Source organism: Chiloscyllium punctatum, chromosome 7 (assembly GCF_047496795.1).
Source record: "Chiloscyllium punctatum isolate Juve2018m chromosome 7, sChiPun1.3, whole genome shotgun sequence".
NCBI classification, from domain to species: Eukaryota; Metazoa; Chordata; class Chondrichthyes; order Orectolobiformes; family Hemiscylliidae; genus Chiloscyllium; species Chiloscyllium punctatum.
The window spans coordinates 14,879,772-14,951,860 of record NC_092745.1 but is presented as its reverse complement, the minus strand read 5'-3'; the positions used below and the strand labels follow the sequence as shown (position 1 = coordinate 14,951,860).

At 46.5% G+C, this 72,089-nt stretch overlaps 1 gene segment (V, D, J or C); it reads left to right on the top strand.

The window, feature by feature from the left end:
• Positions 1-22,937: 22,937 nt before the first annotated feature.
• LOC140479519 (immunoglobulin kappa light chain-like) lies at positions 22,938-35,540 on the top strand. The segment is given in 4 exon segments: positions 22,938-23,002; positions 23,189-23,494; positions 23,963-24,016; positions 34,710-35,540. Coding segments are annotated over 4 exon segments (738 nt in total).
• Positions 35,541-72,089: the final 36,549 nt, after the last annotated feature.

Genomic DNA, 72,089 nt, shown 5'->3' with positions numbered 1-72,089 from the left:
TGCCGTGACCAGAACTGTATGCAGCATTCCAAATGTGGCCAAGCCAAAGTCCGATACAATTCTAACATGACCTGCCTACTCTTGTACCCCAACCGATGAAGAAAAGCATGCCATCTGCCTCCTTGACCACTCTATCAACCTGCATTACCACCTTCAAGGTACAATGGACCCGAACATCCAGATCTCTCTGTGCATCAATTTTCCCCAGGGCTTCCCATTCACCGTATAGTTTACCCCAGAATTGGATCTTCCAAAATTCATCAGATCACATTTGCTCAGATTGAACTCCATCTGTCCTTTTCTATGCCCAGCTCTCTAATCTATCTATATTCTGCTACTTTCTCTGATAGTCCCCTGATACTCCACCAATCTTAGTGTCATCTGCAAACTTGTTAATCAGACCACCGATACCTTCTTCCAGATCATTAATATATATATATCATAAATAAAAGTGGTCTCAGCATAGATTCCTATTCTTCATTTTGAGAAACTCCCTTCCACTACTTCTCTCTGTCTCCTGTTGCCCAGCCTGTTCTCTATCCATCTGGTGAGTACACCCTGGACCCCATGAGACTTTAATTTCTCCATCAGGCTACATGGGGAACGTTATCAAACACCTTACTGAAGTCTATGTGTATGTCATCTATAGCTCTTCCCTAATCGATCAACTTTGTCACTTCTTCAAAAAATTCTACAAAGTAGGTAAGACTTGACATTCCCTGCACAAAATCATGCTTCGTATCACGGATACATCCATTTTCTTCCAAATCAGTATCTACTCCAGCAGCTTCCCTTCCACTGACGTCAGGCTCACCGCTTGATAATTACCTGGATTATCCTTGCTACTCTTCTTATACAAGGAGACAACATTAGCTATTCTCCAGTCCTCTGGGACCTCACCCATGTTCAAGATTGCTATTAAGATAGCTCTTAAGGCCCCAGCTATCTCCTCTCTTGCTTCCCACAGTACCCGGGGATAGATTCCATCCTGACCTGGGGATTTGTCCACCTTAATGCCTTTTAGAATACTCAACACTTTCTCCCTCCTTAAACCAACTTGACCAAGAGTGATCAAACATCTATCCCCAACTTCAACATCCATCTTTTCTCTCTCCTTGGTGAATAGCAAAACAAACCACTCATTAAGAATCTCTCCCATTGTCCCTGACTCCATGCATAACTTTCCTCTGTCCTTGAGTGGGCCAACCCTTTCTCTAGTCACCCTCTTGCTCCTTATATATGAATGAAAGGCTTTGGGATTTTCCTTAACCCATTTTGCTAATGATGTTTTTTGACCCCTTTTAGCCCTTTTAATTCCTCATTTCAGATCGGTCCGAGTTTCCCAATATTCTTCCAAAGCTTTGCCTGTTGTCAGCCACCTAGACCGTATGTATGCTTTCTTTTTCCTCTTAGCTAGTCTCACAATTTCACCTGTCAACCAGGGTTCCCTAATCTTGCCACTTCAATCCCTCATTTTCACGGGAACATGTCTGTCTTGCATTCTAATCAACCTCTCTTTAAAAACCTCCCACATACCAAATGTGGATTTACCCTCAAACAGCTGCTCCCAATCCACTTTCCCCAGCTTCTGCCGAATTTTGCTATAGATGGCCTTCCCCCAGTTTAGCCCACTTCCTTTCGGACCACTGTCGTCTTTGTCCATTAGCATCCTAAAAACTTCAGGAATTGTGATCACTGTTCTCAAAGTAATCCCCGACTGAGATTTCAACCACCTGGCTGGGCTCATTCCCCAACACAAGGTCCAGTATGGCCCCTTCCCAGGTTGAACTATTTACATAGTATGTAAAATCCTCCTTGGTGCTCCTTACAAATTCTGATCTGTCTAAACCTGTAACTTTAAGTGAATCCCGGTCAATGTTGGGAAAATTAAAATCTCCCATCACCACCACCCTGTTGCTCCTACATCTTCCATAATCTGTTCACATATTTGGCCTGTATCTCGCGCTCGCTACTGGGAGGCCTGTGGTACAGCCCCAGCATTGATGCTGTACCCTTCCTGTTTCTGAATGCCCAAATTGCCCCACTGCTCAAGTCCTCCATTGTGCCTCCATTCAATACAGCTGTGTGTCCCTTCTGACCAATAACGCCACTCCTCTACCCCTTTTACCCCCCTCTCATACCCATCTGATACATCTGTATCCTGGCATATTTAGTTGCCAATCTTGCCTTTCCCTCAACCAAGTCTCAGTAATAGCAATAATATCATACTACCAGGGACAAATCCAAGCCCTGAATTCCTCTGCCTGACCTACTACACTTTTTGCATTGAAACAAATGCACCTCAGACCACCCTTTGCGTTCATCATCTACCTATTCTTACCCTTAGTCACACTGATTTCATTACCTAGTTCCTTACAGGCTTTAGTTACTAACTCCTTACTGTCCACCATCCTCCTCATTTGATTCCCATCCCTCTGCTACATTATTTTGAACCGTCCCCAAGAACGTGAGCAAAAGTAGCCTGGAGGACATTGGTTCCAGTCCTGCCCAGGTTCAGACTGTCTGATTTGTTATGGTCCCACCTCCCCCAGAACCAGTCCCAATGTCCCCAAAATCTGAACCCCCACCCCCCCCCTCCACTGCGCCATCTCTCAAGCCACTCCTTCATCCTGCCTATTCTTCCATGTCTATTCTGACTCGTACACGACACTGCTTGCAATCCTGAGATTACTACCTCTGAGGTCCTTATTTTTAATGTGGCTCCTAACTCCCTAAATTCTGCATGTTGGACCTGTTTATTACATATATTATTGCAGCCTACATGCACCATCACAGCTAGCTGTTCACCCTCCCCCTTCAGAGCTATTCGGGAGTCTCGTTTTTGACCACAGAACCACCTATCTATTCCCCTGACAAAGTCCAAATAAACCATGTCCGCTGGCTCCGCCTTTTCAAATGCACTCACAACATCCTCAAACAAGTCCAGTCGATTTGCTAAGCATGATTTTTCTTTTGACAATCCATGCTGACTCTGTCCGATTCTGTCACTGTTTTCTCACTGCTAAGCTATAAAATGTTTTATAATGAATTTGAGCTTTTTCTCCACTACACATGTCCGGATAATTGGTCTAAAATTCCCTAAAGTTAATGCTCAATGTTTCCCTTCATGGGAAAGTAAGGGCTACACAGAAAAAACACTGACTGACCACTTGGACAGGATCCAGAACACAGGAGGATCAGAAAGCTGAACTGTATCGATTTTAATGTGAGGAGCTTGATCAGTAATGTGGTTGACCTGAGAGCATTGAACAGCACGTGGGGATATAGAGTCATCGAGACATAGAGATGTACAGCATGGAAACAAACCCTTTGGTCCAACCTGTCCATGCCGACCAGATGTCCCAACCCAATCTCGTCGCACCTGCCAGCACCCGGCCCACATCCCTCCAAACCTATTTTTATTCATGTGTGCATCCAAATACGTTTTAAATGTTGCAATTGTACCAGCCTCCACCACTTCCTCTGGCAGCTCATTCCATATACGTACCACCCTTTGAGTGAAAAAGTTGCCCCTCACGTCTCTTATATATCTTTCCCCTCTCATCCTAAACGTATGCCCTCTAGTTCTGGACTCCCCGTCCCCAGGGAAAAGACTTTGTCTATTTATCCTGTCTATGCCCCTCATAATTTTGTAAACCTCTATAAGGACACCCCTCAGCCTCCGACGCTCCAGGGAAAACAGCCCCAGCCTTTTCAGCCTCTCCCTTTAGCTCAAATCCTCCAACCCTGGCAACATTCTAGTAAATCTTTTTTGAACACTTTCATGTTTCACAACATCTTTCCGATAGGAAGGTGACCAGAATACTTCAACAGTGGCCTAACCAATGTCATATACAGCCGCAACATGACCTCCCAACTCCTGTACTCGATACTCTGACCAATAATGGAAAGCATAGCAAACACCTTCTTCACTATCCTATCTACCTGTGACTCCACTTTCAAGGAGCTATGAACCTGCACTCCAAGGTCTCTTTGTTCAGCAACACTCTCGAGGACCTTACCATTTAGTGTAAAAGTCCGAGTAACGTTTGCTTTCCCAAAATGCAGCACCTCGCATTTATATGAACAAAACTCCATCTGTCACTTCTCAGCCCATTGGCCCATCTGATCAAGGTCCTGTTGTAATCTTAGGTAACCTTCTTTGCTTAAAATAAATCCCTGAAGAAGGGCTTATGCCCGAAACGTCGATTCTCCGGCTCCTTTGATGCTGCCTGATCTACTGCGCTTTTCCAGCAACACATTTTTAAGCTCTGATGTCCAGCATCTCCAGTCGTCACTTTCTCCTACACCTTCAGTTTTGGTGTCATCTGCAAACTTACTAACCATACCTCTTATGCTATTTCATTTGTTGTTGCATTGTCTTTTTGTAATATCATATTGTTGCAATTGCTGAGACATGATTGAACAAAGATAAGACTGGCCGCTCAACATTCCAGGGTAGAGAAGTCTCAGGTGGGATAGACAGGGTGCAAGAGAGGTGGGTATGTTGCATTATTGATAAAAGAAACCATGACTGCAGTATTGCCACTGAAGGAGCATTTCTTGGAAGGGTCTTCAACTGATGCCGTCTGGGTAGAGCTCGACAAAAGGACAATCACTTTGCAAGAAGTGTACTGCAGACTCCCCAATAGTCAGATGGAGAGAGAGAGGAGCAGATATGTCGGCAAATCACAGAGAGGTGTGAGAGGAATACAGTTATATTAGCAAGGAATTTCAACTTCTCTAACATAAACTTTATGTTTGACTTCATGGGAATGGAATTTTTAAAGTCCAACCGGGATAACTTTTGGTGCCAGTACGTAGATAGTCCCACTGGACATGGGCAGTGCTGGGCTCAGTCTGAGGTAATGTCAAATTGTTGAAGAGTCAGTGGGTGAGCATTTTGGAGATAGTGAACATAACTCCGTACGTTTCCTAATTATTATAGAAAGGAATAAGGGTAGCGCAGAAGTTGTGTCTAAAGTGAGGCAAGGCCAATTTCAATTTCATTAGACAGAATATGACAAATACAGACTGGGAGCAATGACTTGGAGGTCAATCGATATTTGGAAAGTAGGGATCTTTTTAATGTAGTTCAGGGCCAGCTCAGAAAGAAAGGCAAGGACAGCAGCTCCTGGGACCCTGGATGTCAAAGGACATGGATAGTTTTAGAAAGAAAAAGGAATAAGCATATGCCAAGTAGAGAGCATCAAAAAGAGGGGAGGCCCTCAAGGAGGAGAGAAAGTGGGGGGAGGTGCTTAAAAAATAGGAGGACAAAGAGGAGCCAGAAAATATCTTTGGCAGCCTGATCCCCTCACCCCAGAATACTTAGGAAAGTGGTACTGGAAAGAAAAGATGCACTCGTCGTCATCTTTCAGAATTCTCGAATCAGGAGCAGTTCCTATGAACTGAAAAGTGGCTAACATAAACTCACTATTTAAGAAGGAAGACAGAGAGAACACAGTGGGGTTTGTAGACCAGTTAGCGTGACATCAGTAGTGGGAGAAATACTGGAGTCCATTATAAAAGATGGGCAGCAAATTTTCTTGTAACCTATACATTATGAACCGGCACTCTTGACAAACCGGCAAAAGTTATATTCCTCAAATGCTGTAAAGTTTAATTTATCATTCTGACCAATTATTATACATTCATAATTTATTAACTTCAGTGTAAATATACTTGTTTTTCAACTGAATGGCCACATGAAATACCAACAGTTGATTCACTTTCGAGTCAATTTCTCCTCAACCACAGTGACCTGCAGCGATTCCCGGGTAATCAGTTGAGAGTGTGAGTGAGAAGGATATGGGGAGAATGTGGGCTATTCTAGATACAAAGCATTGCTGACCATAGTCATCATCTAGTGGCCTGCTGGGTGTAGCTTGTCAGGAGCTGAACAAGAAAGAAAGAGTCATTAAGCTGAACAAGAAAGTATGCAATTAAAGATGCCCCAAGTTAAGGACATAAATCACATACTGAGAGTAAAAGGATTTGCCTGGATTCTGGAAAGGTAGGAGCGGTAGCAGTGATGTGGTGACTGACAGATGTGAAAACAGTGGAAGGGTTTGTTGGATTCATCAAATATGAAGTGCCAATTTCTAATTAGAGTGACAATCATGATGCTAGCCAACTATTCCCATCCCAACTGCTGGTATTATTGGACAACACAGATCTCAGACTGAAACACAAACAGAAATTGCTGAAGAAATGCAGTTGGTCTGCAGCATCTGTAGAGCATAAGTACGCAATGCTGATGATTCAGATTGAATAATAATACCTCAGTACACAAAAGAAATGAAGATAAAATAAAACATACTGACAGAACACACAATTTAAATAGATTTCAAAACATGGCAAATAAAATCCTTTCTATTCTAACATTATTGCTTTATTGTACTTAAATAACAGGGAGTAGGGGTTCATTTCTCTCACGCGTCTTAAGGTTTAACTTAACTGTATTTTTCATTTCATTGTCTTGGAAGTTTGATTGCCTTTCCCTTGATTAATACTTCACTGGCCACAGGTGATGTGCCAGACTGGAGAATTGTCAATGTGGTTCCTTTGTTCAAGAGGGCAGCAGGGATAGGCCAGGTAATTCCAGACCAGTTAGTCCGATGTCAGTGTCAGGGAAAGTATTAGAAAAAATCCTGAAGTACAGGATTAAGCAATACTTGGAGAGGTAGGGATGCCAGTATTGATTTGTTTGACGAAGGCCTCACATGGAAGGCTGGTCCAGATGGTCAGAGTCCATGGGATCCAAGGCAAGTTGACACGTTGATGGTGAAGGGTTGTCTTAGTAATTGGAAGCCTGTGACCAGTGGTGTATGACAGGAGTTGGGGCTGCGCCCTTTCTGTTTGTAATGTTCCTTAATGAATTGACTGTGATTGTAGAATTAGAACGTTTTCAGTTACCACATAAAGTGGTGGTGCTGTTGATAATGGTTTTATTTTTATTTTATTATTACATGGACTTAAGTACAAAAGTATTGGAGTACAGTGAAGAGTATGTGATGTCACCTTGTAAGGAGCCATCTTCGGTACAAGGACCGAGGTTCAGAATCTTAAGAAGAAGTTAGAAAGAAAGACTAAATTAAAAAGTTACACGTTACAGACTTCTTGACCTTTTTAGTTTTAAGAAGAAAATAAAGAAATAAATCTGGAAGTTCAATCATTACAGTCTTTCTTAAGTGCTAAGCTACCGTGGGATCATATTTTGAATCATCACTTCGAGACTGGAAGGCAAGCTGAGGCTGTGCTGGGCTGAAAGACCACCTTATACAGCAAAAGACCATCCTGTGGGCCAAGAGACAACCACGCTGGGCCACTGAGAGAAAACAATGCTAAGCCGAGAGACCATCATGCTGGAGTGATAATTGAACATACTGAGCCGAGAGGCCACCACATTAAACTGAGAGCCCAACACGTCAGACTGAGAGTGTCCCTCACCGAGCTGGGAGGTCTCTCTGCCAGGTCAGGACTCTGCCACACCAAGTCAAGAGGCCGCAACACTGGGGCTGCACTGTTCAGAGGCCTGGCAAGTGAGGCTGGGAGTCCGTGGCTGGGAGAGAAAAGAAGAGCGAACGACAAAAGAAAAACACAAAAGAAAATAAAAACCAGTGGAAGAAAAAGCAGAAAAGGAAACAGACGGGGCAGATGAATTTAATCTGAAAAGTCCTACTCTGCTGCCATCTTGGATTACTGGGTCTCAGGCTACACTCTGATGTTGATCAGCTGGTAATGGGGCAGAACAATTGCAGATAGAATTTAATCCTGACAAGTGTAAGGTGATCCAATTTGGGAGGTCTAATAAGGAAAGGATATACACAATGAAAGTTATGTGCCTTGAGTGTCCTTGTGCAAGAATCACAGAGGGTTGGTCAGCAGGTACAACAAGCAATTCGGAAGGCAAATGGAATTTTGTCCTTCATTGCTAAAGGGATTGAGTTTAAAAACCAGACAGGTTATGTTGCAGCTGTACAGGATGCTAGTGAGGCCACACCTGGAGTACTTTGTGCAGTTTTGGTCTCCTTACTTGAGAAAGGATATACTGGCACTCGAAGGGGTGCAGAGAAGGTCAATTACAGGGTTGAGGGGGTTGGCTTATGAGGAGAGACTGAGTAGACTGGCATATATTCATTGGTACTTAGAAGACTGAGGGGGATCTCAAAGAAAGATATAAAATTATGAAGAGAATAGATAAGACAGAAGTAGAGAGAATATTTCCACTGGCAGGTGAAACCTGGACAAGAGGGCATCGCCTCAAAATTAAGGGGAGCAGATTTAGGATTGAATTGAGAAGGAACTTCTTCACCCAGAGGGTCGTAAATCTATGAAATTCCTTGCCCAGCGAAGTAGTTGACGCTACTTCAGTAAACATTTTTAAACATTTAAAGTAATTAAGAGATAAGATGAGAGCGCAGGTCAGTGGAGTTGAGTCCAGGAAAAGATCAGCCATGATCTTATTGCACAGTGGAGCAGGTTCGAACGGCCAGACAGCCTACTCCTGCTCCTAGTTCTTATGTTCTTATGTTCCTTGGGAGTAGTGAGGAACAAAGGGACCTTGGTGTACAAATCCATCAATCCCGGAAGGTATCAGCACAGCTAGACAGGGTGGTGAAGAAAGTATATGGGATGCTTGCCATCATTAGCCAGGGTGTAGAATATAGAACATAGAACATAGAACAATACAGCACAGAACAGGCCCTTCGGCCCACGATGTTGTGCCGAAGGAGTAAGGAAGTCTTGTTATTATTTTACAGAGCATTGGTTAGGCCATATCTGGAACTCTGTACAATTCTGGTCATAACACTGTTGGAAGAACATGATTGGACTGGAGAGGGTGTAGAGGAGATTCACCAGGATGTTACTTGGTATGGAAAGTGATAGTTATGAGGAGAGAGACTGGATAGACTGGGTTTGTTTCCTGTGGAGCAGAGGAAGCATGGCCGGGGTGGGGGTGGGGGGCGTAGTGGAAGGGGGTGGTGAATCTGATTAAGGTATCCAAAATTCTGAGGGACACAGACAAAGTCAATCGTGATCATCTTTTCTCCACGGCAGACATGTCCATGACCGGAGGGAATAAGCTTAATGTGATGAAAAGGTGGTTTAGAGGGGAATTGAGGATTGTTTTCTTTCCCCAGAGGGTGGTAGAAATATAGAATGTGCTGCCTGAGAAGGTGGTGGACACAGCTCCTCTCACAATATTTAAGACACACCCAGATAAGCATAAAATACCAGGGAATGGAAGGCTATGGACCAAGTGCAGGTAAATTGGATTAGTGCAGTTTGGTGTTTACTGATCAGCATCGACATGATGGGCAGAAGGGTCTGTTTGTTTGCTGTATGACTCAATGATTATGAAGAGAAGGAAGTGGAGGCACTTTTGATGTCTTTTGAGAAGATATTTAAACAAGTGAGGTGAGGAAAAACAATGGAGCTTGCCCATGCAAAATGAACTTGGGAAGCACAAGACGTTTGTATATCCCTTTCAGAGGAACATTCTCAGGATCATGAGGAAGTGAAAAGGTGAAAAGCACGTATGCATTGACCCCAGAAACATACAGACAGATGTTTCAGAACTTACACAAACAGTCTCCACAAACTTCTACTGAGTTTGAGAGAATTCAACAAAATAATGTTGACAGGTGGATAAGACCATTAAAGGCTGAGAATACTTACCATGCTGTCAGAGAAATTATTCTTTGAGAAGGATTTAAAACTTCCTTCCCTTCTAGAAACAGAATTCATGTAGAAGACTGAAGAGGAACAACAGTAAGACAAGCAGCTGGAATGGCTAATGATTATAGACTTCATTAAAGTCAAAACCCTGCAGATGCTGGAATCCAAAGTAGACAAACAGGAGGCTGGAAGAGCACAACAAGCCAAGCAGCATCAGGAGGTGGAGAAGTCACCTGATGGGAGACTGATCCAGAAACCTTATTCCCATCAGGCCCAGAAATGGGAGAAAAATAAAAATTGGGAGAGTGTGTGGAAGCAGGTAGCCAGGGGAGAGAATGGACAGTAGGGAACAGTCAAAAGACTTCTCCTCAGATAAAGAAAGAAATTGCTGAAGGTGGAAGTGATGCTCAGAAACTGAATGTTTCTCTGGGAATAAGGTGGGCCATGTGCGTATGGAATGTTGAAAGCTGTGAGGTAGACCCAGGGGATTTATGGGAGTTAATAAAATTGAGTCAGAGGAGGGAATACAAACAGATAGTCACATGGAGCAGGTTGTAGCTGTAACTACAACAAAAAGGCTGGAGGTGAGTTCTGTCGTTAGGAAAGGAAGTTGGAGGGTAGATGAGAGGTGGACAGGACTTTTATCAAAAGGAACGGTGACTCCTTTTTCTTCAGATAAACCAAGAACCAAACTGAGAGTTATAGGGGCAACACAATCACTTTTACTGGAGAAAGAATTGATTTTCCCTCCAGAGATTTCGATGGGAGCTAAGGTATTAATCAATGGGATTGATGGAGAATATATTCCACTTCTACTCGATAAAGTACAACTGGAATGTGATTTGTTATCAGGAGAAGTAATTGATGGAGTGGGGAAAACATTCCCTGTTGAAGGAGTTGATTTCCTTCTGGAGAATGATTTGCAGGACTAAAGGCAGTAACTTCCCCAATAATTACAGAATGCCCAAAGGAGAGCGAAGAAACAGAACAATGACAGGGACAGGTTCCTGGTCTCTCTCATTCGTGTGAGGTAACTAGGGCAATCGTTAAACAAAATTCAGCAATAAGGGCTGACGTGACACCACAGCAAGTGAAAGAATCGCTGAAACATTCTGAAAGGGTGAAGATCATCCAGCTGGAGTGTTTGCAATTATGTCACTAATTACAGCAGATCCAAAAAGCAGATCCTGAGTGAAATAAATGAGCACAGTCAGCTCATACTGAGGTCAAGGCTGGAGGGGTTTCAGAGTGTTATTACCTTCAGAATGGAGCGCTGATGAGGAAGTGGAGAACTCCCCCCCCCCTCAACCATAGACTCCCAGATGAAGAATGGTGGGACAGACCTATAACTGATCTCACAACTCATGACTGGGCATCCACGAGGCACTGTGGGCTATCAGCAGCAGCAGCATTGTGCATCAGCCCCGACTCAATCATTATCACCAAACCAGGGGATCAACACTGGTTCAATGGAGAATTCAGGAGGGCATACCAGGAGCAGCACCAGTCATTCACCAAGATGAGGTATTTACCTGGTGAAACCACCAAGCAGGACTACTTGCATGCCAAGCAGCACAAGCAGCAAGTGACAGACAGTATTAGACAACCAACAACCAATGGATCAGGTCTAAGCTCTGCAGTCCTGTCACATCCAGTCATGAGTGCTGGTGGATGATTAAACATCTCACTGGATGAGCAGGCTTTACAAATATCCCCATCCTCAATGATGGAAGAGTCCAACACATCAGGGCAAAAGATAAGGCTGAAACGTTTGCAGAAATCCTCAAGCAGAAGTTCTGAGTGGATGAACCATCTTGGCCTCCTCCAGTGGTCCTCAGCATTAAAGACAACCATCTTCAGTCAATTTGATTCACTCCACGTGTTATCAAGAAATGGGTGGAGGCATTGGGTACTGCAAAGGCTATGGGCCCTGACAATATTCTGGTAAAAAAAATGAAGAGTTATGCTCCAGAACTTGCCACTTCCCTCGTCAAGCTGTTCCAAGAAAGGTATAACACTCGCAACTGCCCGACAATGTGGAAGATTGCCCAACTATATCCTGTACATAAAAAGCAGGACAAATCCAAGCCAGCCAGTTACCGCCCCATCAATCTCCTCTCAATCATCAGGTAAGTGATGGAATGTGTCATCAATAGTGCTATCAATCAACACCTGCTCAGCAATAACCTGCTCCGTTATGCCTAGTTTGTGTTCCACCAGGGTCACTCAGCTCCTGGCTTCATTACAGATTGGTTCAAACATGGACAAAAGAGTTGAACTAGGGATTAGCAATAAATGCTGGCCTTGGGAAACTGGGGATAAGCAACAAATGCTGGCCAGCCAGTGATGCTCACATTACACAAGATGAATCATTTAAAAAAAAACTTGTCAAGTTATAGGTAAACCTCAACATGTGATTGAACCAGCATTCTTAATTCCTCTACCAGTTTTTGAGGAACCATTCAGTCGTGTACAGGTTTGTCAAGTAGTGAGTAAAATGGAGGAGGGGATGAGAAAAGGTGTGAGAGCCAAAGATAATTGGACAATTTCCAAAGTGAACTTCCTCCGATGAGGTGAATAAATTCAGTGATATGAGAGAATTCAGACACTGTATTTTTGTATCTGGAAGAAGATCAACAGAGGGACAGAGTGAGATTGCTCAGAGAATACAAAGAAGTTTGTCTGAGGAGTGGTTGGGGTCTGTATTCGGTCTGTACTCGATGGAGTTTGGAAGGATGGGGGGAATCTCAGTGATACATACAGTATACTGAGAGGCCTGGATAGAGTAGATATGGAGAAGATGTTTCCACTTGGCAGAGAGACTGAGACCTGAGGGCACAGCCTCAGAGTGAAGGGACCATCCTTTGGAACTGAGATGAGGAGGAGATTTTACATCCAGAGAGTGGTTAATCTGTGGATTAATCATTACCCCAGAATGCTGTGGAGGCCAAGTCATTGAGTGTATTTAAGACAGAGATAGATGGATTCTTGATTGGTAAAGGGATCAAGGGTAATGGAGAGAAGGCAGGAGAATGGGTTTGACAAACACATCTACTATGATCGAAAGGCAGAGCAGACGTGATGGGCCGAATGGCCTAACTCTGCACTGATACATGGTCTTCAAAAAATACACTTAGGTGTCCCAGATTAATTGAACATGATGTGGATGTAGGTTATTCAGACCCAATAAAACAAGCCCCATTTTGATTAAAACCAGAGGAACAAGTCATAGTAACAAATGAAGCTCAATACTTGGAGAATCAATTGATTGAACTGTCAGACTAATTGGAGTTCTCTTGTGTAGGATTGAGCAAAAGTCACTATCATCTAAAACCCTGGATTTTTTGTAAGAAATGGCTGCCTGGAACTATTGTTCTGCCTGGAATTCCAGTTCACACCTCAACTCTGAAAGGGATACCAACCAGAACACATTCTCTTGGCTGAAACTAACTTTTACAACCTCGGCCTACGAACACACATTACCAACAAGCAGCTTTAGACCCAAGAACCACAGAGGCCGAACAGAGAAGCTGAATCCAGACACCAAACCAAGAGCATCATCGCAACAAAGGACACCCGAGAGCGGGAACACCAACCAAACGCTATCTGAACAAGACTTTCCAGACACAGGCCTGTTCTGAGCCAAGAGAACCAACGGTGAGAACCTCAGCAACAGGACGCATTTTAAACCTGTACTTTCCTCAGTGGTGAGCTGAAAGTTCTGAGACCCGAAGAACTCTGAGCTCGCAGGGAGGGGATGGTTGGTGGTGACAGTGCATTCGGACACCAAGGCTAGGAAGCCTGATTAAAGTTTCTGTGATTAAAACTGCTTCGCTTGTAATTGTAGAAAGTGAGGACTGCATATGCATCAGAGATCAGAGTTGGAAAGTGTGGCACTGGAAAAGCACAGCAGGTCTGACAAACAGGAGAAATGACTTTTTGGGCATACGCCCTTCATCAGGGATGTGGTGAGGGGGACAGTGGAGGACACACAGAACGTTTCGGAGAACGTCTCTGGGACACACGCAGTAAATAACCCCACTGCCCTGTGACCGGACACTTCAACTCTCAGTCTCACTCTGCCAAAGACATGCAAAGACATGCTGGACCTCCTCCACTGCCAAATCCAATCTATCCAATAATTGGAGGAAGAATGACTTATCTTTTGCCTTGGGACCCTTTAATCACATGGCATCAACATCGACCTCACCAGTCTCCTCATCTCACCTTCCTCCACCTCAACCCACATCCAACCCTCCAATCAGCCTTCCCACCTATCCACTCCACCCTCCCCTCTATCACGATCACCTCTAACCTGTATCTGCCTATCGCCTTCCAAGCTACCTTCCCTCCATCCCCACCCCCACCCTTCTATTTGTCTCTCAGCCCCCTTCCCACAGCCTCAACATTCCTGATGAAGGGCTTATGCCCAAAACATCAATTCTCATTTTCCTCAAATGCTGCCTGACCTGCTGTGCTTTTCCAGCACCACACTTTTTATCCCGAACTTCTAATAGTGTTTAACCAGTGTTTAATTTTATCCTGTATTTAATTACCGTCCTGTGTGTAAATTAGTAACACTTCTACAAATGTTTACTTTGACAGTATATTTCATTACTGTCGTCAATATCATTGATCATGTTAATTTCACTGTTTATTACATTTGCATTTGTTCTTGCATTATACTTATCTTTTGTATTGAATAAACACAGAACTGCTTTTGCCATGAACCTGTCTCCTGCCTTCTTTATTTCACATATTTAAGTAAGTCTATTTGCAGAACTAGGGATCTGGGGATGATTCAAACCACCTAAAAATCAGCAAATTACTGATCACAAACGAGAGAGGGTCCTCTGATTGAATTGTAAGAGTAATTGGAGTTCTCTTGTTTGGTCCCTCAGCCAGAGGTTTCAATTTAATTCTGTGTACACCATAGGAAAGTGAATGTAGTCACAAAGATGGATTTGTATCCTATTGCCAGGTCAGAAGATTGCATTGAAATGTTGGGTAGTGCGTCATTCCTATCGAAAATTGATTTGATGAAAGTATATTTACAAGTACCACTGACAAGAGCCAAGGAAATTTCCGCCTTTGCTGCATTCTGGATCTTTGTACACAAAGGAAAACTCAAATACATTTGAAACATGTTGGGAAGACAGGGTATAGACTGAGAGCAGAACTGAAGAAAAGTAGTTGTATTCGGAAAATGGTTTTGGAAAATTTATGGGATTAAATTTTGATAAATCCGCAGGGACCAAAAACCTACATTTCAGATTACTTCAGGAATTGCCCAAAAAGTTTGGAAACATTAGTGTTCAAGAGTATATAGATTCTGGAACAGTTCCCAGTGACTGGAGAGTTCCGAATGTAATATCACTATTTAAAATGGGAGGGAGAGAGACAACTGGGCATCTTAGACCAGTCAGCTTGACGTTGGTATTGGGGAAAATATTCAAGTCCGTTGTGAAAGATTTAATCACTGAGCACATGGAAAACAGTGACAGGATAAGACTGAGTCAGCATGGTTTGTGAAATGGAAATCATCCTTGACAAATTGACTGGAATTGTTCGAGGATGTAATGAGCGTATTTGACAAGGGGGAGCCAATGGATGTGGTTTATCTGGAACATTCAGAAGGTTTTATTAAGTCGCACAGTAGAAATTAGCGTATGAAAGTAAGACTCATGGGACTGAGGGCAGTGTACTGACATGGATAGAGAATTGGTTGGCAGGCAAGAAACAAAGAGTAAAAGAAAAACAGGCCTTTTTCTGAAAGGGTACCACAGGCCTGGATCCAGCTATTCACAACATTTGTTCATGGTTTAGATGAAGGAACTTAAGAGTAATATCTCCAAGTTTGCAGATGACACAAAGCTGGGTGGGAGGGGGAGCTGTGAAGAAGATGCAGAGATGCCTGTGTCCGTGTATACCAGTCACTGAAAGTCAGCGTGCAGGTACAGCAGGCAGTGCAGAAGGTAAATGATATGTTACATTTATAGTGAGAGGATTTGAGTACAGGATCAGGGATGTCTTGCTGTAATTGTATGGGCCTTAGTGAGACCACACCTGAAATATTCAAACCAAAACTGGTTCAGTGACAGGAGACAGAGGGTGGAGGCAGAAAGTTGTTTGTGTGACTGGGCCCAGTGTGCGGTGTGATACCACAGGGATCAGTGCTGTTGTTGTTCAGGATGTATTGAAACTAGGAAAAAGACAATGTGAGAGGTGAGGGGTGGGGGTGAGTGGATGATGACTGAGTTTGTAGATGACACGAGGTTTGGCAGATGGTTGACAGTGAGGAAGAAGGTCTTAGCTTACAGGAGGATCTAACTGGATTGGTCAGATGGGCAGATCAGAGTCAGATGGAATTATCCCCTGAAAAATGTGAGGTGATGAACTTTGGAAGATGTAAAAGGTAAATAATGTATTTATGAAGGTAGACAGAACACTTGCCTATATCATTTCAGGTACAGATGAGAAGACCAGGTCAGATATGTGGAGCTATACAGAACTTTGGTTAGGCCACAGCTGGAGTCGTGTGTGCAGTTCTGGTCACCACGCGATCGGAAGGATGGGATTGTACTGGAAGGGTTGCAGAGGATTTTCACAAGGATGTTGCTTGGGATGAAGCATTTCAGCGATGAAGAGAGGCTGGATAAACTTGGGTTGTTTTCTTTGGGGCAGAGAAGGTTGAAGGGGACCTGATAGAGGTATGAAGGAAATGGACAGAATGAATAGAAAGCAGTTGTACCCCTTACTCAGAGTTGGCACACATTCAATGTGAAAGACAGGAGCTTCAGAGGGGATTTGAAGAGGAGATTTTCACCCAGAGGGTGATGGGGGTCTGGTTTGCATTGTCTGGGCTGGTAGTTGAGGTGAGGTTTAAAATGTACTTGGATGAACCCTTGAAATATCATAACATTTAAAGGTATGACCCTTGTGTTGCAAAGTTGGATGATTGCAGGTTTAGTGTGGTTTGTCTGGTACATGTACAATGGGCCGAAGGGCCTCTTCTGTACTGTGTGATTTTATGATTGAATTGTGTGCAGTTTTGGTCTCCTTATCTGAGGAAGGATGTTCTGGCTGTGGGGGCTGGGCAGTGAAGGTTTACCAGACTGATTCCTGGGATGACAGCACTTAGATCTGATGAGAAACTGCATCAGTTAGGATTACATTCACTGGAGGTTAGAAGCTTGAGGGAAGTCACACTGAAAACTCTAAAATCCTAACAGGACAAGTCAGGATGTTCCTGATAACGAGGGAGTCCAGAATCAAGGATTCAAGTTTAAGAATACGGGAAAGGACATTTAGGGCTGATATTGAGAGAAAAGTTTTCATTCTACAGGAAGCCTAGAGGAGTTTCTGTCACTGAAAGCAGTTCAGCTCAAACCACTGAATGTTTTCCAGAAAGGGCACGATACAGTTCTTAGAATGAAAGGGATCAAAGGGTATGAGGGAGGAAGCAGGAACAGGCAACTGGGTTGGATGCTCAGCCATGATCATATTGAATGGCAGAAAAGGCTTGAAGGGCTGAATGGCCTATTCCTGCTCCGACTTTCACTGTTTGAGAGACTGTTCATCAACGGGGAAACATATTGAATAAGAGAAAAACATTTGCCTTGAGTTAGGAATTAGTTTGGAGATAGGAGACAGAGTGAGGCAATAATGTGTCCTCCAATGAGCAAGAGGTGAACAGTGGAGTGCCCAGGGATCCATCCTGGGACATTAGCATTTCACAATATTTCTCAATGACTTGGATGAAGGAGTAGAGAGCCATATATCCAAGATTGCTGAGCACACTAAGTGAGGCTGCTAGGAGAAGGTCACAGAGATGGGGAGGGTGGATGGACAAGGAGGGACTTCAGAACAAGGACGAGAATTTGTCAATCGAGGTGTTGTTGGACCGGGAGCCAGTGTAGGTCAGTGAGGACAGTGGGGGATAGAGATGGGATTTGTTGCGAGCTCGGGTACGACCAGCAGAGTTTGGGATGAGGTGAAGTTTACAGAGGGCAGTGGCTGTGATGTGGCCCAGGACATTAGTATGATCACGTTTGGAGTCCCAAAGAAATGACCAAGATTTTCAGTGAGTGATCTCTGTGATGGGGAGGATTTGGGGCTCAGATCAGCCTCAAAGAGGAGGCCAGGATTGTAAGGAATCTAGTACTAAAAAAAAGCTGAAAAAGCTGCAGATGCTGCAAATGAGGAACAAAAACAGAAATTGCAGGAAATGCTCAGCAGGTCTGGCACCATCTGTGGAGAGAAAGCAGAGTTAACATTTTGGGACAAGTGAATCTTCTCAGAACTGTTCTGAAGAAGGGTCATTTGACCCAAAAGGTTAACTCTGATTTCTTACCCCCGATGCGACTTGATCTGCTGAGGTATTCTGTTTTTGTAAAGAGTCTGGTTGAGCAGTAGACAGTGCTCGGGGAGAGGGATGGAGTTTGTACCGGGAGCTGAAGAGGATGGCTTTAATCTTCCCAATGTGTTTCCCAGTGAGCTTGGCTCCTCAGTCCTGACTGCTCTGAGCTGCTGTGATTGTCACTGATTGGACACTTAATATTAGAGATTCTGACCACAGCAGAAAGCCCCAGTGTTAAAATAACTGCAAAGACTGTCAGATCGCAAGGTTGAAACTTCACCAAGGGAGGAAGTGAAAGAAGGAGCTCGGAGCAGCTGGAAATTTGTTACTGAGACGGGAGAAAACTGTGAACTGTCTGCACTCTCTGGAATCTGACAGCACATAAGAACATTAAAACTAGGAGCAGGAGCAGGCTGTCTGGCCTCTCGGGCTGCTCTGCCATTCAGTAAGATCATGGCTGATCTTTTCATGGCCTCAGCTCCCCCTTACCCACCTTTTCACCAAAACCCTTGATTCATTTACTGTTTAAAAAATTACCTGTCTTAGCTTTAAAAACATTTACTGAGGAAACCGCAACCACTTCACTGGGCGGGGAATTCCATCGATTCACAACCCTCTGGGTGAAGAAGCTCCTTCTCGATTCAGTCCTAAATCTGCTCCCCCTCGCACACGAGGAGGCCATTCAGCCCTTTGTGTCTGTGAGTGATCCAATTAGTCCCATTGCCCCCCTCTCTCCCCATAACACAGCAATTCTTTCCTTTTCAGCTCGATCTCCAGTTGCCTCTTGTCGATCTGGGTCCACAGCAGAGACTGTCCCTAATCTGGGCTCCAAACTGGCACTTCATTCATTCATTGGGAGGCAAACTGCCTGGGCTGGGAAATGGTGCTCAGGACCCTGAACACTCTATCTCCCCTCCTGAGGGACATCTGATGCTGAGGTGTAGTTCTGTGGAGCTGTACAATATATTCCTCCCATACACACTTCTCCATTCTGTGTGTAAAAGGCTCGAGCCTGCCAGCAGGATATTCAACTGCAGGAGCCGTCATCAATTTGACCAATTCTGACCACACCCACTCTCCGTAAACTTTCAACTAATTTATAATATCAAATCTGTCCATCTCCTCCTTGGTGTGAGACAGGGAAGGGGCCACTTCATTCCAGACAATTTGGAATTTATGGAGCACAGATGGAGTAAGCTGAGAGAGGACATCTGAATGGTGGAGTTTTGGAGGTGGGATGAGCAGGAATAAGAGTTTCTGTGGTCAAGGGGCAGATGCAGAGCAGAGAAGGACAATGTTGTGGAGTTTGAAATAAGAGACCTATGTGATGGAGAGGATGTGGGATTTGAAGCTCCAATACTGGAGTGTCCAGTGGGAAAGAAGCTCAGGCTTATTAATGTCCATTGGACATTCCAGTGGGATGGAAGCCCATGTTTCCTGATCTCTCTTGGACGTTCCAATTGAGTCCCATGGAATTGGAATGTTGTCATTTCTTGCAGCAATTGGAATCTTGGTATTTAACATAAAAGGACTGGATTACAGAAATAAAGAAATATTGTTACAATTCTATGAGGTATTGGTGAGACCACATCTGAAGCATTGTGTCCAGTTGTGGTCTCCTTCCTTGGTGAAGGATATGGTGGCACTGGATGCAGTTCAGAGGATGTTCACCAGACTGATCCCTGGGATGAAAGGTCTGTCATATGAGGAATGGTTGAATAGCTAGCTTTTGTACTCACTGGAATTCAGTCGTATGAAGGGAGAATCTGAGTGAAGTATATAAGATGCTAAAGGGGATTGATAGGGCAGGCAAGGAACAGATATTCCCTCTTGTGGGCCAGTCTTGAACAATAGGTCATAGATATAGAGTGAGAGGAGGTATGTTTAAAACTGGGATGAGGAGAAGCTACAGGTGGCACAGTGGTGCAGTGGTGAGCACTGCTGCCTCACAGTGCCAGGGATCCAGGTTCGATTCTACCCTCGGGTAACTGTATGGAGTTTGTACATTCTCCCCCTGTCTGTGTGAGTTTATCTGTGTGCTCCGATTTCCTCCCACAGTCTAATGAGGATTCGGAGGATTGGCCATGCTAATTTAGCCATAGTGTCCAGGGAAGTCTAGGTTAGATTCATTAGTCATGGGAAATGTAGGGTTACAGTGAAAGGGTTCCAGAATGGCTCTGTGTGGAATGCTCTTTGAAGATTCGGTGTGGACTGATTTGGTTGAATGGCCTGGTTCCATACTGTATGGAATCTGTTCCATTCCAACTACTTCTCTCAGAGGGTTGCGAATCTGTTGAAGTCAGTGCGCAACACCCACCCCCCCAGCTCTCCCATCTCCCTCCCCACTCCCCCTCTTCCTCAAGTACAGTAGAGGCAGAATCAATCAACAGATTCAAGAAAGAAACATATCTTTCTGATGAAAAGCAGGCTAGAGGGCAATTGGGAGCAGTCTGGAAAGTGGAGAGGAGGTTAAGATCAGCCATGATCATGTTAAACAGCAAACGGGCTTGAAGTGCTGAATTACCTATTCCTGCTCCTCATTCCGAAGTTCAATCTTGCGAAGGCAATGAGATCCTCCTTGTTTACTGGTCTGTATTGGCGGATCCACTCACAAAGAGTTACATGTTTACTGGTCTGTATTGGAGGGTCCAATTTGAAGCTGGCCCATATTTACTGATCTGTACTGGAGAGTTCAACGAAATGGAGGCCTTTCTCTCCTGGTTTCTATTGGAGGGCCCAGCAGGAATAAGGTCTATGTTAACTAGTCACTGCTGGAGTATTCAGTGGGAAATAGACCCATTTTTACTGGTCTCCATTGGAGGCTCCAGTGGCGAAGAGGCCTATGTTTAATGGTCTCAACTGGAGAGTTCAGTGGGAATAAATTCCATGCTTACTGGTCTCCACTGGACAGTCCAGTGGGACATGAATACCGTAGTGAGTGTGAGGCCCATTTCCTTTCTGTAGTAACTGTGTGATGGTCCAATCCTTATACCAGTAAAACTGGAGCTTGACCATGGAAGGGAGAAGGTGAGGGGAAAGGATTGGAATATGTTGTGAATGGACAGGATGGGTCAATGGGTCAGAGCCTGTCCTATCCCTCCAGCTCACACTGATGGCCTGAGGATCTCCTGTCCCTGCTGGGCCTTCATGGAGTGTGGTTTGTGTACAAACGAGTCCCCAGTAAGAATAGGCCAACAGCACAGAATTGCGCTTCATTTCACAAGAATCTGACCATCTTTCTGAGAGAGGCCAAACCCTGGTCAATGTGGGAAATGGGGCTTTATTCTCGGAGTCGACATACTCCTGGTGTAAAGGGTTAACATCCATTAGTGGGGTAGAGCTGGAGCAGATTTACCCTGTATTTAACTTTTACCACTTGGGACATTGTTAGAAAGGCAGAGAGAGGGAGACAGAGTGAGTGAGAGGGAGAGAGAGAGATTGTTGGCGAGAGAGACATAGAAGGACAGCGTGTAAAAGTGAGAGAGAGCGGGATAAAGAGTCTCAGGCAGTGTAAGATGAGTAAAAGGGGAAAGAGAGAGGTAGAGAGAGGCAGAGATGGTGGGGTTGAAGAATAGAGATAGAGCAAGATAGAGTATGAGACAGTGTGACTCAGAGAGATGGGACAGAGAGAGAGAGACAGAGAGAGAGACAGAGTAGGTGTGAGACAAAGAGTAAAGGCAATCCAGTGAAAGAGAGAGACAGACATGCAGACAGGTTCTGGTCACCACATTATGAGAAGAATATGACTGTACTCAAGAGGGTGCAAAGATTTCCCGGGAGGGTGTGAGCTATGAGGAAGGATTGGAAATGCCAGGATTGTTCTTCTTGTAGCAGTGAAGGTTGAGAGGGAACCTGCTGAAGGGCAAAAAGATTATGAGGGGCAGGGAGTGGACAGGAAGGCAACTTTTCCAAGAATAGAGGGATCAATATCCAGGGGCAGAGATTAGAGATTACACAGACATACAGAGATAGAAACAGAGAGCAGGAATAGGGTTAGGGTTAGGGTTAGGGTTAGGATTAGGGATTGGCTCTGTAAGTCTGCTCTGTTATTCAATATGACCATGGCTGATCCTCTCCCTCAATGCCAAGCTGGGATTGATGTTGCTAGAGCATTGATGACCAGTACAGACTTATTAAATGCTGTTCATGTCATCGAACTTCTGATTGAGAGAGAGACAGAAGATATATATATATATATAATAAAAGAGAGAGAGAGAGATTGAGAGAGAGAGCGCAAGTGTACATTGTGAGATTGAGTGAGAGAGGGCGAGGCATTTAACTGCTGCCCCAGACCTCACTGTTCCAATGTCCTGGAATAACGCCTGTTATAGAGATCAGTTAGAGAGCGACCGGAGGGAGGGAGACAGACAAAGATAGAGTGAGGCAATTAGAGATTGAGGGGAGAAAGGAGAGAATGAGTGAGAAAATAGTTAGTAATATAAGTGAATGAGAAAAATGAATGATAAGAAAGAGAGAGAGAGAGAGAGAGAGAGAGAGAGAGAGAGAGAGAGAGAGACCAACCAACACAGAAGGAAAGGGAGATAAACAGAATGTCAAACATACATGGAAAAAGGGAAAGATATAAATGGTTATATAATTGGGAGAGGACAGATTCGGAGACGGAAACAGAAAAAGAGGGAGAAAGTAAATGAATAACAGGAATATATACAAGAGAAAGGTGAGAAAGAGAAAAAAGGGAAAAGGGAGAAAGGAAGTTTGAAAAGGAAGGACGAGAGAGAGAGAGAGAAAGAGAGAAGAGGAAGTGTGAGGGGCTGACGTGGCTCTCTCTGCATGATGCCATTTACATACTGAGGAACACCCAGTCAGACTCTCACAGGCTGCAGCTTTATAAAGCAGAGTCCAGTGAAGGGAGAGTTTATCAGGAACCAGGCACAGGGACAGGAGCACACACCATGATTTCACACATCCAGCTGATCTGGCCCCTGGCATTCTGTGTCGCAGGTACAAATCTCTCTCCTTCCACCTTGAATCTTTAGCTGCTCTCCATTTCACTCCAATTCCACTGACTTGTGATTGAAGGGAAAATGTTAAAACCAGTGGAATGCTCAGTGTCTCCAACAATCTCTCATTTGACAGGCTCTTTCTGTGACAGTTCTGACTTCATTGTATTTCTCTCTGACCCCTCAGGTATCAATGGGGACATCATCATGACCCAGTCTCCCCCGGTACTGTCAGTGGGACTGGGCCAGACTGCAACAATCCACTGTACGGCCAGTCAAAGCATTAGCAGCTACCTCAGTTGGTACCAGCAGCGAGAAGGTCAGAAACCCTCTCTCCTGATCTACAATGCAGCAACGCGATTCACAGGAGTCTCCGACCGATTCACCGGCAGTGGATCAGGGACCAGTTTCACCCTGACAATCAGCAACGTTCAGAATGAAGATGTCGCTAACTATTATTGTCAGAACTACTATGGCAGCTCCACTCTACACAGTGATACAAAGCCATACAAAAACCTCAAGACACACAGCACCACCTCGTGCACTGACACATGAATCAGTTATATAAAATGTATAATAATGAACACACAGTCTGAACTGACACGTCCACAATTAGATACAAATGAAACTGAACAAATTACCCCATGCTGGGATTGTCACTGTCCACTACCCACTCCAGTCCCTGTGCTGTCCACCACTCACTTGAAGGCCTCAAGTTTCCCTCTTACACTCCATGGCCACGCGTGAAGATCAGCTTCAAGATTTAATATCGAAAAATAAATTTCACAAAGCTCCCAAGCCCATCTGGACACAGATAGATACAGAGACAGAAAGACACATGAATGAGGGAGAGACAGAGAGGGGCAGAAAGAAGCTGAGAGTGAACGAGAGACTGGGAGACAGGGAGAGGTTGAGACTGATGGAGGGAAGCAGAGAGTAGAGGTTTTTGTGCAGCCTCTGCACTGGGAGCTCTCACTGTGGTCCACTTTCGGTCCAGGAACCAAGCTCAGACTGAGTAAGTAAACCTCAATCCTCCGTTATTAACCCTGTCAATACTGAAATACACTTTCTAAAATACATTTGCTGAATTGTTGAAGGTGTTAGTGAGAAGCTGCAGTGAATGAAATGGTTGATTGAGGAGCACTGTGTCTAACAGGGTATACAGCCATACCTCTTTAGTTCCATTGCCCCCTTTAAGCAGCAAGGTGTAAGTCAGTCAGTTTTACTCACCGTGTGGAGGAGCTCTGTCCATTTGCAGCCTGTGGTCCCATTCCTGCAGCATGGAGTGAAATCAGTGAGTAGCCTCCTGTCAGTCTCAGTGTGACAGACACGGACAGAGTTTGATGTGAGCTCTGGCTCCCTGTCCCAGTCTCTGATCTCACTGACCTCAGCAGCAGCAGCAGCAGCAGCACAGTGAGACACCGAGCTCCCACCTCCCCCAGCTTTAACTCTGCTCAATCACACAATCACTGAATTGTTACAGTGCACAAGGAGACGATTCCACCCATCCTGTCTGTACTGATTCTCTGAATGAACAATTTACAGAGTGTCATTCTCCTGCCTTCTCCCTGTCACCCTGCTCATTGTTCCTTTTCAAATAACAGTCTCATTCCCTTCGGAAAGTTTCAATTGAAGCTGCCTCCACCACACTCTCAGGCAGTGCATTCCACACCTTAACCACTCACTGGCTGAACATGTTGTTCCCCATCTTACTTTTGTTACTTTCACTAATTACTTTCAATCTGGAAACTCTCAGTCTCAATCCTTTCTCAATTGGAAACATTTTCTCCCTATTTACTCTGTCGAGGCCCCTCCTGGTTTTAATTCCTCAAACAAATCTCCTCTCAGCCTTCTCCTAAGAGGACAGTCCCAAATTCTCCAATCAATGTGTATAACTGATGTTCCTCATCCCTGGAATGATCTTCAGGAATTTTTTTTTGCCATTTCTACAAAACATCACCTTCCTGAATTATTCACATTTTCTATGGCCCTCATGATTTTATAAACATCTATAAGTTCACTTCTCAGACTCTTATGAGTCAGAATAAAGTCTCAACTTTTCCAGCCTCCCATAGTCATGGAGTCAACAGACCTTTCAGTTCAACTTGTCCATGATAACCAGATATCCTAAACTAACCTCATCCGATTAACCAGCATTTGACTTACATCCCTCAAAACCCTTCCTATTCATGTACCCATCCCAATGTGTTGAAAATGCTGTAATAGTATCTGCCTCCAATACTTTCTCTGGCAGCTCGATCCAGACACACACCACCCTCTGTGTGACAAGTTATCCCTCAGGTCCCTTTTAAATATTTTGCCTCTCACCTGAAACCTATGCCATCTTGTTTGGACTCCATTTCGCAAGGAAAAGGCCTTGGATATAACCCTGTCCATGCCCCTCATGATTGTATAAACATCTATAAGGTCACCCCGAAGCCTCAGATGCTGCAGGAAAAATAGGCCCAGTTTCTCCAGCCTTTCCCTACAGCTCAAACCCTCCAATTCCTGGCCATGTTCTTGTAAGTATTTTCTGCAGCTTTTTAAGTTTAACAGCATCATTACTATTGTGAGGTGATCAGGATTGTTCACATTATTCCCAAAGTGGCCTCACTAATCTCCTGTATAGCTGCAACATGATGTCCCAACTTCTATACTCAAAGCAATGACCAATAAAGGCAAGTGTACCCAACAACTTCTTCATTACCCTGTCTACCTGTGACCCCACTTTCAAGTAATAATGCACTCGCATCTTCACTCCGAGGTCTCTTTGTTCAGCAACATCCCACAGGGCCCTCCCACTGTATAAGTTCTGCCCTGGGTTGCCTTTCCAAAATGCAACATCCCACAGTTATCTAAACTGAACTCCATTTGGCACACCTCTGCCCATTGCCCCATCTGATGAAGGTCCCGCTGTACCCTGAGATGAATTTCTTTACGATACACTATCTCACCAATTTTGATGTAATCTACAAACTTACTGTAACTCCTTTATTCACATCCAAATAATTTCTTTAAATGATAAAAGTAGTGAACCCGGCACCAATGTTAGTGGCACACAACTATTCACAGATCTCCAGTCTGAAAAGCAACCTTTTACCACCACTCTCTGTCTCCTCTCTTCAATCTATTTTTTTTATCCCAATGGCTCACTCCCCCTGTATCCCATATGGTCTAACCTTACTAACCGGTCTATCATATGGAACCTTGTCAAATACTTTGCTAAAGTCCATATAGACTATGTCTCCTCTTCTGTCTTCATCAATCTTCTTTGTCACCTCCTCAATCAAATTCAGGAGACATGATTTCCTATGCATAAAACCACATCGATTATCCAAAGAATGTAAATGCTATCCCACAGAATCCACTCCAACATCTTACCCAGCACTGACATCAGGCTCACTGGTCTATAGTTCCCCTGGCTTTTCCTTACCGTCTTTCTTAAATAATGGCATAACATTAGCCAACCTCTCTGGTTCTCCAGCACCTTACCCACGGTTGTCAGTGATACACATTTCTCAGCAAGGGGCCCAGCAGTCTCTTCCCGAGTTTCCCACAATGTTCTGGGATACACATGATCAGGTCCTAGGGTTTACCTACTACCTTTATGTGTTTTCAGATCTTGAGCGGCTCCTCTTTTGTGTGTGATCTCTTTTCAAGACATCACTATTTTTCCAGATTCCCGAGCTTTCTCCACAATAAATACTGACCTGAAATATTTGTTTGGGATCTCACCCATTTCTTGTGTCTCACCAAAATACAGCACTCACATTTATCTGAATTAAACTCCATCTGCCATTCCTCAGCCCACTGGTCCAGTTGCTCAAGATTCCATTGTATTCTTAGACAGCCTTCTTCACTGCCAATAATTAGATTAGAGTCTCTACAGTGTGGAAACAGGCCCTTTGGCCCAACAACTCCACACCGATCCTCCAAAGAGTAACCCACCCAGACCCAATTCCCTATTAGTAATGCATCTAACACCATGGGCAATTTAGCATGGCTAATTCACCTGACCTGCACATCTTTGGACAATGGGAGGAGACCAGAACACCCAGAGGAAATCCATGCAGACACAGGGAGAATGTGCAAACTCCACACAGACAGTCATCCAAGGCTGGAATCGAACCTGTGACCCTAGCACTGTGAGGCTGCAGTACTAACCACTGAGCCACCGTGCTGCCCCACCTGAGCCACCATTGAGCCACCGATGCCACCTGAAAATTCACCTGAACACACTCTCACAACTCTGGGCTCTCCCTGCCCATTACACTGCTACTATCCCAGTCTATATTCAGAAACTAAAGACCCCCCGCCCATTTATAACAACTCTATCATATTTGCAGGTCTCTGTAAATTCATGCATTTGTCTTCCTCCACATCCTTCCCACTGGGAGGTGACTTATTGACTGCACTGAGGATTCTGTGTTCCTTTGTGTTCCTCTCTGACATTCCCTCCTGGCTCCCACAGCTCTGCCAAGTTAGTTTAAACCCTCTCTAACAGCACTAGTAAACCACCTCACAAGAGTCTAATGCACTCCCTCAGGGATCCTCTTTCCAGACCCGCAGTCACCTGTGTTCACCTCCTGATTCTATTCTCACCTGCGTGCGGCACTGGGAGTAATCCGGAGATTCCTACTTTTGAGTTCCTGCTGCTTATTCCCTCCAGAGCTCCCGAACTTCTGACTGCAGGACCATGTTCCTTTTTCTCCATCCATCACTGGGGCCAATGTGTTCTACGGCTGCTGCCTGTTCCCCCTCTCCCCTCAGGGTGCTCGGCAGCTGCTCAGTGACTTCCTTGACCCTGGCACCAGGGAGACAACACACCATCCTGGATTCCCATCTGCAGCTGCAGAAACACCTATCGATTGTCCTCACTCTCGAATTTCATCTCAGTATCGCTCTTCCAGGCCTACTTCTGCCCGCCACCCCCCCCCGCCCCCCCCCCCCGTACAGCTGAGCCCCCCACCGTGGTGCGAGGGACTTGGCTCTGGCTGCACTCCCTCGATGAACCATCATTCTCATCAGGATTCTGAATTGAATCCTGGTTAGAGAGTGAGATGCACTCAGGGGATTCCTGTACTAGTGGCCTCGTCCTTTTGGACTGTCTGCTGCTCCCCCATTCCCTCTCTCGCTGCATACTCTGAAGCTGCAGAGTGACCACATCTAGAAACGTGCTCTCCATGGAGCTCTCAGCCTCACGGACTCTCCGCACTGACACCAGCTGCTGCTCAAGTTGCAGAACCCGGAGCTCCAACTGCTGTCACTGACCACACCTCCTGCTCTCATGGTATTCCCGGAGCTGGGAAGCATTCTGAAGTTCCCACCTAAATGCACACTCTCTCCACTCTTTGGTTATCTGTTGACAATGTTCTGACAGTAAACAGCTACAGCAGGGCTCACAGTCCAGTGGGTTCAGTGTTCCAGGGTTTTGGGGAAACTCTCCAGAAGACTTTCAGAAATTGGAGCAGAAATCAGCCATTCAGCCCATTGAATCTGCTCTGCCAGTTGATCTTGGCAGATATGCTTCTCACCCCCATTCTCCTGCCTACTCCACAGGACCTTTCCATCCCCTTAACAATCACAAACCTATCTATCTCTGTCTTAAATACACTCAGTGACTTGGCCTCCACTTCCCTCTGTAACAATGAGTTCCACAGATTCACTGCCCTCTGGCTGAAGAAATTCCTCCTCATCTCAGCTCTACAGTGTCGGCCCTTAATTATGCGGCTGTGCCTTGGCTACCGAGTCTCTCCTGTTTTTGGAAACATCTTCTCTGCATCCGCTCTATCCAGGCCTATCAGAATTCAGTTAATTTCAATAAGATCCCTCTTCATCCTTTGAAACTCCATCGAGTGCAGACCCAGAGTCCTCAAACACGCCTCATATGACAAGCCCTTCATCCCCAGGATCATTCTTGTAAACCCCTCCAATGCCAGCACATTGTTTCTTAGAACATGGGTCCCAAAAATGCCCACAATATTCCAAATGCAGTTTGACCAGAACCTTACACAGCTTAAGCAGTGCATCTCTGCTCTTGTATTCTGGCCCTATTGAAATGAATGCTAGCATTTCATTTGCCTTCCCAAGCACAAACTGGACCTGCCTGTTAACCTGAAGAGAAACCTGAATGAGGTTTCTGCTTTTGATTTCCAAAGGCTTTCCTCATTTAGCAAATAGTCTTTGCATCTCTTCTTCCTCCCACAGTGCATACCCTTACACTGTAACACGTTGTATTCTATCTTCCCCTTCTTTGCCAACTCTCAAAGCCTCTCCAGGACCTTTTTCAGCCTTCCCACTTCCTCAACACTACCTGTCCCTCCACCTATCTCATGCCACCTGCGAACTTAGCAACAATGTCTTCACTTCCTTCATCCAGATTGTTAATGGATAACGTGAATAGTTATGGTCCCAACATTGATGCCTGCAGAACTCTACTCGTCACCAGCTGCCATCTTTCCTCACTCTCTGCTTTATACCAACCTGCCAGTCCCAGTCCTCAGTCCATGCCAGTACATTGCCCCTAACACTATGGGCGCTTATCTTACGTCAAATACCTTCTGGAAATCCAAATACATTACTTCCTCGGACTCTCCTTTGTCTGACTGGCTCATTGCCTCCTCAAAGAATTCTAATAGATTTGCCAGGCATGACCTCCCCTTGATGAAACCGTGTTGACTCAGCCCTATTTTACCATTGCACTTCCAAGTCCTCTGCAATTTTATCCCTAAATTGAATTCTAAAATCTTACCAATAACTGAGTCCAGGCTATAATGTACCATCTTCTACCTCCCTCCCTTCTTAAACAGGGTTGGTATGTGAGTCATTTTCTTATCCCTTACCCTCACCAAATCTCCACCTCCACACCCTGACTCCATTGATTCCTTAAAGATCATCACCAATGCCTCCACACTCTCCTCAGTGATCTCCTTCAGAACACACGGGTGTTGTTCATCCAGTCTGGGTGAGTTATCCATATTCAGACCTTTCAGCTTCCCCAGTACCTCCTCCTTAGTGATGGACACTACACTCCCCTCTTCCCCCTGACAGTCTTGATGTACTGGAATGCTGCTGGTGTTTTTCATGGTGCAGACTGATGCAAAGGACCGATTCAATTCCTCGGCTATTCCATCATTTCCTACTATTCTTTCTCCAACCTCATTTTCCAGTGATCCATTGTCTATTTTTGCCTCCCCCTTCCTTTTTATATATCTGCTAAAATTCTTGCAATCTTCTTTTGTATTACTGGCGAGCATACCCCCACATTTCACCTTCTCCACCCTTAATGCTTTTTTCGTTATCCTCTATAGGTTTTTTAAGACTTCCTAATTCTCTGACTTCCCACTATTCTCCACCACATTGGATGCCTTTTCTTTTGCTTTTATGCTGTCCTAGACCTCCCTCATCAGCCGTGATTGCCTTGTCGTCCCCTGAGTATGTTTTTTTTTTCTTTTTTTGGGATGAATTCCTACTCTAATTCCTGAATGACTCCGAGAAACTCTGCTGTTTGCTGCCCCACCATCTTACCTGCTCGGCTCCCCTTCCAATAAACTCTGGCCAGCTCCTTCCTCATGTCTTTGTAGCTCTGTTTACTCAACTGAAATACAGTTCCATCTGATTGTAGCTTCTCCCTCTCAAGCGACAGGGGGAATTCCATCATATTATGGTCCCTTATACACAGGGATACTTTCACCTTAAACTCACTACTCAAGTTTGCCTCAATACACATCACTGAATCCAGACCTGCCTGTTCCATAGTGGCTCAACCACAAGATGCTCCAAAAACCATCTCGTAGATATTCCTTGAAATCCTTTTCTTTAGACGCACTACCCAGTCCATCTATCCATTGAGGTCTACCCTGACATTTAGTTTATGCCTTTTCTGTATCCTGATTGATTTTATTCCCCACACCCTGATTACTGTTTGGAGAACTGGACATAAACTGCATCAGATTCTTAATTGCGGTTCCTCAACTCTACCCACACAGATTCGACACCTTCTGACTCTCTATCACTTCTTGCTATTGATTGAATTTTATTTCACACTAACAAGGCAACACTTCCCCCTCTGACCATCTGCCTGTCCTTTTGATAGGACATGGATCCTTGGATATTTAGTTCCCAGCCGGGATCCCCTTCCAGCTATGACTCTGTGATACCCACAACATTGTACCTGCCAGTTTCAAACTGCACTACCAGCTCATTGTGTATACTCTCTGCTTTTAAGTACAACACCCTCAGTCCTGCATTGACTGCCCTCCTTCTCATCATTGTCCTCTTATCTGCTGGGCTTGATGTTCGACTCTTGTTCCTTTCTGTACTCTCTGTCCTCGTACATCTTCTAGAAACTTGAATAACTTCTCCTGAGCCCTCCTCCACTTTAACTAGTTTAAATTCCTTGGACACTCAATTTACCTCGATTTATCGCATAACTTTGTCTACCTTATTCGGAATGCTTTGTGCATTTAGTTGCAAAATCTTTAAGTTTGTTCTGTTATTGATTTTCCCTGCACTTCTTTAGTTCCTTTGATATTGAAAAAATCCGTCCCTATCTTTTATTTTCTGGCAACAATCAATCCCATCCCTAACCAGCAATCGTACCTTCTCCTTCACCTTCTGTTTTCTCATTTTCCATCCAAGTGAACCAAATTACTTTATCATTGGGTTGACTTCAGGCATGGTGGCTCAGTGGGTAGCACTGCTACCTCACAGCACCAAGGACCCGGGTATAATTGCTGCCTTGGGAAACTGTCTGTGTGGTGTTTGCACATTCTCCCTGTGGCTGTGTGGGTTTCCCCCAGGTCCTCTGGTTTACTCCCACTGTCCCAAGATGTGCAGTTCAGGTGAATTGGCTGTTCTAAATTGCCTACAGTGTTAGGTGAAATAGTCAGGAATAAATGTACGGAAGGTTTCTCATTGGGCTGCTGTTCGGAGAGTTGATGTGGACTTGTCAGGCTGAACTACTGTTTCCACACTGAAGAGAATCTAATCAGGCCAATATTTATCATTAATCCAACATCATTAATGCTCTTTGATCTCATTGCTTCTAGTGGGATCTTGCTGTGTAGAAACTGGCTGCCATGTTCCTGACATTGCAACAGTGTAGCTTGTCAAACAAAACTGTCTGTAAATGTCTTTGGAAGAGCCTGAAATGTTAAGGACTGGATTGATGCCCATATCCCCCTAAACTCTTCCTATTTACATATGCATGCCTTTTAAATGTTGTACTTGTACCAGCCTTCACCACTTCTTCTGGCAGCTCATTCCATACATTTAACACCCCCTGAATGAAAACTTTGCCCCTTAGGTCCCTTTTAAATCTTTCCCCTGTCACCTTCAGCCTATGCCCTCCAATTCTGGACTCCCCCACTCTGGAGAAAAGATCTTCTCTATTCACCCTATCTATGCCGCTCATGATTTTATAAACCTCTATACGGTCACCCATCAACCTGCAATGATCCAGGGAAAACAGCCTCAGCATATTCAGCCTCTCCTGATAGCTCAAACCCTCCAACCTTGGCAGCATCCTTGTAAATCTTTTCTGAACCATTTTAAGATTCACAACATTTTCCCTACAGCAGGGAGACCAGAATTGCACACAGTATTCCAAAAGTGCCGTAACCAACGTCCTGTACAGCCGCAACAGCTCCCAACTCCAATACTCAATGCACTGACTAATAAAGAAAAGCAAACCAAATGACTTTGTCACTCCCCCTCACCTCCCCCAACCCCCTCCACACCCACCGACTGACAACTTCACTTTCAGTGAACTATTCTTCTTTTTTTTGGATGAACCGGGAGTCTTTCAGTTGTGAAAGATGCCATTCCATGGCACTGTTGGATGAAGAGCAGACAGTTTTCCCTGGTGTCCCTGATCAATATTCATCCCCCAATCAAAATCACTGAAAATCTATTTCTCTGCTAATTATCATACTGTGTTTGGGATCTCGCTGTGCACAGTCTGCTGGAAAGAGCCATTGGGACATCTTGAGTTGGGGACAGGTGCTACACAAATGCAAGTCTTTCTTTAAGATTGAACTCCCCTGATCCGGACATTCACCCATTGTCTGTGCACTCTCACCTTCCGGGGGCATGGGGTCATTAGGAGTAGTGACCCAAAGGACACTGAGACTCATTGCAGTCTCACCCTTGACCTCAGCCCAGCAGTGTGCAGTAAGGTTTGAAATGTAATCTAGAGCCTTCTAAACAGACACCCCAATGTGACTCTTTCCCGAAGTGTGTGGATCCGATTCTGCTCCAATGTTATCCGATAAAGTTCTCCTGATCTGTGGGTGATCGGAGGTTTGTGAAAGAGGGATCGAGCTCCATCTCACTTTCCAGCTCTTGCTCCATAACACTGGAGGTTTCGCTGTTTGAAGTGAATATCCAAGTGTTTTCTCAATGTGATGAGGGTTTCTGCCTCTCCCATCCTTTCAGACAGTGAGTCCCACATCCCAGCCTCTGGGTGAAAACAAATACCCTCAACTCCCCTCTAATCCTGCCCCCAACTGATTTCACTCTCTCCCCATGGTTATTGCCCTCTGTGTTGGTGGAAATCAGTCCTTCCCACCCACTCTGTCCAGGCCCCTCATCATTTTACACACCACAATCAAATCTCCCCTCGGCCACCTCTGTTCCAAAGAAAACACTCCCAGCCAAACCAATCATTCCTCAAAGCCCAAAGTCCCCATTCCAGACAAACCCCTCATCTGTCCCCATCTCTAATGGAATCCCATCCTTCCTGTAATGTGGTGACCAGAACCATACACTGTTCCTTCACTGTGCTCTAACTGGGGTTTTATACAGTTCCAGAATAAACAAACTCCTTGCTTTCGCTGTCAACCAATAATGAGGTAAGGGAGGTGATGGTCTAATGGTGTTATTGCTGAACTGTTAATCCAGAGATCCAGATAATGTTCTGGGCACCAGGGTGAGAATCCAGCAGATGGTGGCATTCAAATTCAATCAAACAAAATCTGGAATTAAGAGTCTAATGACTCAATGATTCTATTATTATACTTTATGAATAACTGAGTACCAAGGGCTGACCCCTGTGGCACCCTAAGTTGTAATTACCTGATATTCAGAAAAAGACTCCTTCTTTCTGTCCTGTCTGCCAACCAGTTCCCAATCCATGTCAGTACATGACTCCCAATCCTCTTGTTCATTTGGTCTAGATCTGGAAGTCCCACCCTTACTCTTTGTGGGAACAGATTCTGAACAATCTCTGTCTCATCCTTCGAGGGCTCCCACTGCCTTGACACTGATTTTCCACAATGCCGCTTGTTCCGATCCACTTTTACCAAAACACTACACAGTTGAGTAAAATGAAAACTTTTACACTTGCTCCATGGTTCTCCATTTCCATCCCTCCTCTCAATCTCATTGAGTCCTGATCACTGTCACGAAAATTCTCCCCAATTGACAGCCCTTCCAGCTGCCCACATTCATTTTATAAACAGTGGTCCAAAACTGTCCATTCTCTCTCTGCTGCTTCACCATCACTTTCTCTGGAGCAATTAGGGATGGGTAATAAATACTGGCGCTGCCAGTGACACTCACATCCCAAGAAGCAATTTGATCAATGCCTGGTCGTTTGTTGGGTTTATTCTGTATTGACTACAAATGTTCAAAAAGATTGTATGAACAGTGAAGGGTTGAATTCCCTTCCAGTGGCAGGGATTAAAATTGTTTCTCTTGTCTTTCAGGCAGTGACAACTCTCAGCCAAAGCTGACCCTGCTGCCCCCCTCCCCGGAGCAGATAGATGCCAAGGGCACTGCCACCCTGGTCTGCCTTGCCAATCACTTCTATCCCGATGAGCTGGAGGTGCAGTGGAAGAAGGATGGTGCAGTCATTTCGGACGGGGTTCAGACCAGCAACTACCTGCGAGCTTCGGACAGCACCTACAGTGTCAGCAGCCTGCTGACCCTCTCTGGGTCTGACTGGGAGTCCAACGCTCGCTTCTCCTGTGCCCTCACCCATGTGACCCTTCCCTCTCCCCTCAGCAAGAGTATCAGGAGATCAGAATGTGTGTAGAGTGTTTGAGACAGTCCACAGAGGAGACACAACTTTTCATAGAACAGTGCTGAGCTGGCAGGACAAAGGTCATTGTCAGAACTGAATTTCAACTCTCTTCCTTCTTGGGACTGGCTCAGAGACACTTCTGAGGTTTGGATGTTAAAGCAGATCATTGGGATAGCGGCAAGAGAGCTTTACACTGTGTCAGACCTCATACTGTCCTTGTCCTGGGAGTGTTTGATGGGGACAGGATTGCCTTGTGATGTCAGCTGTACAAACCAATGTGAACCTCAGAAGTCTCTGCGTCAGTAAACCAGATCTCCTTCCTGCTCAGCTGCGAGTTACAATTTAAGGTTTTATCACTGATTCAAGGGACAGGATTCTCATGTTCTTGAGAAAATCTCTCCAAGTGTTTTCCTCAAGGTCCATTGTGGCTGTGAATTTGAGCAGCTTCCTCTGTCTGGACTGTTAATTGCAGTTGTTTCTTTCTGTCAATGTGAATGTGGAAAAGGGAATAAAAGTGAAGATTCAGTCTCTGTCTCTGCGTGCTTTGGAAATAACTGACCTCCACCTTCCCCCCCCCCCCGCCCACCTCTGAGTTGATTGGCTGTATTTCAGCAGGTCATTGTCAAAGTTGGTTACTTGGCCTGTCAATCAATTTCAATTCTCAATCATCAGTCATTTTCAAATGATCCCTTTAATCAGGAATTTATGTAGATTTCAAAAAGAACAGAAACTGAAAATTGTTAGGACTCAATAAGTACAATCTGATGTATTCCCTCTTCACTCTGATGGTCCAGGACCAGCTGATGGGATCGAACTGTGCAATCTCTGCTGTATGTCAGATAGCCCCTGAAATAATCTTTGGCCAATCACAGACATTGTTGGCTGAGTCTGAGTCTGAGTCTGAGTCCTAATCCTAATACTGCCTGTAGATGTCTCTCTGAGTGTGGGTGTGTTACGCAGAGAGACACCCACAGACAGCATTCAGTAATACACCACATTCGGCGAGATACCTATCCGTAGCATGGAGTGTGAGTGTGTTACTCAGTGCTGCCTGTCTCACAGAGTGCATGTGATGTTTTGCTTAGTGCTGCCTGGAGGTGTCTCTCTCAGTTTGAGTGTGTTACTCTGTTAAAAATCACACAACACCAGGTTATAGTCCAACAGGTTTAATTGGAAGCACACTAGCTTTCAGAGCAATGCTCCTTCATCGGGTGATAGTGGAGGGTTCGATTGTAACACAGATTTTGTCACGATCTGTGTTACGATCATAATTCTGTATTACGATCGAGCCCTCCACTATCACCTGATGAAGGAGCGTTGCTCTGAAAGCTAGTGTGCTTCCAATTAAACCCGTTGGACTATAACCTGGTGTTGTGTGATTTTTAAATTTGTACACCCCAGTCCAACACCGGCATCTCCAAATCCTATCTCACAGAGTGCATGTGTTACTTAGTGCAGCCTGCAGGTGTCTCTCTCAGTGTGCGTGTGTTACTCTGTGCTGCTTGTAGGTGTCTCTCTCAGTGTGCATGTGTTACTCTGTGCTGCCTGTATGTGTCTCTCTCAGTGTGCATGTGTTACTCTGTGCTGCCTGTCGGTGTCTATCTCAGTGTGCATGTGTTACTCTGTGCTGCCTGTAGGTGTCGATCTCAGTGTGCATGTGTTACTTTGTGCTGCCTGTAGGTGTCTCTCTCAGTGCGGGTGTGTTACTCTGTGCTGCCTGTAGGAGTCTCTTTGAGATATGTGTCTCCGAGCGATGGATTGGGAACGGGCTTTGTGCTGGGGATTGAAGATCAGGTTTTAATCTTCTCAAATCATGAATGAAAAACAGTTCAGCTGATTCAGTCTGAGATGGCAGCTCATTCAGATGGCCAAAGTTAAAAATCACACAACACCAGATTATAGTCAAACGGGGTTTATGTGGAAGTAGAAGCTTTCAGAGCGCTGCTCCCTCATTAGGTATCTGGAGCGCAGGATTATTGGAATTTGCAGTGAAATTGAGATGGCAGTTGAAAAAGATGAATATTGAGAGTGTATTCTCAATAAGGGAGGGATTTCAGAGGCAGTGGGCACTTTGCCCCCCAATGTGTTGCTCAATTACAAGTGGATTTTCTGAATCCAGAGTCAGAGCAGTCATGACTGCCTGCCCAGCCAATGCTGGCTCCCCACAGTCATATTTCAGTGGTTAATTAACTCAAACCTAGGTGCAGCAATATTACCTTCCAGGGAGGGGAGCTGTCTGAGTGAGGGTGGGAGGTTGAATTCTTGAAACCCCGAGAATTCTCTCCCCCTGCCCCAGCTGTGATGACCATGTGGGACTATGCTCCTCTGGGATGATGACCACGTTCCTGGGTGATGGAGGGAAGGTCAACTCCTCCCAAAGTCAGCATAAGCTGGATCAAAGGGGCATCAAGAGTAAACATGGGGAGATTGAGGGTGATAGTGGGCGGCACGGTGGCACAGTGGTTAGCACTGATTCCTCACAGCGCTAGAGACCCGGGTTCAGTTCCCACCTCAGGCGACTGACTGTGTGGAGTTTGCACATTCTCGCCTTGTCTGCGTGGGTTTCCTCCGGGTGCTCCGGTTTCCTCCCACAGTCCAAAGATGTGCAGGTCAGGTGAATTGGCCATGCTAAATTGCCCTTAGTGTTAGGTTAGGGGTAGATATAGGGGTATGGGTGGGTTGCGTTTCGGCGGGGTGGTGTGGACTTGTTGGTCCGAAGGGCCTGTTTCCACACTGTAAGTAATCTAATCTTAAAAAAAAGGAGGGGGTTGGTTGGCAGGTTGTTCAGCAGAGTCAGGTACTAGATTATCAGTTCTTCTGACACTCCCCTGTTTTTTTAAATTTTTTTTTAAGATGTGAGACACAGTGAAAGACACAAAGTGCACGGATCTTTATTCAATTTCCACCACCAGGAAGATAGGAAAAATACCCGAGTGGCCAGTGACAAGCACTGCCCTTCAAACCACAGGGCCACTCCCCTGTTTATTTATTTCTTTTTTTTTGTTTTTTTTCTTTCTCTTTTTTTTATTTTCTTTTAAAGACACAAAGTGCACAGATCTTTATTCAATTTCCACCACCAGGAAGATAGGGAAAACACCCGAGTGGCCAGTGACAAGCACTGCCCTTCAAACCACAGGGCCACTCACCTGTTTATCTGACAGTTAGCGCTCCCTGATTGGACAAAGTTAACTGTTCCTGTCAGGGAACTCATATTTTATCAAAAAGAATAAAACATTTATTGAACAAGGAGCTCAAGAGAAAGATTTCATTTGGAAATCGCAAACGAGATTTGAAAAAGGGCTTTTTCACTCAGTGAGTAGTGGGAATCTGGAATGGATGTCAGAGAATCCCTACAGTGAGGAAACAGGTCATTTGGCCCAACAAGTCCACACTGATCCTTCGAAGAGTTAGCTACCCAAGACGTTTTATCGTAGGGGTGACCAAGGGAGGAGGAAGATTGGAGGTGGGAGGAGGGGTCCTCAGAGAGAGGTTGGGAGATTTTGTTAAAAAAGACGACACGGAGGTAGAGGTTGCGGAAGAGGAGCTCCGCTTCGTGGCGGTTGCGGGTTTCATTGAGGTGTGGTCGGGCGGGAATGACGGTGAGCCCTTTCCTGAGGACGGATATTTTGGCCTCAGAGAGTTTGAGTTCGGGGCGGGACAGTAAATATGGGGCAAGGCTCAGGGGTGAGGTTTTCTCCTTTTCCCCTGATTAATGAACCTAACCTAACCCATCAGGCCAAAATCAATTGTGGGCAGCTCGGTGGCACAGTGGTTAGCACTGCTGCCTCACAGCGCCAGAGACCTAGGGTTCAATTCCCACCTCAGGCGACTCTCTGTGTGGAGTTTGCAAATTTTCCCCGACTCTGCGTGGGTTTCCTCCGGGTGCTCTGGTTTCCTCCCACAATCCAAAGCACAGGTTAGATGAATTGGCCTGGCTAAATTGCCCGTAGTGTTAGGTGAATGGGTAAATGTAGGGGAATGGGTCTGGGTGGGTTCCGGGTATGCGTGGACTTGTTGGGCCGAAGTGCCTGTTTTCACACTGTAAGTAATCTAATCTACAAATCCCTGATCACTGTGGGCAATTTAGCAAAGGCCAATTCATATAACCTGCATGTCTTCAGATTGTGGGAGGAAAACAGAATACCCAGAGGAAATCCATGCAGACATGGGTAGGACATGCTCACTCCACACAGACAGTTGCCTGAAGCTGGAATCGAACCTGGGTCAAAACACTTGGATTAGCCTTGACTTCACTCCAGCCTCTGCCTCCACTTCTGGCCCCACCCACTTTGCAACCAAGACTCAGACTACGTTTCCCAGAGTCACTCTGAGTCCAACTGCCTACCTGCAGCCAGCCAGCACACTCGCTCTCCTTCCTCATCCATCCACCCCAACAGTGCACCCTATCCCTCCACTTTTCCCTCTTCACCTCATCCCCACCTTCCCACTACCCCACCTCACTCCACAACCCATCTCCGCCCCAATCTCCTTTCTCTTCCACACCCATTCCCCGTGCTATACCACACCACATGCCATCAACCTACCCTCCTCCCCACCTTCAACAAACTTGGGCCCACCCGAAAACCTCACGCCTGAGCCTTGCCCCATATTTACTGTCCCACCCCGAACTCGAACTCACTGAGGACAAAATGTCCATCCTCAGGAAAGGGCTCACAGTCATTCCTGCCCGACCCCACCTCAACGAAACCCGCAACCGCCACGAAGCGGAGCTCTTCTTCCACCACCTCGACTTCCGTGTCGTCTTCTTTAACAAAAACTCCCAACCTCCCTCTGAGGACCCTTACTCCCACCTCCAACCTTCCTCCTCCACTTGGTCACGCCTCCAGATGTATACACAGACCTAGACCTCTTCATTGCTGACCAGCCATGTCAATTTCTCCACCCTCCCCCCACCCTCTCCAACCACAACCCCGCTGAAAGTGCAGTGCTCCACTCTCTCTGCACCAACCCCTGGTTCAGCATCAAACCCGCTGACAAAGGCAGAGCGATGGTAGTCTGGAGAATGGACCTCGATGTGCCTGTGGCCAATCACCAACTCTCCAACACCACGTGCTACCTCCTCCTTGCCCATGACCCCATCGCGTCCCATCAGGCCAAAATCACTCGCTCTGTCAGTGCCCTCATTAACTCCAGTGATCTCCCCGCCACTGCCTCTAATCTCATAGTCCCCCAGCCCCGCAATGCCCAGTTCTACCTGCTCCCCAAGATCCACAAATCCTACTACCCCGGCTGACCGATCATCACAGCATGCTCCTGCCCCACCGACCTCCTCTCATCCTACCTGGACTCCACCTTCTCCTCCTTGGTTCAGGCACTTCCCACCTACATCCGCTCCACCAACCACACCCTCCATCTCTTCAGAAAACTTCAGTTTTCTGGCCCCGAGTGCTTTATCTTCACGATGGATGTGCAGACCTTATATATGTCCATACCCAATAAGGATGGCCTCCAGGCCTTCCACCTCTTCCTCTCCAACAAACACATCCAGTCCACCTCCACCAATACCCTCCTCTGCCTCGCTGAACTGGTACTCACTATCAATAACGTTCCCTTTAAGTCTTCTTCCTTCCTCCAAATCCAGGGAGTTGCCATGGGCACCCGCCCGCCTCTTTATCAGCTATGTCGAACAGTCCCTCTTTAGTGCCTACACAGGCACAGTGCCCCAACTCTTCTGCCATTACATTGACTGCATGATGGAGTGACCTGCACCCAGGCTGAACTGGAGCAGTTCATCGACTTCGCTCACAACTTTCACCCCACCCTCAAATTGACTTGGTCCATCTCGGACACCTTCCTTCCCTTTCTTGACCTATCCATTCCCATCTGTGGTGACAGTGTTCAGACAGGCATTTACTACAAACCAACAGACTCCCATTACTACCTGGACTCCACTTCCGCCCACCGAGTATCCTGCAAGAACTTCATCCCATTCTCCCAATTCCTCTGCTTCTGCCCAATCTGCTCGGATGAGGAGACATTCCAGTTGTCACAAACGTCCACCTATTTTGAACAACGTGCTTTTCCTCCTTCTGTCATCCACTGCACCATTGCCATTTCCCATTCCATTGCTCTCAAACCACCACCTCCAAACACAATAAAGACAGAGTCCCCAGTGTCCTCACCTGTCACCCCATCAATCTCCGCATCCAACGCATCATCCTTAAACACTTCTGCTAACTCCAACTAGACCACACCACCAAGTACATCTTTCTCTCCCCACCTCTGGCTGCCTTCCACAAGGACCATTCCGTTTGACAATTTTTGGTTTGTGTCACTCTCCCACCAACCCTCCCGAATCCCGAGATACCTTTCCCTGCAACCCATAAAGAAGTAAAGCCTGCTGGTACATCAACACCTCACCTCCATCCAGTACCCCAAACAGTCCTTCCAGGTGAGACAGAGGTTCACCTGCCTCTCCTCCAACCTAGTTTACTGCATTAGGAGCTCCTGATGTGGTCTTCTCTCCATCCGGAAGACCAAACGTAAACTTAAGGAATGGTTCATCAAGCATCTTAGCTGGGCCTGCAGGGGCTGACCAGACCTCCCAGTCACCACCCATTTTAATTCCCCTTCCCATTCCCTTTCTGACATGACCATCCTTGGCCTCCTCCATTGCCACAACGAACCAAACCGCAAATTGGAGACAGAACACCCCATCTTCCACCTGGGCGCCTGACAGCCCGGAGGGCTCAACATTGACTTCTCCAATTTCATATAACCACCCTTCCCATCCCATGTCTCCCTTCCCAACCCGTCTCCCTACATTCCACTCCTTCCTGCCACCTACTAGATTCATTCCTCCCATTGACAAACCAGGTCATAACCTCTACCTGTCTCCACCAATCACCACTTCATCATCCGATCCCTGCCACCCCCTTTATCTTCAGCTCCCCCTACACCCATCTCCATTCCTGAAAAAGGATTACACCCGAAACGTCAACTAGGGTGGCACGGTGGCTCAGTGGTTATCACGGCTGCCTCACAGCACCAGGGACCTGGGTTCAATTCCCGTCGCCTGTGTGAAGTTTGCACATTCTCCCATGTCTGCGTGAGTTTCCTCCAGGTGCTCTGGGTTCCTCCCATAATCCAAAAATGTGCAGGCCAGGTGAATTGGCTGTGCTAAATTCGCCCATAGTTTTAGGTGTGTTAGTCAGGGGTAAATATCAGGTAGAGAAATAGGTTTGTGTGGGTTATGCGTCAGAGGGGTTGTGCGGACTTGTTGGGCTGAAGGGCCTGTTTCCACACTGTAGAGAAGGGCGCAGCATGGTGGCTCAGTGGTTATCACTGCTGCCTCAGCGTGCCAGGGATCCGGGTTTGATTCCATCCTCAGACGACTGTCTGTGTGCAGATTGCACATTCTCCCCGTGTCTGCATGGGTTTCCCCCGCGTGCTCCGGTTTCCGCCCACAGTCCAAAAATGTGCCAGTCAGGTGAATTGTCCATACTAAATTTCCAATAGTGTTAGGTGCATTAGTCAGAGGGGAAATGGGTCTGGGTGGGTTACTCTTTGGGGTCAGTGTGGACTGGTTGGGCTGAATGGCCTGTTTCCATACTGTTGTGAGTCTAATCTAATCTACTCCGCTGCCTGGCTTGCTGTGTTCTTCCAGCCTCCTGTCTGTCTACATTGAATGGAAACAGCAGGAAAGAGTTGACAATCAAGTATCAGGGCCATAAACAAATGGGACATGCAACAGATCGATGCATTGAGGTGGCCTTTCACAAAGAGAAAACCAAACTGGAAATGAAACATTCAGACACAGTGGACTGAAAGTGTGAGACCATGCATTTTGGTCAGAATAATCTCAAGGCCGACAAGTATTTAAATTGTGAGAGATTCCAACAAAGTGCAGTACAGAGTGATCTGGGTGTTCTTGTGCATGGGACACTGAAAGTAATTGCAGGTGCATCAAGTAATTGAGAAGTTGAATGGAATTTTCAACTTTATTCCTGGGGGTTGGAATTTAAAATTAGCGAAAGCCTGTTCAAACTGTACAGTGTGTTACTGAGCCTGCATTTGGATTATTGTGTGCAATTTTGGTCCCTGTTTTTAAGAAAGAATGGACAGCCATTGGATTCTCTCTCGTGCTCCTATTTCCCATGTCCTTGTGTGCTCCAGTGTCCTTCCCTCATCGTGGAGCTGGTTGGAGCCTGCCTGCAGTAACAGCCTCCAGTCTCTGGGTGGTGCTGCCAAAAGATCTGCCTTGCTGTCACAGTTCCCACATTACAACAATGTCTGGACTTCAGAAGTATTCCATTGGCTGTAAAACATTTCCAAACATCCTAAGTTCAAGGATGGTATAACAGAAATATAACTCTCTCTCTTTTTATATTTTATCTCCATGCCTTCCCACCTATTACTGAACAACATTCCACACTTGTGTCAAGTCTGGAATGAATCATGAATCTCTGGGAGAACTTAATCAATGACAACACTTGGATTAATGACCACCTCCTCAGTGGGCTTTGAGGGTGTAGGTCAATAGCAGTCTCATTGGGACTTGATCTGAGTTGGTCTGAGTCAGTCAGTGTTATTGTTCTGGGTAGAGACGGTACTGACCAACCTCAGACCCTGTGATCTGATTGAGATGAAGGGTTAGCTGTGCAGGGCTTTCACACATGGCTCATAAACATAGTAAAGCAGGGGTTCCCCATTTTGCGTGAATAAATGGAACTAACAAACTGGGTGGGCGTGACACCCGCACACTATCCCCAAGTGAGTGGGGATAGGAACAATAATATTCTCAGACAGAAAGGATGGTAGAAATGGTACCCCACAGAGAGAGAGAGAGAGAGAGAGAGAGAGAGAGAGAGGACAGGAAGCAGGACACTCCCCAGAGACAGGCGAACAGTAACTGTCTGCTCCCCACTTTCTTGTTGTGACATATATCCTTGGGAAATGGGTTTGGTTTATATTTTCTCAATTGTATTTAGGTTTGACGATGTGATTCGGGAACAAGGATTCCAATTCCATATTTTGTGTGGCAGCAGATCCACTGAAGGTCATGCTTTCATTTGGAGTTTGCCCAGGATTCTGTCCAGGCTGATACAGCATGGTCTACCAGTGCTGCTCCTATTGGGCTAATCCATCACAAATGAGGGAATCTGGCAGACACTTTCTCTTTGTGCTAGCAAAGGGAAATTTGTTTACACTGTAATTGCCGCCAAAGAAATTAGTCAGTGGATATATTTCCAGCTGAATATAATGTTCTGTTTTTCATGATGGGATTAACCTCGACTGTTCCCACTTGCCTTGACACCGACAGTGGAACAGGAAGTCACCACGCAATGGTCTCCTGGCTCACACTGAGAAACCAAGTTCATGGTATAACTGCAGAGAGCAAGACAATGGCTTGGACTCACCGACCAACCAGAGGTTTCAGCCAACAACTGGGTCACAGCCAAATGGAGTGTTGTGTAAACGCTCAGTATCTCAGGGAACAAACACAACTACTGAGCTATAAAATTGTACAGGATTTTTTATGAAAATTGGCATTCCAAAAATAAAATCCAAACATAATATGTATAAAAACTGAGTACAATCTCATTACAAAGACTGCAGCATTTCCTTTGAAAGCTGGACGATAATGAGATGAGAATTCAAACAACTACCCACTCTATCCCATGGTGTTCTCTTCATAACACGTTTGCAAGCCTCTTAAAAACATGGAAGGAGAGAGAAACATTATAAACTATATTACCACGAGTGAGGACCCATTAAAAACTAGGACCGTGATGTTATATGCTCCCAGCCAGAAATAACACAGATGCATTCACATCATTAGTTTGTTAAATGATGTTAAAAAGTCTGCCAACCACTTTCATGAAGACGGAGTATTTAAATCTCAAGACGCGTTGATGACTAATTTCCAGTATCATAGCAAGGAAGCAGCAGCTGACACGTGAACTCCAACAAACTAATGATAACAGGCACTGAATACAGAGCAGGCTCCTGCGAGAGAAAAAAAAATCAACAGCCGAGGTTTGTCCAGTGCTGGGAGAATTTTAGACAAGACACCTTGTTGCCAGCAACTTACTGCAGCTTAAAAATTCCAGTACGATCAGAAAGAGAAAAAAGCACAATGTGCAGATTGTTGAACAGGCCCCTACACCTGGGCCTGAGGCAGGAGCCCAAGCTCCAACACACTGGCCTCACTTCACACCAACCTTCACACAGTGCGGGGTCATGGACTCCGGTCATCAATCCCTCTGGCATCGGGATGGAGTGAGGGAACAGGGACAATTGTAGAAGAGTCAATAAGGAGTAAAGTAAGATGGAGAGGGTGTTTTGGAAAGGGGTTAGAAGAGGAAGTATACTTTGTGTCACTCAGTACTAACATCATCTACGTGTATCACAGAATGAACATAACAGCACACTGTGAAGACAAGCAAAAGTCACACTGAAGTACTTTTCTTATCATGGGGACATTTTCATTGTGGTGTGAAAAGTACCCTACTTCTGAAGCTGTACTCTCTCTCTATGGGTCTGTACAGATTGAGCCTGTTCGCTCCAAGCAGGGCCCCAGTTTATGTTTTACTGATCAGGGACAGTGAAGCAGCTGCCCTGTAGTGGCGAGAGATCGCTTGCCCGGCTGCTGAGGATTATGGGTAAGGTCCCCTTCCATTCGTGCCCACACAAACCAGCAGCCACTTCAGCTGCTTTATTGAAAATCACAAGATTTAAGGCGCTGATCCTTCAACGGTGGAACTGGCCACACGATCATACGAATTAGGGACAAAAATGAAGGAGATTCATCCTCTCGAGCCTGCTCCCCATGGCTGACCTGATTATTCCACATTCTTGCCTCACTCTGATAGATTCTTGATAAGCAATGGCTATCTACTTCTTCACTACAAACATTCAGAGGTTTCATTTCTATGTTTGAAGAAGAGTTCCAAAGGCCTATGACCTTAAGCAAGAAAAAAAAAATCTGCTTATCTTGGTCTTAAATGCGGGAACTTGTTTTAGTTTTATATTCTCCCTGAAAAGGAAGCATTCTTTTCACATCCACACTGTTATCTATGTTCATGTTGATATAGCATCTGCTTTAATCAGCTGCTCTATCATGAGAACAGCTGCCTATCCTGCCACCTTCAATGGCTGATGGACATAAATTCCAGGTCCTACTGCCTCTACACCCACCCATACTTGTACCCTTTAGTTTGTTTTGTCTTTCCACGTTTTCCTTCCAATATGAATCAGTGACGTCTCTTTCCATTAAATTCTATCTGCGACCATCTGCTGATTCCATTAACTTACCTATATCCTTTTTGAAGTTCGACACGATCTTCTTCATGAGTGGTAACACATCCAAGTTTCATACCATCAGCAAGTTTTAAAACTATGCCTTGTACACGTAGGTTAACATAGATTTAAATATTTAAATAATTTTTAAAATAAACAATTTTATAAACTATTGTAAATCAAGCCAAAAATGTATTGCCCATCTCTAGTTCCTCGGACTGAGTTCTGATCCAGATTATGGGGCTGTTAAGTTTGAATCGCGTCACTGTGGGACTGGAGTCACAGACCGGATGATGACTGCGTTCCCTTGTCCAAACTACATTCATGAACATTACATTGAGCTTCATGGGTTGTTTTGTTCAGATCCCAGCGCCTTCCTTCCCAGATATTACATGGCTCACCACCACCCTCTCCAGGACAATTAGGGTAGAGCCACTTTTGTGCCCGCCCATCCCAGGAGAAATCAAAATAAATGATACATTTCAAATGATCAAACTGGTGAGGCTTGAATTCATCTCTTTGAAAGACTGGAGCCTAGCCTAGAAATAGAGCCATGACATGGGCGAACCTGGTTTGTCAGACTTAAAGGTGGAGTGTCCTTCGGATTAACACTAGGATCAGGCACAAAATGAATTACACTCAAAGACCGAACAAACGGCTTTCAAAGCGGGCCACCAAACTGCAAAGAGCAGCAATTTATCTTGGAGAACTCAACAGGTATCAGTGGGTGTAAGAGTATTAGGCAGGCAATGTCAGATATTGTTGAACACACCACAAACACAGTCACACAGAAAGTGAAGCTATTGGGATAGAGCAGGGAAACAGGAAAAACTGAATTTCTTCACTGAGAGCTGGAAGGGGTTTTCTCAATTGTAACTCCTCTGAGAATGACAAAGGTTGAAGGACTGTTTATATTATAAACAACACTGCAGCGCGCAAGAAAGGATGCCGAGTGACAGATCTCCTTTAAATTGGAAACAATATCAGAAATAAAGGTCAATGTGATTTTGGATTGAATATTGAGAGTGAGGAGATGGAGTGGAGAATGACCATGGCAGCTGCCCTGAAGAATGGTTAGGTCATGGCTAGAATATGGTGTACAGTTAGGGGCTGCTTTGAGGGATAATACAGAATGGGGCAGGGACAGGGGATCAAGGGTCACAAAAAAATGTGCAGGATAGCAAATGGAAAATGCCATGGAAATGCAGGGTTACAGGGATAGGGTAGGGGAGGTATGGGTCTGGGTGGGATGGTCTTCAAGGGGTCAATATGAGCTTGCTGGGCTGTGTGGCGTCCTTCCACCTGTAGGGATTCCTCAATTCGATGATTCTGTGAAGGGCAGAACAGGATCTCAACATTGGAGGGAGAGAATTCTGATGATCAAAAATTCTGAAACAAATAAACACAGTAAATGTAGATTTACTATCAGTGCAGACAAACTGAAAGGAAAAATGACTTATTCACCAGTCATATACCAGGTACAGAAGAGATCAGGAAAAATATTTTGATGCAGTTATTGGAACTTAATGATGAATGATGATAAACATAGTGCTCCACTCAAAAAAAAAGACAGAATTACTTCTTAGAATTTCAACAGCCCTGAAGCAAAAGTGGAAATCAGGATCAAATAGTCATTTGAGAATATAGTACTTGAGTGAGACAAAACCATTGGGCCATTCAGCCCAATGAGCCCACACCAACATTCTGAAGAGCATCCCACCCAGACCTATCCCCCTAGCCCTGAATCTTCCATGGTTAATGCACCTTACCTGCACATCCATGAGCACTATGGGTAATTTTGTATTGCCAATCCACCTTGCTTGCGCTTCTTAGAACTGTGGGAGAAAGCCAGGGCACCTGACAGAACCCCACATAGACATGGGGTTGAACATGCAAAATCCACACAGATAGTTGCCCAAGGGTAGAATCAATCTTGGTACCCTGGCACTGCGAGGCAGCAATGCAAAGCACTGAGCCACCATGCCGCTCATTACAGCGGGTCTGGAGTCACACGTGGGTCAGGGCAAGTAAGGCTGACAGCATCGTTCTTGAATTCAAATCCCCACGTCGGCTATGGCAGGATTTGAACCCAGGTCGCCAGAACAATAGCTGAGTTTCTGGATGAATAATCCAGCGATAATAACACGAGGCCATTGCCTCCCCCTGTGTGTGCCGATCTAATGGTGCTGGAATTGGCCTTCCCCCCATTTAGATTTCTGCTTAATTGCTGCTCTACTTTTGCTCTACTAATGCTTTTCACATTAAGTGCTTTTCACTTAATGACTTTTATGCTTACAGAGTTCTGGTCAGTTTCGCCAAAATGCTCACGCCACGTTTGCCCATTCTCCCTACAATCCTTTGTATCATTGACACAAGGAATAAGTACCTCATTTCTTTTGGACAAGGAGCTGAGGCTCCTGCAATGCTAAATTCAGGCTGCATCGACCTGCTCACTTTTAGTCACACCCTCCTGTCCCTGACCACTGTCCATAATATGAAGTATTTAATCTACAAGGTGTGACTGCCTCCCCAACCACAGTGTCCAGGTAACTCTCCCCCCCCCCCCCCACCCCCCGATGTGTCACAGTGTTTGAAGCTCAGATTCCAGCTCATCAACTCTGAGCTGGAGTGCCTTGAGCAACCAACACATGCTGCAGATGTGGTCACTCTGAGCTACAATGGGCTCCACCAGCTTTGCCATCGTGCAATTACTACACATCGTCTGGCCCTGTATGTGGAAATTGTTTAATGAGTTTTTAATTGCTCCTTGGCGGTTGCTGCAGTTCTAACGGGCTTCTCGGACTTTTGGCTAAGATCAAGTGTCTGTTCTTATCAGGACAGGTGTCGAGTTGCGAGTCATCAGAGCTCGTGAAGAGATCATTGCCGGATCGTGATTGGACGTTGGAGGATCGTTTGGTTGTGCTGACCGGCTCTTGGTGGATCTTGATGCTGGCTTCGGCCTAACGCCAATTCAGGGACCAGCCAACCTCAGAGCTATGGCCTCGACAGCTACCCGCAGCCCTGGGCAGGGGGTTGTAAACACAGTCAGTGTGATTGTGAAGAAGATTGAGGATCATACACTGCTCGACCGCACACTGTTTATCAAGAAGGTACAATTGGGATGCTGTGGGTTTGCTGCTGCTGACATGTGCTGCCTGTGAGCTTCTCGGCCTTTTGGCTCGGAATATGTGTCGTTCCTGAGGACCAGAGGAAGAGATTCTGCTCGAGTGTTGGAGGTTCGACGCAGCAGAAGCGTGCTGGCGGGGGAAAAACTGCGGGGGTCGTGTTGCGAGTCGTCGGAGCTGCTGGAGACCATCGCTGGATCGTGATTGGACGTTGGAGGATCGTTTGGTTGTGCTGACCTGCTCTTGGTGGATCTTCATGCTGGCTTCGGCCTAACGCCAATTCAGGGACCAGCCAACCTCTGAGCTATGGCCTCAGCAGCCACTCGCCGCCCGGGCCAGGGCATTCGGAACACAGTCAGGGTGACTGTGAAGAAGGTGGAGGAGCACACACCGGTGGATCGGACGGTGTTTGTGAAGAAAGTTCTGCTGGAGTGTTGCGGCCTTGCAGCCGCAGACGTGTACTGCCTGCAGGATTTCCCTGGGGCAGGCTACTTCGATGTGACCTTCAGAAGCGTGAAGCAGTGCGAACAGCTCCTGAAGGTCTTCAAGGAGAAGGAAGGGGAGCCGCTGTTCTCCATCTTGTCGGCGACGCCATTGTGTGTGCTTCCTGCACAGAGGAACCGGGTTGTTACAATCCATATGTACAACCCCTACGTTCCAGCGGCTGATGTCCTGACCTTCCTGGGAAGGTACGTCCAAGTCGAGGGAGAAGCCACCGATGTGATCGACCCCTTTGGGATCTGGACCAGTAAGAGGCAGGTCAAGGTAACTCTGAGGGCCGATGACAGTGGGAACATCCTCCACCCACCCTCGAGCTTCGCGATCGGAGGGAGCAGAGGCTACCTGACATATGCAGGGCAGCCCAAAGTGTGCCGAACCTGCGGGAAGTCGGGACACGTGGCGGTGGATTGCAAAGTGACCATCTGCAGGAACTGCAAACAGGAGGGTCACTTGACAAAGGACTGTCGGGAGGAAAAGAGCTGCAACCTGTGCGGGGAGGCGGGCCACATGTACAAGGCCTGCCCAAGACGAGGAGCCGCCACCTACGCACAGATGGCCGGAGGTGGCAACACGAGCCGCGGACCGACAAAGTCTAACGAGGTACCGCGAATCAGCAAAGGAACGGTACCTGGAGGCACCCAGAAGGAAGGGAAAGTTGTAGAGGAGCAGGCAGCAGACAGCGGGGAGATGCAGCAGCCGACCCAAGCTCCTGCAGAACAGACGGAGGAAATGGAAGAGGAGGGATCAAAGGAGGCAGAGCAGTGGATTATCGTTAAAAACAGGAAAAGGAAACCTCTCGAGGGCCCCAAAGCCACCAAGCGAAGGGGGAAGAGACACCTCCAAGAGGAGGATACAGGCAGCTCCTCCGAGGGTGAGGACGGGCGCAAGAAGGGTCGCCTCCGGAGGAAGAGGCAGAGCGCCGTGGGGAGAAAGGAGGGCAACACCGCCCAAGAAGGAAAAGACGATCCCTCTGAGGGGATGGGTGAAGGCCTCCCCCTACCCGGTGAGAACCAAGGGGTACCCACCGGCCCACAGCTCCAGGGAACTGGGAGCAGCGTCCCAGTGACAGCCCTGCTGTCAGATGGAGAACGGGGCGATGAGGACCCTGGGTCCGACACGATGACACCAGAGCGGGGAAATGACTCCAGCGTGGAGCCGGACAACTACCTCAGCCCTGGGAAGGTCCAGCAGTTTGCTGTCACCACGGGGATGCACGCAGCTAACCCACTGGAGCAAGACCAGAAGAAAATGGACACTGGTAACCCCGCAAACTGTTAAAAATGGGGTTTAAAATTGCCAGCGTAAATGTACGTAGCATTAAAGCGGCTACGCGATGTGTTTCAACGCTGGCCTTCCTGGCCAACGTCAAAGCCGATATCCTGTTTCTGCAGGAGTGTGGGATACCGCACCTCAGCAGTTACAGGAGATGGTCGAGCTTGTGGGCCCACGGGCCGTCAGTGTGGTCGGTGGGCAACGATAGCCGCGCCTCCGGCCTGGGTATCCTGTTGCGGGGAGGCAACTTCACCATCTCCGAGGTTAAGGAGGTGGTGGGCGGGCGCCTCCTCGTCGCGGATGTTAAATACAGAAACGCTCCCGTGAGACTAATCAACGTGTACGCCCCAGTGGGTAAGAGTGAACGGTTGGCCGTCCTGCAACAGCTTCCACTGCTGCTGGCTACGTCCAGGCCGGTCATTCTGGCCGTAGACTTCAACTGCATCATTGATGCTGATGGACGATCCGGCGGGGGGGACAGTAAACCGGACGCTACGTCCAGGGCCCTGATGGAAACGGTCAAGGACGCCAAGCTACACGACGTCTTCAGCGCCCCTGCAGACGGAGCGCAGCGTAGATACACCTGGTCACGGGCAGACGGGTCTATCCGCTCAAGGATAGATTACCTGTTTGTGTCCCGAACGCTCTCGGTCAGATCCACCGACGTCAAGCCGGTGTTCTTCTCTGACCACTGCCTCCTGCTGGCCGACTGTCACCTACAGGACGAACAGCGGGCGGGCAAGGGAACGTGGAAACTGAACACTAAGCTGTTGACCCCGGGAAACATCGAAGAGCTCAAGAGGGATTACGCAGGTTGGAGAACCGTGAAGCCCCTCTTTGAGTCTCCAGCGGACTGGTGGGAAACGGTAAAAGGGAACATCAAGAGGTTCTTTATCCTCAAAGGTGTCCAGGAGGCGAGAGAGAGGCGGGGAAAACTGTCCCAGCTCCAGGAAAGTATGCAGAACCTGCTCCTGCTGCAGACGATGGGGGTGGATGTCACGGAGGACCTCAAGGAGGTGAAGGGCCAGCAAGCCTCGCTCTTTGCCTCGGAGGCCTCCAGGATAATCTTCCGGTCCAGGGTCCGCTCGGTGGAGCAGGACGAGACGTGCTCACGTTTCTTCTTCCAGAAGGTGCACAAAGAGAGCTCCGTGCTCAGCAGCCTGAAGAAAGAAGATGGCTCGGTAACGTCATCTCAGGCTGACGTCATGAGGATCAGCAAATCCTTCTACGCCAGCCTGTATGACTCGAAGCCGACCGACAGCGCGGCCTCCCAGTCGTTCCTGTCCTCTATCACGGAGGTCCTAGATGACGGAACACGAGAGAGGCTGGACCAGCCGCTATCTCTGGATGAACTGACCAAGGCCCTCGAGTCCTTCGAAAAGAATAAAACTCCTGGAAGCGACGGCTTACCGGTCGAGGTTTATTCCGCTCTTTGGGACTTGATCGGCCAGGACCTGCTGGAGGTGTATGTCAGTATGCTCCGGGCAGGTACCATGAGTGAATCCATGAGGAAAGGCATCATCACCCTCGTCTACAAGCGGAAGGGGGAGAGGGAGGAAATTAGAAATTGGAGACCGATCTCACTGTTAAATGCAGACTACAAAATCCTGTCAAAGGTCATCGCCAACCGGGTCAGGTCTGCTCTGGGATCGGTGATCCACCCGGACCAAACCTGTGCTGTACCGGGCAGGAAGATCTCTGAGAGTCTCGCACTCCTCAGGGATACGATCGCCTACGTGCAGGACAGGGGGGTGGACACCTGCCTCATCAGCCTGGACCAGGAAAAAGCCTTTGACAGGATATCGCATACATATATGAGGGATGTCCTCTCCAAAATGGGCTTTGGGGAGGGAATCGGAAATTGGATCAGACTGCTCTACACCAACATTGTCAGTGCAGTCTCAATCAATGGGTGGGAATCAGATAGCTTCCCTGTAAGATCTGGAGTCAGGCAGGGATGCCCCCTCTCACCCGCCTTGTTTGTGTGTTGCATAGAGCCATTTGCCGAATCCATCAGGAAGGATGCGAGCCTGAGAGGGGTGACTATTCCTGGCAGCGGGGACCTGCAGGTTAAGGCCTCCCTGTACATGGATGACGTCGCTGTTTTCTGCTCGGATCCGCTGTCCGTGCACAGACTCGTGTGCATCTGCGACCAGTTCGAACGGGCCTCGGGGGCCAAGGTAAACCGAGGCAAGAGCGAGGCCATGCTCTTCGGGAACTGGGCCGACCAATCCTCTATCCCCTTCACCGTCAGGACTGACCACCTGAAGGTGCTGGGTATTTGGTTCGGGGGGGCTGGGGCGTGCGCCAAGACCTGGGAGGAGCGGATCAGAAAGATGAGACAGAAAATAGGCAGATGGGGGCAACGGTCGCTCTCCATCGCGGGAAAAAACCTGGTCATCAGGTGTGAGGTCCTCTCAGTATTGCTATATGTGGCACAGGTCTGGCCTATCCCCAGGACCTGTGCCGCCGCAGTCACCCGGGCCATCTTCCAATTCATTTGGAGATCAAAGATGGACCGGGTCCGAAGAGACTCAATGTACAAAGACCGGTGCAACGGGGGAAAAAACACGCCCAATGCCACCCTCACCCTGATGGCCACCTTTGTGTGTGGCTGCATCAAGCTGTGCGTGGATCCCCGGTACGCAAACACCAAGTGTCACTACGTACTGAGGTTCTACCTGTCCCCGGTGTTGCGAAGGATGGGCCTGGCCTCGCTGCCGCGGAACGCTCCGAGTAGTTGGACCGTTCCGTATCACCTGTCCTTCGTGGAGAAATTTATGAGGAAAAACACCTTTGACCACAAGTCCATCAGGAAGTGGTCAGCACGTAGCGTCCTTGAGACCCTTCGGGAAAAGGAGAGGGCGGATCCTGTCGAGCGGTTCCCTGAGCAGACTGTCAAAGCCATTTGGCAGAATGCCTCATCGCCAGAACTTTCCAACAAGCACCAAGATGTGGCTTGGCTGGTGGTGAGAAGGGCTCTGCCTGTGAGATCCTTTATGCACGCCCGGACTCTCTGCCGCACCGCACGCTGCCCTCGAAGTGGCTGCGGGGGGGACGAGACTGTCACACACCTCCTTCTGGAATGTGCCTATGCAGAGGAAGTCTGGAGAGGAATGCAGTGGTGCTTGTCGAGGTTCGTCCCGAGCAGCGCCGTGACGCGGGACTCCGTGCTCTACGGCCTGTTCCCTGGGACTCACACCGAGACGAACATTAACTGCGCCTGGAGGATCATCAACTCGGTGAAGGACGCTCTCTGGGCGGTCCGAAACCTGTTGATCTTCCAGCTGAAGGAGTTGACCCCGACCGAGTGTTGCAGACTGGCACATTCCAAGGTCCAAGACTACGTGTTGAGGGACGCGCTGAAGCTTGGGGCAGCTGCCGCCAAGGCGCGGTGGGGAAAGACCACCGTGTAAGATCGGCCTGCCGAAAGAAGAACAGGGGGCCCATACAGACGTTTTTTTGGGCTCTGCTGATGCCTCAGCCAAATATATGTATATATACAAGATTGAAAAAATGCACTGGATTGTAAAGGACAAGAATAAAGTCGAATCTGTGTTTGTAAATATGGACATATGTATGGCATGATCCAATGTACAGACCATCAAATCATTTATGAATAAAGTATATTTTTGAAATAAAAAAAAAAGACATGTGCTGCCTGTGAGATCCTTTATGCACGCCCGGACTCTCTGCCGCACCGCACGCTGCCCTCGAAGTGGCTGCGGGGGGGACGAGACTGTCACACACCTCCTTCTGGAATGTGCCTATGCAGAGGAAGTCTGGAGAGGAATGCAGTGGTGCTTGTCGAGGTTCGTCCCGAGCAGCGCCGTGACGCGGGACTCCGTGCTCTACGGCCTGTTCCCCGGGACTCACACCGAGACGAACATTAACTGCGCCTGGAGGATCATCAACTCGGTGAAGGACGCTCTCTGGGCGGTCCGAAACCTGTTGATCTTCCAGCTGAAGGAGTTGACCCCGACCGAGTGTTGCAGACTGGCACATTCCAAGGTCCAAGACTACGTGTTGAGGGACGCGCTGAAGCTTGGGGCAGCTGCCGCCAAGGCGCGGTGGGGAAAGACCACCGTGTAAGATCGGCCTGCCGAAAGAAGAACAGGGGGTCCATACAGACGTTTTTTTGGGCTCTGCTGATGCCTCAGCCAAATATATGTACAAGATTGAAAAATGCACAGGATTGTAAATGACATTGATAAATTCGAATCTGTGTTTGGAAATGTGGACATATGTATGGCATGATCAAATGTACAGACCATCAAATCTTTTTATGAATAAAGTATATTTTTGAAATAAAAAAAAAAGACATGTGCTGCCTGCAGGTTTTCCCTGGGGCAGGCGACGTTGATGTGAACTTCAGAAGAGTGAAGCAGTTTGAACAGCTCCTGAAGGTCTTCAAGGAGAAGGAAGGGGAGCTGCTGTTTTCCATCTTGTCAGCGACCCCATTGTGTGTGCTTCCTGCATAGAGGAATCGGGTTGTTACAATCCATATGTACAACCCTTGTATTGCAGCGGCTGATGTCCTGATCTTCCTGGGAGGGTACGTCCAAGTTGAGGGAGAAGCCAATGATGTGATCGACCCCTTTGGGATTTGGACCAGTAAGCGGCAGGTCAGGGTAACTCTGAGGGCCGATGATATGGCAACATCCTCCACCCACTCTCGAGCTTCGCAATTGGAGGGAGCAGAGGCTACCTGACATATGCAGGGTAGCCGAAAGTGTGCAAAACCTGCGGAAAGTCGGGACACGTGGCGGCGGATTGCAAAGTTACCATCTGCAGGAACTGCAAACAGGAGGGTCACTTGACTAAGGACCGTCAGGAAGAAAAGAGTTGCAACCTGTGCGGAGAGGCGGGCCACATGTATAAGACCTGCCCAAGATGGGGGGGGCCCACTTACGCACAGATGGCTGGAGTTGGCAATGTGAGCCGTGGACCCCCAAAGACCAGTAAGGTCCACCCAGACAGTAGAGAAAAGGAGTCTGGTGACACCCAGAAAGAAGAACAGGCTGGAGTGGAGGAGGCGGCAGCCAGCGGAGAGACACAGCAGCTGATCCGAGCTCTAGCCGGGCAGATGGAAGAAATGGAGGAGGAGGAGGTAATCAAGCAGGCAGAGTAGTGGATACCTGTTAAAAACAGGAAAAGGAAATCTTGCCAAGCCCCCAAAGCCTCCCAGCAAGAGGGGAAAAGACAGCTGCATGAGGGAGGGACGGCCAGCTCTTCGGAGGGGGAAGATGGACTCAAAGAAGGCCATCACCACCAGAAGAAGAGACAGAGCGCCGTCGGTAAAGAGGAGAGCATTTCCTCCCAACCAGGAAATAACGAACCCTCCGAATTCCACCCTCCACCCAGTGAGAACCAGGGGGTACCCACTGCCACACAACTACAGGCAACCGAGAGCTGTGATCCTCTGACAGTCCCATTGTCAGACACAGAACTGAACAGTGACGACCCTTGCCTTGGCTCAATGACACCAGAGCAGGTAAATGACCCCAGTGAGGAGCTGGATAACTACCTCAGCACAGCGAAGATCCAGCAGTTCGTGCTTACGATGGGGATGTAGACAAGCTACCCCAGAGACAGGACAGTGAAATGGACAATGGTAACCCCATAAACTGGGGGTTAAAGAAGCTTCATTTGCTTTCATATAATAGGGCACCCACTGAGGAGCTGGGTTCCGCTGAAGTCACAACCAAATACCAAGAGACAAGGTAGTTAATAAAGGTAACTGTTAATAGGATAACTGTGAATTCGATTAATTCAATATGTTCTTTGTAACGTTAAGACATGCAATGTATATAACTATGAACAACATGGAAAATTGTACAAGTACCAGAGATTTATTTACATGAATAAAGTATATTTTGAAATAATAAAAAAAGTATTTTGAAATTTGCTGCCGGTCTTCAGTTTTTAATCTGTAAGGAAACAGGGAAGGCTCCAGCACAGCAGGAGGCTCCTCGTGTCAGTGCTACCTCTTTACTACCTTCATGCACAATGAACATCTCTGTTGAATATTTGTTGTCAGGAAGTGATTGAGTGTGTTTTTAGAGACAGAATAACGGACAAATATGAACTGGTCCGAGAAAGTCAGCATGGATTTACAAAGGTTCAGACATCTTTAACTAACCTGGTTACACTTTGTTAGGAGCTCACTAATGTGGGATATAAGGGAATGTCGATAGATGTCTATAGGGAATTCCAGAAGACATTTAAGAATGTTCCACATAAGAGACATGGAATCAGATGGAAGTTGAGAAATGCATTTACCTTGTGTCAGGAATGGGCCTGGAGCTAGAGACAGAGAGGAGGGAGAATGTGTGTGTTCTCCAATGAGCAAGATGTGAGTAGTGGTGTCCCAGGGACCTGTGGTGGGAGCACAGCTTTTCTTGATATTTCTCAATGACTTGGATGAAGAAATAGAGAACCACACATCCAAGATTGCGAACCACACTGGCAGTGAGGCAGTTTGGAGGAGCTTACAAAGATGGGGAGGGTGGAAGGGCAGAGAGCAGCTTGAGAACAAGGATGTGAATATGAAAATCGAGGTGTTGCTGGACTGGGAGCCAATGTTGGTCCGTGAGGACAGTGGGAGGGAATGGGGGAATGGGACTTGGTGCAAGTTTGGATATCGGTAGCACGGTTTGGAATGAGCTGATGTTTACGGAAGGCGGTGGCTGTGATGTGGGCCAGGATAAAATTGGAATGGCCATGTTTGTCGTCCCCATGATGAAGCTGAGGTTTCAATGGCTGATCTTTTTGATGTGGAGGATGCGGGATCAGATCAACCTCAAAGATGATGCCCACATTGCAAAGTGTCTGGTTGAGCAGCAGACAGTGATCAGGGAGAGAGATGGAGTTTGTACCGGGAGCTGAAGAGGATGGCTTTGATCTTCCCAATGTGTTTCCCAGTGAGCCTGGCTCCTCAGTCCTGACTGCTCTTAGCTGCTGTGATTGTCACTGATTGGACACTTATTGTTAGAGATTCTGACCATAGCAGAAAGCCCCAGTTTAAAAAAATAACTGCAAAGACTCTCAGATCGCAAGGTTGCAACTTCACCAATAGAGGAAGTGAAAGAAGGAGCTCGTAGCAGCTGGACGTTTGTTCCTGAGACGGGAGAAAACTGTGAATCGTCTGCACTCCCTGGAATCTGACAGCACAGGGGGATGGCTATTCAGTCCATCATGGCTGTGTGTGACCCAAATAGTCACACTGTTCCTCTCTCTCCTCATCTTTCTTTTTTAGCTGGGTCTCCGATTCCCTCTTGCATACCTTGGTATATAACACAAGACTGCCCCAAACCTGGGTTCCAAATTGGTGTCTCATTCATTCATTGGGAGACAAACTGCCTGGGCTGGGAAATGAAGCTCTGGACCCTCAACTTTCCCTCTCCCCTCCTGAGGGACACTTCATTCGGTTTTGCATATTCACTTGTGGGAAGTGGGATTCACCGGCTGGTCCATCATTTTTGACCCTGTCCATAGTTGCCCTGAGAGGGTGGTGGGAAGCTGCCGTCTTGAATTGCTATAGTCCACAAGCTGTAAGTTGACCCACATTGCTCTTGGGGAAGGAATGCCAGTAATTTAACCCAACAAGGCTGAGAGAACAGTGACATATTTCCCAGTCAGGATGCTAAGCTTTTCTGAGAGAAACTTGCAGCTCACAGAGTTCCCATGTATCTGCTGCTCTTGTTCTAAATGGAAGTGGACGTCGGTTTGGAAGGAAACCAAAAGAACTTCAGATGCTGTAAATCTGAGACAAAAATAGGAATTGCTGGAAAAACTCAGCAGGTCTGGCAACATCTGTGAAGAGACATCAGAGTTGACTTTCTGGGTCACATGATGCTTCGTGCTCAACCCGAAATGTTAACTCTGATTTCTTTCCACAGATGCTGCCAGATTTGCTGAGCTTTTCGTGCAATTTCTATTTTCCCATATGGGTTTGGAAGGTGCTATCTGAGGATGTTTGGAAAGTTTCTGCAGAGCATCTTATCAATAGTACACAAGCTGCTGTGGAGCATTGGACGGAGAGGATGTTTTGAGAATGTGATGCCAATCAAGGAGTTTGTTTTGTTTTGGATGGTATCAAGCTTTTTGAGTGGATAAGAAAGACAGAGGATACGATAGACATAGACAGGAATAGATTAGAGGGATACGGGCCAAATGCAGGCAAATGAGACGAGTTCACTTCAGAAAACCTGGTCAGCTTGTGAAAGTTTGGCTTAAGTGTATGTTTCTGTGCTGCATGACTCTGTGACAGCATTATTCTATGAATGTTGTTGGAGCTGCATCCATCCAGGCAAGTGGGGAGTATTCTATCACACTCCTGTCTTGGTCGATGGGCTTTGGGAAATCAGGAGGAGAGATACTCGATACAGTATTCCTCGCCTCTAACCTGCTCTTGTAACCAGTGTGTTTCTGTGGTGAGTCCAGTTGACTTTCTGGTCAATGGTACCTCAAGAATGTTGACAGTGGGGATTCAGTGATGGTAATAGTATTGACTGTCAAGGGGCGATGGTTAGATTGTCTCTTATTGGTGATGGTCATTGGCTGGCATTGACATGACACCAAAGTGAAATACTGCTTCTGAGATGAAACCTGGATATTGCCCAGATATTGTTGCAGTTGAACGTGGACTGCTTCAGTATCTGAGGAGCTGAGAATAGTGCTGATCATTGTGCAATCTTTGGCAATCATCCCCATTTATGAGCTTGTCTTATGTTGCAATATCTGTTTGGAGTCTGTCCTGTTTAACATGGTGATAGTACCACACAACGCAATGGAGGGGATTCTCAATGTGAAGGTCAGACGTAGTTTCTACAAGGACTGTGTGATGGCCACTCTTACCAATACTGTCAAGGACAGATGCATCTACAGCCACAAGACTGGTGAGGATGGGGTTTTTCCATCTTTTTGGTTCCTTCACCACCAGCTGCAGAGCCAGTCCCTCAGCTACGTCTATTAGGAACCAACCAGCTGGATCAGTCGTGCTACTGCTGAGCCACTCTCAGTTGTGGACATTGAAATCCAACACCCTGAACACACTCTGTGCTGTCACCACCTTCAGTGCTTCCTCCAAGTGCTGTCCAACATGGAGGGGAGACTGATTCATCAGCTGAGGGAGCAAGATATCTTGTAATCACCAGGAGGTTTCCTCGCCCATGTTTAACTTGGTGTCATCAGTCTTCACGGAGTTCAGAGCCAATTTTGAGGCCTTTCAGGGTAACTCCCTCCTGACTGTAGACCATTGTGTCATCAGCTCTGCTGGGTCTGTCTTTCTGTTCGGACAGGACACATGCAGGGACAGTGATGGTGGTGTCTGGGACATTGTCTGGAAGGTATGGTTCTGTGAGTATGACTGTGTCAGGCTGTTGCGTGGCTACTCTGTGAGACAGCTCTCCTGAATTTGGCACTAGCCCCCAGATGTCAGTAAGGAGGATGGAGCAGGGTAGACTGGAGTGTTTATGTCTTTGCCTTTTCGGTGTCTGGATCGATGCCAGGCAGTCCGTCCGGTTTTAATTCTTTGTCGAGTTGTCATGATTGATACAAATGAGAGCCTGGCTCAGCCATTTCAGAGGGCAGTTAAGGGTGAACCACATTGCTGTGGGACAGTGCTATGGACTGTGACAGTACATTCTGACCTCCCCCACTTCCCAATTTTGTATGTGGAAGGCTGAAGCCTGTCAGCAGGATATTCAACTGAAGGAGCTATCACAGTCCCTGCACAATTCTGTCCCCACATTAATTCAACGCAAATCTTGAATTCACATCACACCTCCAATATCCAAACATTCCAAGAATGTGCACAAAGTTGCAGTAAGAGGAAAGGTGGAGGGGGTGGAGGAACATAAGAACGAGGAGCAGGGGCAGGCAATTCAGCCCCTCGAGCCTGCTCCACCATTTAATACAATCATGGCTGATCCCATCTCAGACTCAACTCCACTTTCCTGCCCACTCTCCATCATCCTTTAACCCATTATTCATTAAAAATCTGTCCATCTCCTCCTTGGTATGAGACAGGGAAGGGACCACTCTATTTCAGAAAAGACTGACAGTAGAAGGGGAAGGAGAGGGGAAAGAATTGGAACATGTTGTGAATGGACAGGATGGGTCAGTGGGTCAGAGCCTGGCCTGTTCTCCAGCTCACACTGATAGCCTCAGGATCTCCTCTCTCTGCTGGGCTTTCATGGAATGAGGTTTATGAACAAACCATTCCCCAGTGAGAAGAGGCCAACAGCACAGAACTGTCCTTTGTTTGACAAGAATATGTCCGTCTTCCTGAGAGAGGCCAAACCCTGGTCTATGTGGTAAATAGGGTCTCCCTCCAGGAGAAGACATGCTTCTGGGGTCAAGGGTTAACATCCATTAGTGCGGCAGAGCAGAGGGAGATTTATCCTGCATTCAACTGTCACCACCTGGGACACTGTGAGAAAGGCAGAGAAGCGAGACAGAGAGAGAGAGATGGAGGGTGTGTGTGTGTGTGTGTGAGAGAGAGAGACAGAGAAAGTGTGTGTGTGTGAGTGAGATAGAGAGAGAGAGAGAGAGAGAGAGAGAGAGAGAGATAGAGAGAAGCACCTGAGACAGTGTGAGATATGTGAGGGGACCAAGAGGGAGATAGAGGATAGAGGGAGGTAGAAATGGTGAGGCTCAGGGATACAGAGAGAGATGTAAGTCAGTGTTATTGAGTGGGATGGAGAGAGAGAAAGAGACAAGGAGAGGACAAAGAGACAGGGTGGGTGTGATACCAAACATGAAGAGAATTGAGAGAGAGGGTAGGGTTGAGTGTGAGAGTGAGAGGGACACATGAGTATGGGTAGATACAGAATAACAGAGGTAGGGAGAGAGACTGTAGACTGGGAGGTAGAGAGGGAAGTAGAGAGGGAGGAATAGAGAGGGACAGATAACAATCGAAGGCTTTTAGTGGAAGTGAGAGAGGGAGTAAGTGACAGAAACAGTGAGAGATGGAGAAACTGAGATTATGAGATGGAGTGAGAAAGCATCAGTGAGTTGGAGAGAGTGGCTATGAGACAGAGTGAGACAGAGTGAGTGAGAGAGAGAGAGAGAGAGAGAGAGAGAGAAAGAGAGAAAACATGAGAGAGATTAATAGTGGGAGAGAGAGGTAGAGAGAAAGAGGTGGCAGATGTGAGACAGAGAGAGAGGGACAGGTCTCTGGTCACCATATTCTAGGAAGGATGTGATTGTACTTGAGAGGGTGCAGGGGAGTTTTCTTAGGATGCTGCCTGCAATGGAGGGGCAGCTATGAGGAAAGATTGGCAAGGTTGAGATTGTTTTCCTGGGAGCAGTGAAGGCCGAGAGGGAACCTGATAGGAAGGTTAGGAAGACACCTTTTACATGAGTAAAGGACTCAATAACCAGGAACAGAGACTGAAGGTAACACAGACATAGAAACATATAAACCGCAGCAGGAGAAGGCCATTCGGCCCTTTGAGCCTGCTCTGTCATTCAGTATGATCATGGCTGATCCTACATCTCAAAGCCATATTCCTGCTTTCTCCCCATTCCCTTCATGCTGTTAAAATGCAAACAATTATCTCTGCCTTTTTCGAGAATATATTCAGTTCCTTGTCCTCCACAGCCTTCTGTGGTAGAGAATTCCACAGGTTGACTATTCACTGAGTGAAGAAATGTTTCCTCATCTCAACCTAAATGGTCTACCCTGTATCCCCCTGAGAGAGTGAACCCTGGTTCCGGACTCTCCAACCAGGGGAAACCTCCTCCCTGTCCAGCCCTGTTGAATTTTATACATTTCAATCAGATCCCCTCTCATCCTTCTGAGCTCGAGTGAGCCCAGGCCCAGACGAGTTGGAGAGTGATAGGAGAATTGAGGAGGAATGTTTTCAGCACAAACTCTCATGACAGTGGAGCAGTGTTTAGGTATTCCCTTGTGTTGCTGTAGCCTCCAGATTTCCACTTGGTAATATGCGTCTGTAACTCCCCGATCTTATTCCCCAGACTCCACGCAGGCCCAAACATGCATACAGTCAAGTTGGATTTAGAAATTATTACTCACTCCCTCACTGTGACCCGGCCGAATAAGTTACTATTCCTTACTTTGGAGTATCTATCTCTTCCATGATTCTGTTTTCCTTGGTGTTCCTCCCTGATATTTCCTCCTGGTTCCCACAGCCCCCCTTCCATGTTCATTTAAACCATCTCCAACAGCACCAGCAAATCACCCCACAAGTAACCCAGTTCCTGCTCTGTTCAGGAACAACCCATCTGGTCTATAGAGGTCACATCTCCCACAAAGTCATTCCCAATATCCCACGAATCTCAAGCGCTCCCTCTTGGACCACCTTTCCAGCCTCAGGTACACCATGTTCTATCCTGCTGTTCCTATCCTCACTTGCATTGGTCACTGGGAGTAATGCAGAGTTTCACAATTTTGAGCTCCTTTTTGCTAATTGCCTCCAGAGGTCCCTAAATTCTGACTGCAGGACCATGTTCCTTTTTCTCCCTCTGTCACTGGGACCACGACTGCTGCCTGTTCCCCCTCTCCCCTCAGGGTGCTCTGCAGCCGCTCAGTGACATCCTTGACCCTGGCACCAGGGAGACAACACACCATCCTGGATGCCCATCTGTAGCTGCAGAAATACCTATCGCTTGCCCTCACTTACAAATCTCCTCTCACTATCGCTCTTCCAGTCTTCCTTGTGCCCCCCTGTACAGCTGAGTCCCCGTGGTGCCATAGATTTGGCTCCGGCTGCAATCCCCAAATGAACCATCATTCTCATCAGGATTCCTGGTTTGACAGTGGGATGCACTCAGGGGATTCCTCTACTAGCTGCCTGGACCTTTTGGATGGTCTCCTGCTTCCCCATTCACTCTGTCCCTGCATACTCTGAAGCTGCAGAATGACCAGATTAACCACCCTCTAGCAGAAGAAATTCCTGCTCATCTCAATCCTAATGGATTATCCCTAAATTCTGTGGCTGTGCCCTCTGCTCCATGTTTCTCTTACTGGTGGAAACATCTCATCCCCGCCCACTCTACCCAGGCTTCTCAGTATTCTGTACGTTTCCCATGTCCTTCTGAACTCCATCAAGTAACATCCAGAGCACTCAATCTCTCATCATCAGACCAGGCTGTCACCCCCAAGGTCATTCTTATAAACCTCCTCTGGACCTCCCTCAATGCAAGCACATCCTTCCTTAGATACAGGTCCCAAAACTGTTCACAATGTTCCAAATGCAGTCTGATCAGAGTCTCATACAGCCTCTGCAGTACACACCTGCTCTCGTATTCTAACTCAGTTGAAATTAATGCTAACATTGCATTTGTGTTCCTAATTGCCAACTGAACCTACATATTAATCTTAAGTGAAATCTGAAAGAGGACACTAAGTCCCTTTATGTTTCAGAATTTCAAATTTCACTATTTAGAAGACAGTTTGAGTCTCTAATGTTCCAACATAAGGGCATAACCTCATACTTTCCCACTTTGTCTTACATCAGCCACTTCTTTGCCCTCTCACTGTGCCTTTCCAAGTCCTTCTGCAGCCTCCCTGCTTCCTCAAATCTCCCTGTCCCTCCCGTCATCTTTGTGTCATCAGCAAATTTAGGAACAATGCCCTCAGTTCCTTTTTCCAGATCGTTAATATAGAATTAATTGTTACATGAATAGCTGAGGTCCCAACAATGCCCCCTGCTGAACTGCATGAGGCACCATCTGCCATCCTGCAAAAGATCCATTTATTTCCACTCTCTATCCATGTCAGTACCGGGCCCCAAACCCCATGGGCTCTTATGTTATTTAGCAGCCTCCTGTGTGGCAACTTGCCAAAGGCCTTCTGGAAACTCAAATAGATCATGTCCGTTGGCTCTCCTTTGTCCAACTTGCTCATTGACTCCGATTAGTACATCTAATTCCCAGCTTCTCCCTCTCGAACTGCAGGGTGAATTCTATCATATTATGATCACTGTGCCCTCAGGGTACATTCACCTTCAGCTCCCCAATCAGGGCTGCCTCATTACACATTATCAAATCCGGAATTACCTGTTTCCGAGTGGGTCTACCACAAACTGGTCCAAAAAAAGCCTCTCACAGACATTCCATGAATTCCTTTCCTTGAGATCCATTCCCAACCTGAATTTCCCAGTCCACCTGCATATTGAAGTCCCCATGATTATTGTTATAAACCCTTTCTTATATGTCTTTTCTATCTCCTGATTTACTTTCTGCCCCATATCCCAACTACTGAGAGGAGACTTGTAAATAATTCCCATCAAGCCCTATGCTATTTCGTGGGTCCTTAAGTTGACTCACACAGATTCTACACTTTCCAACTCCATATTTCCTCTTACTGTCGATGTAATTTCAGTTCTTCCTGACAGGGTAGACCTGCTCCTCCCGCACACACCCCCACCACCCTCACACATCTACCCATCATTAGAAACGCAGAAACATAGAAAATAGCTGCAGGAATAGGCCACTCAGCCCTTTGAGTCTGCACCACAGTAGAATATGATCATGGCTGATTACGCAGTCTCATTATCCCATTCGCACTCCACCTCCATATCCCTTAATTCCAAAAGTTCACAACATCTGAATAAGTTAACCCTTATTCTTCAACAGTGACCGGTGGTTTTGGACTTTCCTCATATCAAGAACATTCTTCCAACATCAAGCCTGCCAAATCCCGTCAGGATTTTATGTTTCTGTGAGATTCCTCTCATTCTTCTAAATCCCAGTGAGGAATAGCCCAGTCGATCCAGTCTTTCCTCATATGTCAGTCCTGCCGTCCTGGGAATCAGTCTGGTGAACCTTCGCTGGACTCCCTCAATAGCAAGAATGTCCTTCCTCAGACTAGGGGACCAAAACTGCACACAATACTCAAGCTGAGGCCTCACCAAAGCCCTGTATAATTCTGCAAGACATCCTTACTCCAACACACAATTCCTCTCACTGTGAAGGCCAACATGCCATTAGCTTTCCTCACTGCCTGCTGCACCTGCATGCCCCCCTTCAGTGACTGTTCCACCATGACACCCAGCTCTCATTGCACCTCTCCTTTTCCTAAACTTTCACCATTCATTAATAATCTGACGTCCTATTTTACCACCAAAGTGGATAATCTCACTTTTACCCAAATTATATTGCATTTGCCAAGTATTTGTCCTCTCAGCCAGCCTGTCCATGTCACTCTGCAGCCTCTTAGCATCCTCCTCACAGCACACATTGCCACCCAGCTGAGTGTCATCTGCAAGTTTGTAGGGATTGCATCAAATTCCTTTGTCCAAATCATTTATGTATATTGTGAACAGCTGGGGTCCCAGCACTGAACCCTGCGGTACCCCACTCATCACTGCCTGCCACTCTGAGAAGGACCCATTTATTCCAACTCTCTGCTTTCTATCTGGCAACGAGTTCTCTCTCCATGTCAATACCTTATCTCCAAGTCCATGAGTTTTAATGTAACTCATTAATCTCTTGTATGGAACCTTGTCAAAAGCCTTTTGAAATTTCAGACACACATCATCCACTGGGTCCTGAGGGAGGGTCACTCAATCTGAAACGCTAAATTCGATTGGTCTCCACAGATGCTGAGGGACTGGCTGAACATTTCATCAATTTCTGTTGTCCACTGATTCAGCCTTGTCCACTCTCTACTGATCACATCTTCAAAACCTTCCAGAAGATGTGTCAGGCCTGATTTCCCTTAAGTAAATCCATACTGACTTGGACCGATCCTGTCACTGCTTTCCAAATGCTCGGTTATTATATCTTTAATAACTGACTCCAGCGTTTTTCTCATATATAATTCCTCATCTTCACTCTCCCTCCTTTTATTAAGAAGTGGGGTTATATTGGATACTGTCCAGTCCATTGGATCTCTGTCAGAGTCGACAGAATGTTGGAAAATGATTCACAATGTGTCCACTATTCCTCCACCCACTTTCTAAAATACTCTGATGAGTTGCTGGCCCTTAGGGACATATTAAGTTTTGATATCATAGGTCTCCCCCAGACCATTTCCTGACTAACAAGGATTACCTTCAGTTCCTCCTTCACACTTGACCCTCTATCCCCTTATATTTCCTTTCAATAGGATTTGTATCCCTGGATATTTAGTTCACAGCCCTAATCCCCTTGCAGCCACGTCCCTGCGCTCCAGGCTCATTTACCTTGTTTCATATACTCGATGCATCGAAGTACAACACCCTCAGTTGTGCATTGACTGTCTCCTTCTCATAGTTATCTACTTCAGAAATCATAGTATCCCTACAGTGTGGAAGCAGCCCATTCAGCCCAGACTGACCCTCCAAAAAGCATCCCACCCATCCGACAATTCCCATGGATGATCCTCCGATCCGAAACATCTTTGTGACAATGGGAGAAAACCCAATTAGACACGGGTAGAATGTGTAAATCCCACACAGTCAGTTGGAATTGAGTCTGTGTCTCCAGAGCTGTGAGAAAGCAGTGCTAACCACTGATCTACCATTCCACCCTGCGGTGCCTCAAGTTCGATTCCTGATCCTTTCCATACTCTCTATCCTATTACTTGGTCTGGATGCTTCTATAAAGTGTCCCGAGCCCCTCCCTTGTTTAATTAGTTTAAATTCCTCGAAAGTTTGATTTACCTTGGTTTGTGTGGTACCACTCTGTCTATATTATTTCGAATGGTTCGTGCATTAAGAGACAAAGCCTTTAAGTTTGTTCTAGTATTGAGCTTCCCTGTACTTTTAAGTTTCCTCAGTACAATATGACATTCACAATACTCTGTCCCTTTGCTTTTATTTTCTGGTAACAATCAATCCCATCACGAACCAGTAATCCTCCCTTCTCCTTTAACTTTAATTTCCTAATTTTCCATCCAACTGTTCTCGTTACTTTCTCTTTGAATCATATTCAGACTGATACTTATTCCCGAACAAACATCACTCAAAAATGTTCCTTGGTTCATTGTTGCTTGTGGGATCTTCTTGTGTACAATCTGGCTTCCACATTTCCTACATTACAACAGTGACCACATTTCAAACAAGTCCCACACTGTCTGCAAATATCTTGGGGACAGCATGGATCTTTCTTTTCTTTGGATGAACTGGGAGTCTTTCAGATGTGAAAGATGCCATTCCAATATTGCACAGTCCTCCTCCTGAACTACAGTTACTGCTCTGTATGTCCCTCTCTTTTGTGAAAACAGACCGGAAGTTTTCATGAGGAAACATTGCTCCATCTACCACCACCGCACACAAGTTCCCTTCCTGCTCTCGAATGGGCCTCATACATTCCTTCATTCACTTGTTCTTTCTGTGATTATGAAACATCACTGGGATTTCCCTGACTTCATTTGGACACATTTCATCCTATCAGTACTTTGCTTTCCTCAGGTCCGAGTAAATTTCACCCCTGCATATTGTCTTTCAGCCCACTTTACCCAATCCCTGCCCACTTTAGTAAAATGGTTTTGTTCCCAAATGAAAACTTTCACACTTGCTCCATTGTACTCCATTTCCATCCCAACTCTCAATCTCACTGAGTTCTGATCACAGTCACTGAAATGCTCCCCCATTGATAGCCCTTCCAGCTGCTCACAGTCATTCCATAAACGATGGTCTAAAACTGTCCCTTCTTTTTCACCATCACCCTCTCAGGGGCAATTAGGGATGGGCAATAAATGTTCACCCTGTCAGTGACACTCACATCCCAAGAAGCAATTTTAAAAGGCCCTGTCCTTTTATGGGGTTTGTTAGGTATTGGCTAAAAATGTTCAAATAGATTGTTTTGCCAGTGAATGTTCAGAGTTGAAATCCCTTTGAATGGCAGGGATTAAAATTGTTTGTCTTGTCTTTCAGGCCGTGACAACTCTCAGCCCAAGCTGACCCTGCTGCCCCCCTCCCCGGAGCAGGTCAATGCCAAGGGCACTGCCACCCTGGTGTGCCTTGCCAAACACTTCTATCCCGATGAGCTGGAGGTGCAGTGGAAGAAGGACGGTGCAGTCATTTCGGACGGGGTTCAGACCAGCAACTACCTGCGAGCTTCGGACAGCACCTACAGTGTCAGCAGCCTGCTGACCCTCTCTGGGTCTGACTAGGAGTCCAACGCTCGCTTCTCCTCTGCCCTCACCCACGTGACCCTCCCCTCTCCCCTCAGCAAGTTTATCAGGAGATCAGAACGCGTGTAGAGAGTTCGAGACTGACCACAGAGGAGACACAGCTTTAAATAGAACAGGGCTGAGCTGGCAAGACAAAGGTCATTGTCAGCACTGAATTTCAAGTCTCTTCCTTCTTGCGATTGGCTCAGTGACATTTCTGAGGTTCAAGGGTTGAGACAGGTCATTGGGATCATCAAAAGGAAGCTTTACACTGTATCAAACCTCATGCTGACCCTGTTCTGGGAGTGTGTGATAGGGACAGTGATGACTTGTGATGTCAAGTAAAACCTCTCGAAGATGCTGAAGATTGTCAGCTATACAAAACAATGTGAACCTCAGAAATCTCTGCTTCAGTAAACCAGATCTCCTTCCTACTCAGCCGTCAGTTTGAATTTAAGCTTCTGTCACTACTTAAAGGGACAGGATTCTCAGGTTATTGAGAAAATCGCCACAAGTCTTTTCCTCAAGCTCCATTGTGGCTGTGATTTTGAGCAGCTTCCTATGTCTGGGCTGTTAATTGCAGCCTTTTTTCTGTCAATGTCAATCTGGAAAAGGGAATAAAGATGAAGAAGATTCAGTCTCTGTCTCGTGTGTGCTTTGGAAATGGCCAGAGCTACTGGGAACCCTGAATTGATGAATATGACCAGCAGCATCTTGTTACTCAGAATAACAATTTCACAGGTTTTGGGAAATAAATATGCCTTAAATTAGACTTGGGTTTTCTTTACTCTTAAAGTGCGATGGAATGGGCCCGTGTGTCCCTGGAATCAGATTGAGAATGTTAAATCTGGAGAGTCTGGGAGACACGGCTGGGGAGGGCAGTCAATGATCAACTGGTTCCACTTCGTGCTGTCATATTCTGTAATGCCTGGGCCATCTCAGTGAGAGTCATCCAGGGCTCAGGTTGGATTCTAGAGCAACTCATTGACCTGACTGTTGAAGGGCTTTTGCCCGAAACGTCGATTTCGAAGCTACTTGGATGCTGCCTGAACTGCTGTGCTCTTCCAGCAACACTAATCCAGAATGTTGTGTTCCTCAGTCCACATGTGACTCCAATAATCTCAGTCTCGGGCTTTCGTATCAGTGGGAACCAATTGGGTTGAAATCTTATCCAAACAGACCCTCACACAGCGGGGAGACTGTTGGTGGATCAGAAACCCCTTGGATTCAATCCCAGATTCCACTGTGGCTCTTTCATTCAAACACAACATTAACACACTGACACCACATTCAGAAGGCAATCCTGAGATGGGGCAAGTTTGGTTCTTGATTGTGGGAAAATGGGGGCTGGGTGTGAAATGTCCAGTCTGAAACTGGTGGGGGTACTTCACAATGAAGAATAGAAACTGATGTTAGAATAAAGTCAGGTGTTGATAGAAGTGAGGAATATCTCAGTGATCTGTCTCCAGAATCCAGACTACACACATCTGTCTGTCAGACCCTGAAGGCAGAGAAACTGCTCCTTGACATCCTATATTTCTCTACCTTTCCCAGAAAAGGTGAAGGATTCTCTGTCTCAGTGATTCCCTGGGACAGGACATTTTAAAAAAGGCTGTGGGAAGGGAAATGTTGCCTCTCAATGACAAAGCCAATTGAAGGATGTGGAGCTGGCACTGCGAAATGTTAGGGCACAGAGGATGACAGCAGAAGTAATTCAATGTTGTCACTCTCTCCTTTGCAATTGCTAAACTGATAACAATTACCTTTTGTTCACAATTTACTCTCTTGTATCCGATCCACGTGCCTTTCTTGCTTTGCTTTGTTTGACTTCAGTCTGTGGGTAAATTCATCAAAACCCAATCTCCTCACACACATCCTGGCCCCTGAAGAGATTAGAGACAAAAAAATCTGCAAATGCTGGAATCCAAGGATGACAAGCAGGAGGCTGGGAGAAAACAGCAAGCCTGGTAGCATCAGGAGGTGGAGATGTCAACGTTTTGCGTGTAACCCATGTTCAGGAGGTGGGGTGGGTGGGTGTTGTGGTAGCTGCAGATAAAGGGAGTGGCCGGGGCAGGGTGGTTAGGTGGGAATAGATGGATTCAGGTAGAGGGTAGGATCTGGTTGGACGAAGGGAGGGATGATCCTGGATTGATGTCTCCCATCGACCAATCAGTTCAGACTCTCTGACTTTCTCAACCTATCCCCACTTCACCACCTCGCTCCCACCCACCCCTTTATCTGCAACTCCCCTGACACCGACTACCCTTGCTGAAGAAGGATTACACATGAAACGTCGACCCCTGAAGAGATTATTTCATTGAATCAAATCATTGAACCCATCAATCCTGAAAACAGATTCCAGCATTGAAGTCTGTCAGGCTGAAAGAAGGAAGCTTCCTATTGAGAAATGAGTGAGCTTAACCCAGATCCTGAAAAACAGCATAACAGAATGGAGTAACATAAATCAGAAACAGTATAAATACAGGGCAGCCTATATACTGCAGCTCACACTGAGTGCAGCCAGCACAGAGGGGAATGCTGGGAAGTTTGGTCAGTGTGGAAGTTCGGTGAACTGGGGGAAGGAATCTACCTTTGCTTTTCTAAACTGTTTTGGAACTGTCACTTCAGCTGCTGGGAGCCTGCACATGCACTTGGTTTGAATGAAACAAAATGATAAACAAGAGAATAGGAATCTGTTAAGCAAATCAGCTGGGAATCGTTTAGTTTGAGGGACTGCGTAAATAAACTGCTTCAGGATGTATCCATTAGGGAAGGTTAATAAATGCAAAGTACTGAAACTTCAAAACAGAGACTGAAGACAACGACTGCTCTA